The sequence below is a fragment of the Triticum aestivum genome, chromosome 7B (genome assembly GCF_018294505.1).
Source record: "Triticum aestivum cultivar Chinese Spring chromosome 7B, IWGSC CS RefSeq v2.1, whole genome shotgun sequence".
In the NCBI taxonomy this organism is placed as follows: Eukaryota; Viridiplantae; Streptophyta; class Magnoliopsida; order Poales; family Poaceae; genus Triticum; species Triticum aestivum.
In genome coordinates this window covers 518,276,604-518,348,692 of record NC_057813.1, presented here as the reverse complement: position 1 = coordinate 518,348,692, position 72,089 = coordinate 518,276,604, and the positions used below count along the sequence as shown (strand labels likewise).

Below are 72,089 nucleotides of genomic sequence, written 5' to 3'. Positions count from 1 at the left end.
CCGATCTCATCCGGGACTCCGAACTCCTTCGGTACATCAAAACTCATAAACTCATAATAAAACTGTCATCGAAACCTTAAGCGTGCGGACCCTACGGTTCGAGAACAATGTAGACATGACCGAGACACGTCTCCGGTCAATAACCAATAGCGGGACCTGGATGTCCATATTGGTTCCTACATATTCTACGAAGATCTTTATCGGTCATACCGCATAACAACATACGTTGTTCTCTTTGTCATCGGTATGTTACTTGCCCGAGATTCGATCGTCGGTATCCAATACCTAGTTCAATCTCGTTACCGGCAAGTCTCTTTACTCGTTCCGTAATACATCATCTCGCAACTAACTCATTAGTTGCATTGCTTGCAAGGCTTATGTGATGTGCATTACCGAGAGGGCCCAGAGATACCTCTCCGACATTCGGAGTGACAAATCCTAATCTCGAAATACGCCAACCCAACAAGTACCTTTGGAGACACCTGTAGAGCACCTTTATAATCACCCAGTTACGTTGTGACGTTTGGTAGCACACAAAGTGTTCCTCCGGTAAACGGGAGTTGCATAATCTCATAGTCATAGGAACATGTATAAGTCATGAAGAAAGCAATAGCAACATACTAAACGATCGGGTGCTAAGCTAACAGAATGGGTCATGTCAATCAGATCATTCAACTAATGATGTGATCCCGTTAATCAAATAATAACTCTTTGTCCATGGTTAGGAAACATAACCATCTTTGATTAACAAGCTAGTCAAGTAGAGGCATACTAGTGACACTCTGTTTGTCTATATATTCACACATGTATTATGTTTCCGGTTAATACAATTCTAGCATGAATGATAAACATTTATCATGATATAAGGAAATAAATAATAACTTTATTATTGCCTCTAGGGCATATTTCCTTCAGTCTCCCACTTGCACTAGAGTCAATAATCTAGTTCACATCGCCATGTGATTAACATCGATAGTTCACATCATCATGTGACTAACACCCATAGTTCACATCGCCATGTGACCAACACCCAAAGGGTTTACTAGATTCAGTAATCTAGTTCATATCGCTATGTGATTAACACCCAAAGAGTACTAAGGTGTGATCATGTTTTGCTTGTGAGAGAATCTTAGTCAACGGGTCTTTCACATTCAGATCCGTTATGTATTTTGCAATTTTCTATGTCTATAATGCTTTGCACGGAGCTACTCTAGCTAATTGCTCCCACTTTCAATATGTATCTAGATCGAGACTTAGAGTCATCCAGATCGGTGTCAAAACTTGCATCGACGTAACCCTTTACGACGAGCCTTTTGTCACTTCCATAATCGAGAAACATATCCTTATTCCACTAAGGATAATTTTGACCGCTGTCCAGTGATCTACTCCTAGATCACTATTGTACTCCCTTGCCAAACTCAGTGCAGGGTATACAATAGATCTGGTACACAGCATGGCATACTTTATAGAACCTATGGCCAAGGCATAGGGAATGACTTTCATTCTCTTTCTATCTTCTGCCTTGGTCGGGTTTTGAGTCTTACTCAATTTCACACCTTGTAACACAGGCAAGAACTCTTTCTTTGACTGTTCCATTTTGAACTACTTCAAAATCTTGTCAAGGTATGTACTCATTGAAAAAACTTATCAAGCGTCTTGATCTATCTCTATAGATCTTGATGCTCAATATGTAAGCAGCTTCACCGAGGTCTTTCTTTGAAAAAATCCTTCCAAACACTCCTTTATGCTTTGCAGAATAATTCTACATTATTTCCGATCTACAATATGTCATTCACATATACTTATCAGAAATGCTGTAGTGCTCCCACTCACTTTCTAGTAAATACAGGCTTCACTGCAAGTCTGTATAAACTATATGCTTTGATCAACTTATCAAAGCGTATATTCCAACTCCGAGATGCTTGCACCAGTCCATAGATGGATCGCTGGAGCTTGCACATTTTGTTAACACCTTTAGGATCGACAAAACCTCTTGGTTGCATCACATACAACTCTTCTTTAATAACTCCATTAAGGAATGCAGTTTTGCTTATCCATTTGCCAGATTTCATAAAATGCGGCAATTGCTAACATGATTCGGACAGACTTAAGCATAGATACGAGTGAGAAACTTTCATCGTAGTCAACACTTTGAACTTGTCGAAAACCTTTTGTGACAATTCTAGCTTTGTAGATAGTAACAATACTATCAGTGTTTGTCTTCCTCTTAAAATCCATTTAATTAACATGGCTTGCTGATCATCGAGCAAGTTAATCAAAGTCCATACTTTGTTCCCATACATGGATCATATCTCAGATTTTATGGCCTCAAGCCATTTCGCGGAATCTAGGCTCATCATCGCTTCCTCATAGTTCGTAGGTTCATCATGGTCTAGTAACATGACTTCCAGAATAGGATTACCGTACCACTCTGGTGCGGATCTTACTCTGGTTGATCTACGAAGTTCAGTAACAACTTGATCTGAAGTTTCATGATCATCATCATTAACTTCCTCACTAATTGGTATAGTAGTCACAAGAACAGATTTCTGTGATGAACTACTTTCCAATAAGGGAACAGGTACAATTACCTCATCAAGTTCTACTTTCCTCCCACTCACTTCTTTCGAGAGAAACTCCTTCTCTAGAAAGGATCCATTTATTAGCAACGAATGTTTTGCCTTCGGATCTGTGATAGAAGGTGTACCCAACAATTTCCTTTGGGTATTCTATGAAGACGCACTTCTCCGATTTGGGTTTGAGCTTATCAGGATGAAACTTTTTCACATAAGCATCGCAGCCCCAAACTTTAAGAAACGACAACTTGGGTTTCTTGCTAAACCACAGTTCACATGGTGTCGTCTCAACGGATTTAGATGGTGGCTTTTTAACGTGAATGCAGCTGTCGTTAATGCATAACCCAAAAACAATAGTGGTAAATCAGTAAGAGACATCATAGATCGCACTATATCCAATAAAGTGCGATTACGATGTTCGGACACACCATTATGATGTGGTGTTCCAGGTGGCATGAATTTGTGAAACTATTCCACATTGTTTTAATTGAAGACCAAACTCGTAACTCAAATATTCGTCTCCGCGATCAGATCGCAGAAACTTTATTTTCTTGTTACGATGATTTTTCCACTTCACTCTAAAATTCTTTGAACCTTTCAACTATTTCAGACTTATGTTTCATCAAGTAGATATACCCATATCTGCTCAAATCATCTTGTGAAGGTCAGAAAATAACAATACTTGCCACGATCCCTCATACTCATTGGACTGCATACATCAGTATGCATTATTTCCAATAAGTCAGTAGCTCGTTCCATTGTTCCGAAGAACGGAGTTTTAGTCATCTTGCCCAAAAGGCACGGTTCGCAAGCATCAAATGATTCATAACCAAGTGATTCCGAAAATCCATCTTTATGGAGTTTCTTCATGCGCTTTACACTGATATGACCAAAACGGCAATGCCACAAATAAGTTGCACTATCATTATTAACTTTGCATCTTTTGGCATCAATATTATGAATATGTGCATCACTACGATCGAGAGCCAACAAACTATTTTCGTTGGGTGTATGACCATTGAAGGTTTTATTCATTTAAATAGAACAACAATTATTCTCCGATTTTAAATGAATAACTGTATTGCAATAAACATGATCAAATCATATTCATGCTCAATGCAAACGCCAAATAACATTTATTTAGGTTTAACACTAATCCCGAAAGTATAGGGAGTGTGCGATGATGATCATATCAATCTTGGAACTACTTCCAACACTCATCGTCATTTCCCCTTCAACTAGTCTTTGTTTATTCTGTAACTCCTGTTTCGAGTTACTAATCTTAGCAACCGAACAAGTATCAAATACTCAGGGGCTACTATAAACACTAGTAAAGCACACATCAATAACCTGTATATCAAATATACCCTTGTTCACTTTGCCATCCTTCTTATCCACCAAATATTTAGGGCATTTCCGCTTCCAGTGACCATTCCCTTTGCAGTAGAAGCACTTAGTCTCAGGCTTAGGTCCAGACTTGGGCTTCTTCACTTGAGCAGCAACTTGCTTGCTGTTCTTTTCGAAGTTCCCTTCTATCCCTTTGCCCTTTTCTTGAAACTAGTGGTCGTGTTAACCATCAACACTTGATGTTCTTTCTTGATTTCTACCTTCATCGATTTCATCATCATGAAAAACTCGGGAATCATTTTCATCATCCCTTGCATACTATAGTTCATCACAAAGTTCTACTGGTGACTAGAGAATTCTGTCAATCACTATCTTATCTGAAAGATTAACTCCCACTTGATTCAAGCGATTGTAGTACCCAGACAATCTGAGCACATGCTCACTAGTTGAGCGATTCTCCTCCATCTTTTAGCTATAGAACTTGTTGGAGACTTCATATCTCTCAATTCGGGTATTTGCTTGAAATATTAACTTCAATTCCTGGAACATCTCATATGGTCCGTGATGTTCAAAACATCTTTGAAGTCCCGATTCTAAGCCATAAAGCATGGTGCACAAAACTATCAAGTAGTCATCATATTGAGCTAGCCAAACATTCATAATGTCTGCATCTGCTCCTGCAATAGGTCTGTCACCTAGCGGTGCATTAAGGACATAATTCTTCTGTGCAGCAATGAGGATAAACCTCAGATCACGGATCCAATCCGCATCATTGCTACTAACATTTTTCAACACAATTTTCTCTAGGAACATATCAAAATAAACATATGAAAGCAACAACGCAAGCTATTGATCTTACAACATAATTTGCAAAATACTACCAGGACTAAGTTCATGATAAATTTAATTTCAATTAATCATATTACTTAAGAACTCCCACTTAGATAGACATCTCTCTAGTCATCTAAGTGATCACATGATCCAAATCAACTAAACCATAACCGATCATCACGTGAGATGGAGTAGTTTTCAATGGTGAACATCACTATGTTGATCATATCTACTATATGATTCACGCTCGACCTTTCGGTCTCCGTGCTCCGAGGCCATATCTGCATATGCTAGGCTCGTCAAGTTTAACCTGAGTATTCCGCGTGTGCAAAACTGGCTTGCACCCGTTGTAGATGGACGTAGAGCTTATCACACCCGATCATCACGTGGTGTCTAGGCACGACGAACTTTGGCAACGGTGCATACTCAGGGAGAACACTTCTTGATAATTAGTGAGAGATCATCTTAAAATGCTACCGTCAATCAAAGCAAGAATAAGATGTATAATAGATAAACATCATATGCAATCAAAATATGTGACATGATATGGCCATGATCATCTTGCGCCTTTGATCTCCATCTCCAAAGTACTGTCATGATCTCTATCGTCACCGGCACGACACCATGATCTTCATCATTTTGATCTATATCAATGTGTCATCACATGGTTGTCTCACCAACTATTGCTCTTGCAACTATTGCTATCGTATAGCGATAAAGTAAAGCAATTATTTGGCACTTGCATCTTATGCAACAAAGAGACATCCATAGGGCTTCTGCCAGTTGCCGATAACTTCAACAAAACATGATCATCTCATACAACAACTTATATCTTATCACGTCTTGACCATATCACATCACAACATGCCCTGCAAAAACAAGTTAGACGTCCTCTACTTTGTTGTTGCAAGTTTTACGTGGCTGCTACGGGCTTAAGCAAGAACCAATCTCACCTACGCATCAAAACCACAACGATAGTTTGTCAAGTTGGTGTTGTTTTAACCTTCACAAGGACCGGGCGTAGCCACACTCGGTTCAACTAAAGTTGGAGAAACTGACACCCGCTAGTCACCTGTGTGCAAAGCACGGCGGTAAAACCAGTCTCGCGTAAGCGTACGCGTAATGTCGGTCCGGGCCACTTCATCCAACAATACCGCCGAACCAAAGTATGACATGCTGGTAAGCAGTATGACTTATATCGCCCACAACTCACTTCTGTTCTACTCGTGCATATAACATCAAACCATAAAACCTAGGCTCGGATGCCACTGTTGGGGAACGTAGTAATTTCAAAAAAAATTCTACGCACACGCAAGATCATGGTGATGCATAGCAACGAGAGGGGAGAGTGTCGTCTACATACCCTTGTAGACCGAAGCGGAAGCGTTGACGCAACATAGAGGAAGTAGTCGTACGTCTTCCCGGTCCAACCGATCCAAGCACCGTTACTCCGGCACCTCCGAGTTCTTGACACACGTACAGCTCGATGACGCACCCCGGGCTCCGATCCAGCAGAGCTTCGGGGAGGAGTTCCGTCAGCACGGCGGCGTGGTGACGATCTTGATGTTCAACTGTCGCAGGGCTTCGCCTAAGCACCTCTACAATATGACCGAGGTGTAATATCGTGGAGGGAGGCACCGCACACGGCTAAGGAACGATCACGAAGATCAACTTGTGTGTCTATGGGGTGCCCCCTGCCCCCGTATATAAAGGAGTGGAGGAGGAGAGGGCCGGCCCTCTCTATGGCGCGCCCTAGGGGAGTCCTACTCCCACCGGGAGTAGGATTCCCCCTTTCCTAGTCCAACTAGGAGACCTTCCAAGTAGTAGGAGTAGGAGACAAGGAAGGGGAAGAGAGAAGGGAAGGAAGGAGGGGGTGCGGCCCCTCCCCCTAGTCCAATTGGGACTAGGCCATGGTGGGGGGGGGGGCGTGGCCTGCCCTAGGCAGCCCCTCTCTCTTTCCCGTATGGCCCAATAAGGCCCAATACTTCTCCCCGGCGAATTCCCGTAACTCTCCGGTACTCCGATAAATACCCGAATCACTCGGAACCTTTCCGAACTCCGAATATAGTCGTCCAATATATCGATCTTTACGTCTCGACCATTTCGAGACTCCTCGTCATGTCCCCGATCTCATCCGGGACTCCGAACTCCTTCGGTACATCAAAACTCATAAACTCATAATAAAACTGTCATCGAAACCTTAAGCGTTCGGACCCTACGGTTCGAGAACAATGTACACATGACCGAGACACGTCTCCGGTCAATAACCAATAGCGGGACCTGGATGCCCATATTGGTTCCTACATATTCTATGAAGATCTTTATCGGTCAGACCGCATAACAACATACGTTGTTCCCTTTGTCATCGGTATGTTACTTGCCCGAGATTCGATCGTCGGTATCCAATACCTAGTTCAATCTCGTTACCGGCAAGTCTCTTTACTCGTTCCGTAATACATCATCTCGCAACTAACTCATTAGTTGCATTGCTTGCAAGGCTTATGTGATGTGCATTACCGAGAGGGCCCAGAGATACCTCTCCGACATTTGGAGTGACAAATCCTAATCTCGAAATACGCCAACCTAACAAGTACCTTTGGAGACACCTGTAGAGCACCTTTATAATCACCCAGTTACGTTGCGACGTTTGGTAGCACACAAAGTGTTCCTCCGGTAAACGGGAGTTGCATAATCTCATAGTCATAGGAACATGTATAAGTCATGAAGAAAGCAATAGCAAAGTCATGAAGAAAGCAATAGCAACATACTAAACGATCGGGTGCTAAGCTAACGGAATGGGTCATGTCAATCAGATCATTCAACTAATGATGTGATCCCGTTAATCAAATAACAACTCTTTGTCCATGGTTAGGAAACATAACCATCTTTGATTAACAAGCTAGTCAAGTAGAGGCATACTAGTGACACTCTGTTTGTCTATATATTCACACATGTATTATGTTTCCGGTTAATACAATTCTAGCATGAATGATAAACATTTATCATGATATAAGGAAATAAATAATAACTTTATTATTGCCTCTAGGGCATATTTCCTTCACTTCCCTCTCCTATGCCAGAAGAATTTCCTTCTCGGCTTGTCCCACCTTTCTAGAGTAGTCTTGTTCAAAAGGAACATGGACATGTAAAACGTTGGTATATGGGATAGTACCGCATTAACTTTAATAAGCCTCCCTCCCATAGACAGTACTTCACTAATCCAGTTTTCACCATGCATGGTGAATTTGTCCTCCACAAAACTCCAACCCCCACATTTCAAACCAGCATAACTGACCGGCATGCCTAGGTATTTCATAGGAAAGTTACCTATCTGGCAGTTAAACATCTCAGCATATTTATGCATAGTCTCATCGTCCGCACGGATAGAGAAGATCTCGCTCTTCAGGAAGTTAATTTTTAGACCTGACATGACCTCAAAGAGGTATAAAAGCAACTTAATGTTCAGAGCATTCCTGATATTATCCTCGAAGCACAAAATTGTGTCATCCGCGTACTGGAGAATAGCTACTCCATTTGGAATCAAGTCCGAGGCCAGACCCTTGAACAAGCCGTTTTGTTGGGCTTTAAGAATCATTTTTATCAAACAATCAGCAGCTAAATTGAAAAGAAATGGTGAGAAAGGGTCCCCTTGGCGCACCCCTTTCGAGCTTTGAAAATATGGGCCCACCTCATCATTCAACTTCACACTAACTGTGCCCCCCACTAAAATTTTACTGACCCACTCGACCCATTTCGGATGGAATTCTCTCATTCTGTGACAATCCAAAAGGAAGTCCCAGTTGACTTTATCGTAAGCCTTTTCGAAGTCCAGTTTCAACACAATACCAGTTTTCTTCCTATTGTAAGTGTGGTGCAAGATTTCATGCAGGGACATGATCCCATCCATGATGTCACGCTTCTTAATGAAAGCATTTTGATGTCTACTGAAAAGAATATCCACAAAAGGCTCCAGCCTAATAGTAAGTACTTTGGTGATCAGCTTGTATATACATCTAAGCAAGCATATAGGCCTGAATTGCTGAATCTTGTTTGCCCCCACAACCTTAGGTAGTAGGGTTATGATCCCATAATTGAGACGCTGCACATCCAGTTTGTTATCATGGAACCAGTCAAATAGCATCATCACTTCATTTTTCACTATCTCCCAACAATGTTGGAAAAACTCAATAGGAATATTATCTGGCCCAGGAGCTTTATTTGGTTTCATAGAGAATAGCGCATTCTTGACTTCTGTTTCAGAAAAGGGTCTAGTAAGGATAAAGTTGTGACAATTTTTCTCGTGATTCCCACATATCATCCTTCATTTTACATAAGTTTCCCACTGCTGGCCCAAAAAGGTCCTTATAGAAATTAGTGGCATGTTCCAAGAGATTATTATTTCCTTCAATAATCACATCCCCATAACTAAGAGAAAAAATAGTATTTCTCCGCCTCCTCCCATTCACAATTCTATGGAAGTATTCAGTGTTCCTATTCCCTTTCAAGAGCCAATTCTCGTGTGATTTTTGCATCCAAGCCACCTCCTCCTCCACCAACAGATTATATAATTCTGCCGATATCTCAACTTTCCTCTCATATAGCTCAGGAGACAACACATCTGTTTCTTCCAGGTTTTCTAGATGCTCTAACTCCTCCCTGAGGTCCCTTCTCCTCTTTCTCGATTTGCCAAAAAGATTTGCACCCCATCCTTTAAAGAATTTTTTGAATCTCTTCAACTTAATGTTTAGTACATCAATGGGATTTTTAGAATTAACCGGTTTCAACCACACCTTAGCAACTAAGGTTATAAACTCCGGTTTTTTGAGCCAGTTAAGATCGAATCTGAAATCTCTCTGATGGCCTGGATTAGGTAAAAAATCATCAGTATTCAGGATCACAGGCTGTTATTGCCCCGAGCTCGCTTTTCTTCTTTCCCTAGCCCTTCTAGTTTCAGTTTCCTGAGACAATGTATTTCCGTTATGAAAGTAATGGAAAGGGGAAAAGCCCGGTTCGAAAAAAATTCATTTGTTGAAGGTGTATTGGCTTGATATATACTCCGTTTTATGGAGTATATATCAAGCCAATACACCTTCAACAAATGAATGATGTAGATAGATCGACGTTACTAATATACATCCTAAATGCATCACTCATTTTTAATTTTTACAATGTGCTTCCATATTATTCTCACCATATTTGATTCAGCGGCTGTTTAGTTCAAGGATTAACAACACCACACTTTACCGCATATATCTCACCACACTTGCATAGGATTAGTTCAATAAAATTGAAGACAAATCTCGCCACACTAAAGTGATGTGGGTCGTTAGTGTAGCAAAATGCATATTGCCATGCATGAGGTATGTCTTAAACCAGAGACCCACTTAAATTGGTCAAACTTGTCTAAGCTAGGTGTGCCAACTTTAGGCAAACTTTAGTCTGAACTAACAATCCCTTAATTACAATTCATCAACTTTTTCTATTGTTCAAACAAAGCCACATGACTAGCATGTTCCCTTAATTTTGTGGAACAGTTTTGATAAGTCTCAGTCGACCGAGACTTGGTTATGTCTCGATCGACGCTATATTCGTTTGATCTTTTTTTTTCTTTTTTCTTATATACTATATGTCACTTGACTGACACTTGGTTAAGTCTCAGTCGACTACGACCTAGCCACGCCCTTTGTGGAATAAATAAAAACAATTGTGCGTTGGAGATTTACACAGCTGTCTAATCTAGCCAAATCACTCATTTTCACAAGAAAAAAGGGCTCATCGCCGAGGAAAACAAATAAGATAAGGTCGACACCACACCAGCCCTGTCTCCGTCCAGGCGTCATGACCACTGGATTTGGTGGCCATGGTACAAATTATTAACTCTCGGGAACGTGTGTGGTTCCCGCATCTTAAATTCCGATTTTTCTTTAATTCTGATATTTCTTTCGGCACAATGGTAGGCGCATCTCGTGTGGGTATATATAAGTGCACTGCCCGGCTGGGTCGGAGAGCAGGGCAGCAGCCTCGCTAGCTTTAGCAGTGCTAATACAGTAGTGTCCATCGTTGGACGAAACTAAACGAGGGGAGAAGAGAGACAGATCGAGATGAAGCTCTCGTTCGTCACTGCCATATCGGCACTAGTGCTGCTAGCCGCACAGCATGCCTCCCTCGCCGCCGCCGGCAGAGGCCCCAGGGTCATCATAGTCGGCGCCGGCATGTCCGGTATATATATATATACTAGTTGAATGCCCGTGCGTTGCCACGGACACACGAAATCCGAAATATGATGTGAAAAGATTACTCGACAAAGTGATAGCATGGACTTGGATATTTTAAATGAGTGCTTTTTATAGAATATATTTTGACAAAAAACAATGTTAAAGGTAATTCAAAATCCATGAACATGGATAAACTTGTTTTTAAATGTAGATAATAACTAAATCATCCGTGAAATTAGCACATCTCTTAAAACACCATAGACACAAACAAACATGACGAAACAGTCACCTACATAGTAGATACAAACCAAGTACGTGATAACACTTACAGATTGAAACACACAATCATGCGTAATAGACATAACCAATGTCTACTATATGTACTACATGCGCCGAGCTTTCTTTGTATACATTCTGTGTCGGGAATCCTTTGTAGACAACTCGCTTGCTAGGAAAGCCCACCTCCACTCAATAAATTGCTGAACAAACTTCATATCAATCAACCCACCAGTTATTTTCTGGCGAATATCTGCAAAAATATATATCATAAATGTTGCATTTAATAATATTTAAACTTTGTGTACATATGTTAATAACAATCATAAGTAATTGATTGGTAGTTGATAATAAGTCATGACTACTCACCATCAAGTGTGCGTGCTGCAGTATGATCCGGATTGAATGCAAGGGTGGTGTAGTTTGAAGTTTCCGGAATTCCTATTGCCAAGATAAAAAAATATTTAAGTCGACATAACAGTACACTTGATAATCACCGTGTAGTTTGAAGTTTCCAGAATTTCTGGTGGTAACGCCCGACGACTGGCGCGTGGCGTGCAGCATGAGGAGACCCTGCAACAAGCCATGCTTGCCCGGATGGGCGGAGATCGAGCAGGAGTGGATTCTGTGGTGCACCAGGATGAGGGTGCCCACGAATCTTACCTTGTCACGGCCGGCTCTCCTCTCTCCCTCCGCGTTATGCATTGGTAGCTTTGTTGGATTGGCAACGCCGGTGAAGTTCGATATTGGAGGTAAGCAAAAATCTCGAGGTAGATTGAGTCTCTATATACTCCCTCCGTCCCAAAATTCTTGTACCCTACAAGAATTTTGGGACGGAGGGAGTATATACAAGGCTAGCTAGATGAGTAGTATCGATATACGGTTAGGATTAGGGGTTGTTTGGATTGGGTACGGAGTTTTTGCCAATTCTGTTTCCCGTAAACTCATTTGAAGGGCTAATCACCTGAAATTTGCGGAATTGATAACTTCCGAACGCACTGCGCTTTGTGTTTCGATCCGAACGTGTTCTGTACCGTTAGATCAATTGGCGTGGATCTTGAAGCATGTGCTTGACACGTCATGTTTCTCGTTCGTTCGTTCCAGGAACTCCTCGGCCCGAACGAACGCCTTATCCTCTCCACCGTCACTTTTTCCTTCTGGGCTTCTTTTCCCCATCCCCATCATCTTCACTGAGAGAGAGAGAGAGTCGAGCTGGAGCAGCCGCGCCTTGCCGCCACTCACCGGTGAGGCCTCGCAGCGCCCCGTCGGTGGCTTAGATTTCGGGGAGGCGCTCGAGGGGAGCGACGGCGGCGGAGACCTGGGAGGCGGCGGAGGTGCTGCTCGCAGGAAGTGGCGGTGGCGGCGGCTGCCACACCAGCGGAGCTGTCCAATGCCACAGCAGGGCAAGCGGGGAGCGACGCCGGCGGCGACCTGGGAGGCAGCAGAGGTGCTGCTAGCAGGGAGCGGCGGCGGCGGCGACCGACCCTCCAGTGGAGCTATTCAACGCCGCAGCGGGGCCCTACAACGGCTTCGGCACGTTGCCTGCGCAGGGGCCTACCACGGCGCCGCGATTTCCTCTGGCTTGTCGACAAGGTGGACTTCTACCTCGGCGCCGTCTTCGGCAGCATCGATACGGGGATGGTGGTGGCTATGCTCATCTCAGTGTTGCAGGTGCGGCTCTTCTTGGCGCGGCCGAGGACGATGGTCATGGGCAACGTGCCAGAGACGCCCATCTACCGGTGGATGGACCAGTACACGACGTGCTCGACGGCACCCTTCGCGAGAAGATCACCCGGTGGATTGACGACGACGACGAACGAACCTCGTCCTCAACATGTGTGGTACGTTACAACAACTTGGTCTCAAATTTTGCCCACATCTGAGCATCTCAAGCAGAGCATGTCTGAAACGTGCCTTTCTGGACAGAGCGATTGGCAGCATCGACACCAGTGGTACGAGTATGCATTTTGACATGGCAAATTTTGTGTGGAAGATGGTAATTTAGTGAGTTGAAATTTCAATTTGCAATTAAATTTAGATAGTTCATTTTCACATGGCAATTTTTTTCTTCGACCCTGCATCTGTGACACCTCCAGTTCATCTACGATGTATCAACTGCAGGATACAAGTTCGCTAGTGTTTTTGTGTCCTGCCATTGCACATTGCTGCAACATTTTTTTGTAGGCTGCCATTCTGTGGTTTGTTCTAGAGCGCACATGGCAAGTTGGAGATAAAAATGTGACCCCCCCTCCCCCCTAAAAATGATGGAAAAATTGTTTTGCAGTGATGGGAAGTTGATATGCACCCCCATTGCAAATTTGCCATGTTTTTTGTTTGGGAAACAACAATAATTGATATGGCAAATTCATATATTTGACATCTTTTTGCAAGAAGATCATTTTGGTTCAGTCATCTTATAGCGGTAAAAATGTCATGGCAATTTTAAACCCATTGTTGCCATGGTCAATTTCAATATGTAGTTTTTGCTTTTGGCGGTACAGATGTCATGGCAATTTTTGGCAAATAAGCTCAGTAGAACACGCTATAGTGGTACTGGCCAAAGCTTCCATTCCGAGTGGTGCTTGTATTCAGGGTCTAATATGACTCATTCACCGGTCACTGCAACGCTCTATCTGAATAGCTTAAGGGTTGATGTTTCCAATCCTGTACATGGCACTTTGGACACATTCTGCAATGAATTTTGAGCCTGAAATTGATGTTTAAGAAAGTATTAGAATTTAAGGACACCTGCGTGCTAAATCTTATCACAGAGCTACAGAAAAAAGTAGATGAACTGATTATATTCTTTTTGTTCATATAGAAGTATCTATTAGCTTGAAAGACTCATCCTTTAATAGTATAGATATGAGGAGCTCACTGATGGCAAACTCAGCTGAAATTTGGGTTGTTCATAAATTATCAGATACATAGTTCCTTATCCATGTATTTCTAACAAGAGATTATATGCAACTGAAGTTTAAGTCATTATTTTTATTGCTATATGATATTAGATGACTCAGGTTTTTACCATATTAAAGAGAATATGAATTAGAAAGAAATACGAAACCTTAGTAATTTTGTTCTTCTTTACCAAGTCATTGTCCAAGCATCTTCCTCCTGCATATGTTGGAAACTTCACGCTGTCTCTTGTTATTTCCAGCTTAAACAGGTGCATCTTTGACCAAGTATAGGACGGGCAGATGTCGCGAAAGGAATACTCATGGTTTCTGAAGACTGACTATGCACCCTCGAGTACTACGCAGCAACAAACTCAGGTCAGTGTGCATTAAGATCTACAATAGTATGTGGTTGTAATGCAGAATTGAAAACTTTACCTTGAGTTTCTATAATTTGATCTGGTGACTTCATGTGCTAAGGACTTCCTTGTAGACTATGTTCTTCATGGTCGTTAATAAGGGCTCAGATCTTTTTCGTTTATTTGAATTATTGATTTGTTCCTTGCCCTTGCCCTTACCCTTGCCCTTACCATTGTCGTTGTCCTTGATGGCGAGAATCTTAATGTTCCTCTTCGCATTGGCTCTAGACAATGCGACGTATAGCTGACCGTGAGAAAATATAGGGTCCGGTAGGTACACTCCGACAATCGGGATGGTCTGCCCTTGCGCCTTGTTGATTGTCATGGCAAAACTGAGCCTAATAGGGAACTGCTTCCTCTTTAACTTGAAAGGGAATATATCGTCATCGGATGGGCAGAGAGGTATCCGAGGAAGGAACACCCTCCTACCAGCATGTTGTCCTAGCACGATTTCTGCATCGATGGCGTTCCTTTGGAAACCCCGGACCACAAGCCTTGTGCCGTTACACAACCCATTAGCTGGATCAATGTTTCTCAACAGTATAACGGGGCAATTTAACTTCAGTTTGAGCGCATGCGGAGGCAGCCCGTTGGGAGTCAGGTTGTTCAGGAACTCTGGGGCATAGTAGCCGTGTGGATCATCCTCTGCAATATCAAAACTGTGGTAGATCTTCTCTTCGCCCTGGAAGCGCTCTATCATGCGTGTGTTTATCTTATCAACGTTGTCGTTCTTGGTGGAGAGGATCGCTCGAGATGTCATGTAATTTGGATCAGCCATGTTGTTGTCTAGAGCAGGAAATACATGGTCGATTAGCTTCTCTAGGTCAACGCCGTCCTCTGTTGGCTGCACACAAATATCTTCAGGGAGCCTTATGTTGCCTTCCTCATCGGTTTCCTCGGTGCCGTTGCCTACCCTTAGCAAGTAATCTGCAAACCACGGGTCGTTATGCGCTCTCATGTTGGTGACGAGCCTTAGTTGGCGCATGCCCTTCCATAGGTACGAACTCCGCAAGGTCGCATCGATTATCTGACCTCGTGACCCCTTCCTGACGACCGGAAGCACCTGCCTAAAGTCCCCACCGAACACGACAGTCTTTCCCCCGAATGGTCGGTCCCGTCGTCCCATGATGTCCCGCATGCTATTGTCCAGTGCCTCAACCGCTTGCCGCTTCGTCATGGTGGCCTCGTCCCATAGGATGAGTGAAGCCATGTGTAGGAGCTTGGCTGTTCCACTTTGCTTGGTGAAGCTGCACGACCCCCCATCTTCAATGCTGAGTGGGATCTTGAACCTCGAGTGGGCTGTCCTTCCTCCAGGCATGATGGAAGCCGCGACGCCTGACGTCGCCGTAGCCACCGCGATCTTGCCCTCGCCTCGAACCTTTGTGAGTAGTGCCTTGTATAGGAAGGTCTTCCCGGTGCCTCCTGGGCCATCGACAAAGAATACACCCCCATCACCAGCATCGACTGCTGCCAGTATCTCGTCGTATGCAAGCCTTTGCTCAGGGTTTAGTGAGGACGCTAAAGCAGCATCGTTCGCGTCAACCTCGATGGATGACTCCTCGGTGACTTCTCTGGCCTCGCCTCCAGTAGTGTCATAGGTCTCGTCGATGTCCGGAAGAAGGAACAACGCTATGTCTTTGCCCATGGACTGTAGCATGCCCCTAATGTCAAGCAACACCATCTGTTCCACTGCCTTTGAGCACGTGTGTGATCGGCGGTAGTCATCAGACATCGCCTCTAGGTGCCTATCCCATAGACCGCGCACGTCACCTGGCTCGCAGAATACCAAGATTGTTGCAAAGAGCCTCCTGAGTGAGGCTGGCATCGCGAACTGTGTTGACTCTGTAAGACACTCGTCAAGCGTGTTGTCGGCCTCGATGAGGCCCAATCTCTCGGCAGCCTCACGGAAGCTATCACAGAGCACACCGTCCACGGTCCGCAGGTCCTCGAAGGATGTCTTGCCTGGTACATGGTTGAGCAGCACTCGCAGAAAGTACCGCTCCCCCTCGGCTGGATGGGCTGACACGATTCGACCTACTTGGTGCTGCTTTTCTCTCGGCCTCCAGTACTTCTGTCTCTGCCATGTGAAACTTCCCGGAAAGTCCTTGTACAGTATATCCCGAGCCCACACGTGCTGCTGATTAGCAAGGAAATACTCCGTCAGCATTGATTTAGATGCATTATCACGGGCAACGACATCGATCAGGTCCTCTCCTGCTTTGAACGTGACACTATTCATATTAGGGAGATGAAGCGGCAACTGTAGGACCGACGGGAAACTCTCAGAAAGGTTGAAGCCGAATATCCTCCACATCGCCTCCGGTGGAGTAACCCATCTCGCATCAACGTACCTTTTAATCTCGTCTACAACCCCGTTGCTGTCAGGCTGGTCAATGCTGAATGAAGCTCGATCGTGACCCTTGTATACGTATTTGTAAAGGTACTTGACGGCCTTGATGCTGGAGCACACCTCGACATTTATGTGGCAGTTGAACATCCGCAACAGATAAGGGTTATAAGGCACGACCCATCTGTTATCCAGCATTTGACGGCGTACCTTAGCCTGACGACCATCGTCCCGCCGTCGATAAACCGGGTATGAATCCTTCCCCTGTAAGGTGTTCTGGTTGAACGGTCGTGGGTACTTGCTCTTGCACTTCAAGTCTTGCATGCACACATTTTTGGGATTAAGATTGCCACATGGTCCGTGCATCATATGCTTCACGACCATGGCATAGAGCTCTGGATACTTATGCCTGTCCGGGAGCTCTGCCGATATGAGGCGATCATACTGCTCTGGCACCACGAGTTTATAATTTGAATTCATGATCAGCAGGAAGTGTGCATGGGGGAGGCCTCTCTTCTGGAACTCAACGACATACACATACGCTACCACAACACCAAGGATGTGTTTTTTGAACAACATTTGTTTCATGGTCTCTAGCTTGGCCTTGAACACGCGTGCGACAAGATCTGGTCGGTCCTGGGGTGTCTGGCCAGGAAGCAGCTCATTCAGTATCTCCTCCCAGCTAGGATTGCATGTCATAGTCAAAAAGATGTCAGGCTTCCCATATGTCTGCACCAGTGCCATGGCGTCCATATGCCTCCGCTTCATGTCTCGGTTGCTTCCTTGATGCGTCCCTGGTAACACAATCCTCTTCCCAACAGCGCTCGCTCGCATCTCCCCAACCGCGATGCTATCCACAAGGCCTTGGTATAGATCGGCACGTATCTCTGTCTGGTGGTCCCTGATCCACTTCAGCCTACATCCCTCAATCTTGATGAACATGTCGACACCCCACTGCTGAAACAGGCGTGCTCCGTGCAGTATGGGGTTGAATATCGCAGGGCGCGTCTGTAGCCGGTAACAGTAGTAGTCCCTGACAGAGACACACAACCGGCTGTTCCCCTCTGTGGAAAGACGTGAAATAAGAAGGTTAGGTACCATATGGAAGGATAGAGAACTTTTTGTGGCATATAAGCATACCAACCAGGCGCACCTGAATCGTTATCACGGTTTCTTCTTGGTTGTTGTGCAACCTCCCAAGGGACATTGTGCTTAGGGATATTTGGATGCCAACCAAGCTCCCCCCTTGGGAAAAAGAGGGGATACGAAAGCGGGTCATAACAGCCATCTGTGGCATGTATACTATACTTCTCGTTGTTGTCCCCATAGAGTGTAATGCTGCGGTTGAACCTGTTTGCTAGATCGCTTCCCTCGACCCAAATCGCAGCCACCTCGGATGACACGGGTCTGTTATATCTTCGTTGGTCTAGCTTCTGGTCAATGTTGAGGTCTATCCGGTACTCCTCGAGATTTTCCTTATGGGCACCCAAACTCCTAAACTGCTGGGAGTAGGGGTTTTCCCTGAGGACGTCCACTAACTTGCTGACAACGTGCTGGTCCAATTGCTTGGTGGCCTCCTTGCGATGGTTTAAGCTGGGATCGTCGTCGTAGAAGTACAACTGCAAATGTTCAGGGCGAGATCTTGGACCGAACGAGTGCACCTTGTGGTACATAGTGCCATGTGCTCGAAACGTGTACACCCCGGACTTCATGTTTGTGTAGTTGTTGTCTAGGCTGACGCCAAGGGTAGTGAAGGCGAAGTGCCCGTTGAAGAACCGAATGCTCTCTCGGAAATGCCGAGAGTCTGCATCCGCGCTTGACCATAACCTCATCAGCTCTGGGATAGGCTCGCGTTCAGCTAGCTCAATCTCCCCGTTCCGACAGCAGAAGCCGTTAGTCTCGTACTGGAACTTCTTGGCCTTGCAATGGTCGCAGTTTGCCGCGTGCTTCAGGATGTGCGTGCTGTCTGGGATGTTCGAGTAGACATAGTCGAAAGGATCTAGGTCGATAGATCCCGTGTTGGAGGATTCTACGGGCTCATCGAGGTCCGTGCTATCAGTGTCGGATGCTGCAAGCATTGTGGAGATATAACAAGTCACGATGGGATGCACATCATAAACCAATAATATAGAGGGACGGGCAGCGAAGGACGCCTGGGAGTACCTTGACCGCCAAATAGGTAGTACTCATCATCCATGAGGTCACCGGAAAGTCCATTCTCGTCCATGATGCCGCTAAGGAAGGCTTCCATGTCAGCTGCAACATTGTTGAGCCGGTAAGTAATGGTTTAGTGTGAGTGGTCACCGGGAGGGGAGTAAAGGTGAGAGGGTTACCATCGGTCCCGATGGTGTAAGACGGCGTGCTCGACGAAGGGGAGGAAGCCGGTGAAGCAGCTCCTGTGGGCGGTGTTTCTGAGCTTGTTGCTGCTCTGTTCACATGCAAGGTACTTGGGTGTGGAGACCTCCGCTTAGCTGCAAAGCTTGCATTACGACGATCTAGCAACGCTGACCTCTCACCTTCTACTATGCTTTTCCTGTGCACTCTTCGTTTTCCGGCACTCCCTTGAATGTTCTTTACCGCCATAGCTCGTTTGTGAGCTCGCTCGTGAGCCCTATGTTGTGCTCTGGTCTCCTGGCTCTGCTCATGGGCTTGATTCTGGTTTTCATGTATTCGCTGATCATTGGTTTGCTGCGAGGCATTTATGAGTTCGTCGGCGGCCTCATTATTGTCCAGGGTACGACTAATGTACTCGCCTGCACGGTTGAGGAGCTGGTAAATACTGGTCCAACTCACATGGACATAACAAGTAGAGTAGAGATGGGAGGATTACCGTCTGATTCGAAGCTGTAACCAGCCTTACTCGCTAACTGGGGGGAAGGAGCTGAAGCGGCGGGGTCTCTGGCATGAGTAGTCGACATCAGGTTGGGCGTAGCTAAGGTAGCTGCATCTGGGCGCGGCATTGCGATGGATTCAGCGCAAGGGATGTTGCGCCTAGCCGTGAGTATTGCATTGCGCTGAGCTAGCATCCTTTGTTTCTCCTTGGGTGGTATGTTCTGCACACGTGCTCTTCGGCGGGCGTTTGTCTCCTGCTTCCCCTCGTCTGTCATATTTTGGTATGCCACCCTTCTGCAGTAATTCCTCTCTTGATTCTCCTCGACCGGCATATTTTGGTAGGACGCCCTTCTGCAGCTGTTTCTCTCTTGCTTGTCCTCGACCATCATATTTTGGTAGGCCGCCCTTCTAAGGGTGTTACTTTGTTGCTTCTCCTCTGCTGTCATCCGTTGCCTGGCTTCTCTCTGACGGGCATTCCTCTCCTCGTCTGTTTTCTTCTTCCTAGCTGCTCTGCGGTGTGCATTGATTTTCTCCTTCTCTTCAGGTGTTAGTCTATCCCGCCGTGCTCTGTATTGTTCTCACCTTTTCTGTTTTTTGTCAGATGTAATGATTGCATTTGAAGCAATGTGTTCAAGACCAGTGTGTGAGGTGTTGAGTCCAACCGCTATATCTGAGCCAATATTATGCTCGATGCTGCTTTGTGTTCCTTGAAGTGATACACGGTGATCATAGTAAGTGGCTTCACGAGAGTGATTTCCTGAAAAACCATTGTGTGGACCACTTAGGTTAACAAATGTATAAATGCAAGCTGAAATTTTTTTATGCGTAAGGTCGATACCGATTGGCGTTTGAACATGTTGTACTGGCTGAAAGGCTGTGAGATTGCCGGCTATGGGAACCATCATAGCCACATGTGTGTGCACATTGTCATCATCATCGGAAGACGAAACACTATAGTCAGTGGTGTCCGTTTGTTCTCGTATGAAGAAACCAGATGGTGGCCGGGGTGTATTGGTGGGTTGTGATCTTGGTGTCCTCTCATAATCAAAAACTGATAAAATTAAGCTAGGCTAAGTTCTGAAAGCTTATTGAAGACCTTATGTTGAGACATGTGAGTGGCATACACATACCTCTTTTCCCTTTATCATACAGATGCCCTCTGTCCTGTGACATCTCTATGTCCTATAGCTTTATGTTCTTATTACCTGCATTCTTTTGCATTACAAAAATGATTAGATGGTTACTGTAATTATGACGATATTAGCAATACAGATTGGGGGAATAAGTGCCATTCTGAAACGTTCTGCAGTTGCTGTGATTTCTTTGCATTGGGTGTACTTGCTGGAAAGCAGTGTTGGTTTTGTAAAGGATCTATATGTTTTCATGCATGAATTTCACTTCAGTTCATAAGAAGACGGTGTTGTTCTAACTTTTACTTTTAACATATCAGGATAACTCAGTCGAGAACTTTAAAAGAGCAAACAAGATTCTGGCTTCGGAGTCTGAGCCGGTAATTTCTGATTATTTTCGCTTGAATGTGTAAAGTTTTGTGTTTCTTTTCTTCGATCACATGTCTATTTATATTTAGGTTCAAATATGGGATTTCTCTGCGCGAACAACCTTCATATGGATGAATGAATGGAACCGTATGCCCCAAGATCCTCGGTCTAAGATCCTCGGCCTTCTGACCAGGAGGTCATATCTTCTCGATCTAATTTGCCATTCTATTGCCTATGCTTAATTTCTTGCATAAGATTGTTATAAATTAATTGTACAGTTGTGTTGGTCATAGTCTTTTACCTCCTAGCTACTTCTTAAGGCTTTTCTACTGCATTACTACTAATTAGCCAAATTAATCACCATTTCTGTTATTTCCTCCTGCAACAACGTAATTTTATTTGAATGCGGAGCACTGGAACGCTATATTGCTGGTTTTTCGAGTAAACATTCACTGTCCTAATGAAAAATTTCTACTTTAGTGACTTGAATTTTCATGTGCACATGGGTAGCAAGTAAGTAATAGTTGCTTTTAAGCGGGTTGAAATTGAAAGTATGCTTATAGCCCCCATCTTCTCCGAGCTTTTGAAATCTAACCTCGGCTCAATGCTGGAGTGCTAAATTCGGCTGATGCCTGAAGTTCTACTTATGTCTGGCAAGTTATAAGCATGTTTAGCATTGTATATATTGGTACTGGTACCCCCCTCCCTCCATAATATCAAAGACGATGACCGATCTGGATTGAGCCGGCTTCCTCAAAATAGATGAGTTGGCTTCTGCTAGGTTAATCCAGACTCGACTGGCCTGACTAAACAAAGTATACACCATGTTGTACTTATGCTTTTGTTCAGTCCTTAAAGGTTGAGTTAAGTATCTTTGTAATGTAGGTAATTTGCTCAGACATCATGAATGCATTTTATTTGTAGGCAACAGGTGAGGATGGTGGCAGGAGGATGTACCTGCGGCGTGAGGAGATGGGTGCAGGAACAGCCGGCGCGCGGAGGTGGCTGGTTCCGACGGCCTCAGGTGAGGATGGTGGCAGGAGGATGTACCTGCGGCGTGAGGAGATGGGTGCAGGAACAGACGACCTTGGTGAGCAACACCATGAGAGGAGATGGGTGCAGGAACAGACGGCCTTGGTGAGCAACACCATGAGACGGGAGCAGAGGTTGCTGGTTCCGGCGTGGCCGGACTGGTTCCGTTCCGGCGGATGTGGCCGGAGGGCGAGTATGGGTCCAGCGAGAGGAAAAACTGGCGTTCCTGGTGACGTGCGATGACGGCTCGATGGAGCTTCCGCACTTGTTTCTTTGTTTGGTTTGGCTGGGACGTGTCTTTTTTTTGGCCGGTGCGTGATCGTGGATTGAGTCGTAACTGTTGTTTTTCTTTGGCCGGTGCGTGATCGTGGGCTGAGTTGGTGGAGATGTATCTGATCGTGGGCTGAGTTGGTGGCGATGTATCTGGTTCATGGGCCGTGTTAGCAACGGGATGCGATCGAGGGTGGGGTTGCGGTCGAACCATCACGACGACGACTGCATATCCCCCTTTAATAGTAGATATATATATATATATATATATATATATATATATATATATATATATATATATATATATATATATCACCCATGCATGCATGCAATATCCTTAGCTAATACAGTACGTGCATTGAACGTACGTCGTCGTCGTTTTATATCTCAACAAATACTATTTTGTGTGCGTGCGTGCGTGTGCAGGGATCTCGGCGGGGAAGCGGCTGTGGGACGCCGGGGTGAGGGACCTGCTGATCCTGGAGGCGACGGAGCGCGTGGGCGGGCGGATGCACAAGCACAACTTCGGCGGCCTCAACGTGGAGATCGGCGCCAACTGGGTGGAGGGCCTCAACGGGGACAAGGTCAACCCCATCTGGCCCATGGTCAACGCCAGCCTCAAGCTCCGCAACTTCTACTCCGACTTCGACGGCGTCGTCGGCAACGTCTACAAGGAGAGGTACGCTACGTACGTACGTGCATACACAAGATGAATGAAGAAACATAATAAAGACGTCTGGTAACCAACGACATGCATAAAAAGAGTCATAAAGTATACAGACACAGGCACATAGACACATGCACGTGAGAACGGAAACATGTACGCGTACCCGAGCCCACGCGCGGAGGAGTGAGCATGACCATGCAGGAGCTCGCTCTGATAAAATAAAACGCACGTGGGAAAAACGCCAAAACATAAGCTTTCAGTGATGGGCACCACCTAATAACTGCGGGACAGTGACGACGTGAGGCGTGCAAACCGTGTGGAAACGACACGCACGCAGAATGATGGACGAAACAGTAACAAACAAGACGGACCAACCCATTAACTCACGATTCAGAACAATCATGGAATGGAGGACGGCGTACAGATCAACGGACTGCTAATTCTTCAGCTGCAGCAGCAGCACACATGCATGCAGTTCATCGGCGGACCGTCTAACATGGTTTTATGATTTTATGCTTTGCGTTGACAAACCTGCAGCGGCGGCCTTTACGACGAGGAGTTCGTGCAGAAGAGAATGGACCGTGGCGACGAGGTGGAGGAGCTGGGCGGCAAGCTCGCCGCCAAGATGGATCCCAGCGGCCGCGACGACATGTCCATCTTGGCCATGCAGCGCCTCTTCAACCAGTACGTAGCTAGCTAGTGCATATGCATGCTTCATGGCAATCGTCATGCATGGTTTGCTTGATCCCTCTGTCTCTGTGTGCGTTGCAGCCAGCCGAACGGGCCGGCGACGCCGGTGGACATGGTGCTCGACTACTTCAGGTACGACTACGAGTTCGCCGAGCCGCCGCGCGTCACCAGCCTGCAGGGCACCGAGCCCACGGCCACCTTCGCCGACTTCGGGGACGACGCGCACTTCGTCGCCGATCAGCGGGGATTCGAGACCCTCATATATCACATCGCCGGGCAGTACCTTCGTTCCGACAAGTCCGGAAACATCGTAGATCCTAGAGTCAAACTCAACAAGGTAATCATGGTTTTATACAAAAAAACGTGTAATAATCAAAATTTTCAAACTTTAACTACTACTTCCTTCGTAAACAAATGTAAGAAGACGCTATAGGTCACAGAGGGAGTAACAAATTAATACAAACCGTGTAATAATCAAACTTTTCAAACTTTAGGAGAGGATGTGTCAAAACGAAAGGAAATCTCCCTGCAAAGCTGAAACTAAATTCAGACACTGTTTTGGGTAAAAGGACTTTCTTTTTGAGAAACCAACAGACAAACATTCACACAACGCTGGAATCGAAGAGCATCAAAGATGACCGGAGTCACCACAGATCTCTCGGTATTGATAAGTACATCGCTTATTGTTGAAAGCATAATCACCTTGAAAACTAAAGATGACACTCTCTGCATTGCCGTGGGAATCAGTTGCAATTATTTTAATAAGATTTGGTTGTATGAAACATTAGTATTTAGATTAACTATATGAGAATTGAAACTAAAATACATATATTTTATTGATTATTACATAGTTGTAAAAATATTTATAGAATATGAGTGGCACTCATGTATGTTTGCATGGTGAGTTGGCATAGTTGCGTGTTGAGAAAATTGATGTTAGTGGGGATAAACTATTTAGGTTTATAGGGTACAGCTCTCTCACTAACCACCCAACCTATTAATAGTTGTCGTAAGGAAAATTGATATCTTTTCGCAAAAGAAAGGAAATTCGATATCATTAGTATTTATAATCTTTTCTTATAAACATGCAAGGAAAGTTCTAGCTACGGACCAAAGTTTAGGCACTACGGTAATTAGAAGCAATCATTTATTTGATCTACATCTAATGATTATGCTTGTCTGTTGAAATAATTATTTCTAAATTATATGGGGCAAATCTTTTGCCACCGTTTAAAAAAACTAGTTCTCAATTATGATGTTAAAAATATTATTTCCAAGTCATTAGAACTGTCAGATCCATGATTCAGGCAAGTTCACAAGGAATAGGAATTTTTTTGATTTAATGGAAACAAGCAGCTGACTAAGAAAATAATCATTTCTAGGTCGACTAAGCCATATGCCGTCGAATAGTAAAATTTATACAGAATTATAAAATTTGATTGCAAAAGAAAACTTTTATTTGAATTACAGAGGACACAAAGTGTTTATTGACCATGCTTCTTTTATCTGAATTCTCCCATGTCACTTTTAGGGAGAATATCACATGGAAACCAACAATTGGTGAAAGTCGGTGAAAATCACGCAGAGAAGATGTTTTTATGTTTCTAAAAAAATCTAAAAAAACATGGGATGTTAAGGGTAATGTTCTATTGCCATGTGAAATTCCAAGTTCAAACACATCACGGGATGTGAGCTATACAAAAATTACAAAATCAACATTGAATAGTGCAACAATAACGTCACTATTCATTGCTGAATTTGTTTTTTTCTTAGCTCACATCTCGTAAGGTATTTCAACTTGGAATTTCGTAGGCAATAAAACATCAGCCTTTTAACATTCCTTTTTAAAAAAAGATTTTTTTTGAAACTTTTCTACAAAGTTTTCTTTGAATGTTGGTTTCCATGTGATATTTTCCCGTCACTTTCATTCGGTCCAAAATTTAGACAAAAATTGTGAAATCTGATGAATTGCGCCGAAACCAATTTCCATGTGTTACATGGTAGTGTAAAAAACGCTCTTATATTATGGGACAGAATGAGTAGCAGGCCCTGATGAGTAGTAGTGTACAACTGAAAGAACACGACACATCCTCAAAAGAAAAGAAAAGGAAAAACGACACAATCCATCATTTCGGACAAATTTGGACATTTTATGTGATTTTGGAGGGGCACTCATGCATGCACAAAATTGCAGGTGGTGCGTGAGATCTCCTACAACCAGAGAGGCGTGGTGGTGACTACGGAGGACAACTCAGCGTACAGCGCAGACTACGTGATCGTGTCCGCGAGCATAGGGGTCCTGCAACGCGATCTCATACAGTTCAAGCCTCAGCTGCCAGTACGTCGTCGGTTAATATTTTCTTAAGTTCACGTCCAACGTCACTCTGCAACAGTATAATTAGTTTTCGTGTGTGCGTTATATAAACAACCTAGGCATGGAAGATTTTCGCCATCTACCAATTTGACATGGGCGTGTACACCAAGATCTTCCTCAAGTTCCCCAGGAAGTTCTGGCCGACGGGCCCCGGGAAGCAGTTCTTCGTCTACGCCAGCTCCAGGAGAGGCTACTACGGGATGTGGCAGGTGAACAAACAAGCTCGCCAGTAGCGTAGCAGATAACACAAGGAAGATCATTGTGTGCAGAAGTACGGAAAAATCGATACCTACCCCAAGATGTTAAGAAAAAGTACTCGTTTTGTTGTGCAGTCGTTCGAGCAGGAGTACCCGGGGGCCAACGTGCTGATGGCGACGGTGACGGACGTGGAGTCGCGGCGGATCGAGCAGCAGCCCGACAACGTGACGATGGCGGAGGCCGTGGGCGTGCTGCGGAACATGTTCCCCGACCGCGACGTGCCCGACGCCACCGATATCTACGTGCCGCGCTGGTGGTCCAACCGATTCTTCAAGGGCTCCTACTCCAACTGGCCCGTCGGCGTCAACCGCTACGAGTACGACCAGCTCCGGGTACGTACGTAGGCCACCGCCGCGCGCGCATACACAGTGCGCCGATGGTGAAACTTAAACGTCCCAGAATTCATGGCGCCGGCCCCGGCTCTGACGACGTGTCGTCCTTGATTGATTCTGCTCGTCGCATGCAGGCGCCGGTTGGCGGGCGGGTCTACTTCACCGGGGAGCACACCAGCGAGCACTACAACGGCTACGTCCACGGAGCTTATCTTGCAGGTCTCTTAGTCTTATCATCTTCCGGCCACACGATCGAGCTGGAGTGTGTGATCTGAGAGATGTGGTTTCCCGCTAACTGCGCGCTGCCGCTTCCTTTGCATTGCAGGTATCGACTCCGCGGACATTCTGATAAACAAGGTCCTCAACAACGTGGAGTTCAAAGTCCGCCCCAAGTATGACGACGAGCAGAAAGCTGAGGTACTCATCAATGTTTCATCTCCTGGTGTCCACCGGACATGTACATTTGCCGAATTTCTGAAATATGCGCACTGGTTTAATTTACTCGTCGCTGCAGGCTAAATGAACGAGGAAGTTGAGATGCCATGCCAGTCTGCTCGCATCGTCGAGGAATAAACCCAGACGCGTGCCACAGTTTCCGTGGAAGCTTTTACCCAAGACTTTGATTTGAGGCGAAATAATGCGACGTTCCTGCTTTCTTTCCTGCCTCACCTGTTTGAATTCTCCGACGTATGTACTTCGTGTTGAAGCGTTCTAGTGATGTAATTTCTGTTATAAATTATTAATGATCGAATAAAAGCACTTGGCCTTTGAGGTCTAAAGTTCGTCCTTGAGCAGAACACTCTTTAACAGTAATACTAGCATAATGTTTGTGCGTTGCTACGGAAACGCAAAAATGATTTAGTTGTATTTCATTATTAGCATAGAACAACCAATTCATGTGCAACACCACGAAAAAGAAACTCAATCAAGCAGCCAACACTGTACTTGCTTAATTACGGCAACGATGGGAACACCATTGCAGAACAAAAAAAATCAAGTTGGAGGAATCCAATCGGTTCTAGATGAATGAGCGAGATTGGGATGAAGGGGGGAGAGTGAAACAATGCTGGCACGCCCTCAAACTCTACTGTGCAAAAAAAAAAATTGTGAGGGGGGGGGGGGCACGGGTCGTCTCACAATAAGTGCGTGATGGGATGCCAACGCACATGGTTGGATCTAACCATGCATGTGCGATGAGTCGTCCATCTGACACGGTTCGTTTTCGGGCACATGGTTCTGTTTTAAAATCGTATGCGATGTGATCATTACACATAGTTCCTTATTGTCATGTGCAATTGGAGTGGCTTAGTAGCACTGAACTGCACTAGTATACATGTAGCCAAAATCCTAAAAGTATTGGACCCCTGCTGGTGTGAGGTGCACGATTCATGTCTTCCATTTGGTTTCGCAATGATATGTACTTTATAAGTTAGTTTCTTTTCTCATTAAAATATACCCCTTCCGTCCCATAATATAGGATCGTCTTACAAGTAGTTTCAAGCTTGCAAAACGGTCTTATGTTATGAGACGGAGGGAGTAATATTTGCTCACTGTCTCTTGTGCATTTGCCCATGTAATTTGTGAACAATGTAGGTGTTGTTATTCTGTTCTAGACGATGGTAGGAAATTGTTTTTTTCTACCATGCACAGAAGATATCGTACATGATCCCCTAGGATCGTGCATTGTATTTCTTATTTAAAATAAATTTAATTTACAAGGTTCTACCTAAAAGAAACTCAGAAAAATGAGAAACAATGTAGGTGGGATGAGAAGGAAGAAATTGGAAAAAACTAAGCAACGTATGGCAAAACCTTAGGTATTTTTTGAAGTAGGAGAGATTTACAGACCTACACTAGTAGAGAAACGAGATTTAGTCCCGGTTGGAAAAGGCCTTAGTCCCGGGTCACCAACCGGGACAACTAAATCGGGACTAAAGGCCCCCATCCTTTAGTCCCGGTTGGCCACGACCCGGGACTAAAGTTCCTCCACGTGGCCGTGAGCGCATGCCAGGGGCTGGTGTACCTTTAGTCCCGGTTGGTGACACCAACCGGGACTAAAGTCCCTCCACATGGTCGCGTGCTAGCTCGGGGGCTGGGGGACCTTTAGTCCCGGTAGGTTGGCTGCTTGATGTAGTTCCTGTTGAAGCGTTCACTACAAGGATACCCCCTATAATGCAACACATATTCTACAACATTTTGACTATACGTTGCAAAGTTTAAAAGAGATACGCATATTGAGAAACAGTATAACGAGGCGAGCTAGGAGCCTCCACAGCGATTCGCGTCTCTCAGCCGTTGGATCACTCAAACATACGATGCAGATCAACTCGGTCATCCCACGTCGTCCACACACGTTTGACGAACCGTCTTGCGGGCTGCTGCTCCATAGAACGAGCTTCTGTTTCTCTCCTTAAACGGGCCGTCCAAGGCCCAGGTCTTTCATTTGCATGCCAAATAGGCCAGGTCGTCCAAGTTCCAGCGCTATTCCCCCGAACGAACAACTCCTTCCTATGCGAGGTGCCGCCATTTCATCCTCCGCGATGCGCCGTCGCTGTCGGGAAGCTTCTGCTGCACGACTGAGTCCGCGTCGGTGCTGTTCACGCTCCTGTACTCTTCCTCCGGAGCCCCTTATTTACTGCCTTTTAATTTCATGTCTTGCAGCGCTCTTCCATGGCAGCACGGCGCCTGCCCCCGTCATCGTCGTCCATCGCCGGCTGTCCTTCTCTTGCATCCGCCTCCACGCGTTGCAGCTGTACAACGCATCAGTTCCCATTCCATAACTGAAGCTGACATGCGTCGTCACTAATCTCAGCTTCATAGGTAAACACACATCTCTCCATACACTTTGCTTGGATTGCTGTGGAATCACATACTGATTGGTTTGAGCCCTCGTTTTGCAGTCCGTTGAGAAGAAATCTTGCCCCGTTAAACGTTATTCATTTTATTTTCTTTTGTGAATTCCATGCTTATATTGATTTTCTTGGATCATGTTTATTTTTCTTGTTGGGATGGAGAATTGGGAAATAAATCAATGAATTCTACTATAAATTAGGGGGCTGGAATACCATTTGCCTTTCATCATGATGCTGTTAAGCATGTGATCTTGAGTAGAGAGAGAGAGAGAGATTTGTTGTGTTCAATTCTATAACCTTGCAAGTATCTGAGGTGGTAAGAAATTATGTGTGTTGACTTGAGTGTGGTAAGATCTGGCAGATGTTGATTGCTTGCCGGCTTCCACGTTGCTTATCGCGTCAGCCACTATTGGTGCATAATGGTTAGGCTCACGCTGCATTGCTCATCTCCAGGCAAATTATGTAATGCCTGCATCGTAGGCAATGTCTGAAGGTATTCTCCTACATCCTGATAATTCCATGTGTGATATTGTAGTAGTTGAAAATATTCCCTTCTATTGCCAATTTTCATTTTCCAGTGGTGCTCTTGTTTGATTAATATCTCATTCTAGACATTGGAGATTAATCAAGAACTTGCAATTGTGAGTATTTCCTGAGTGACTAAAAAGGCATAAGCATGGAAATTAAGGGACAATTACACGACGTGAGCTATGCCCCTCCACAACATTTTGACATCCTCTGTTCGATCTATAGAAGCATGGTCATGATTTTTTTGGGGTTTTATTAGTATGACTCTCCTCCCCTTGTAGTATTGATTAGCCGACACTGATTATTATTTAAAAATATGGTTCAAACCATTTTAGCTTACTAAGGTTGAACCAGGGAAAGCTTGTGAAGGCATATTTGTCAATAATTTGAAAGCCTGCATCTATATTTTCATTAAGGGACGGGCGCGGCAAAGCGCGCCTTTATGATCTAGTAGACGTTGTAGCATATGCGTTGTAGTGCAGCTCGTGACCCATGTAAAGCCCAATGCACTAACCCAGCCCAAGTTAGCTTTCACGACTAACCTAGGTCGTTCCCTTTCCCCAGCCTCCCCTTCTCCTCTCGAGCCCTCCCATGCCGGCCGCCGCCGCTCGTCAGTCGTTGCCACTCCTTTGCGCGGCTGCGACCTACCTGCATCCCTGCACGCCGCCCCTCACCACTCCCCTGTGATCCTCTGTCCCGGCGCCGCTCCTCACCGCTGCCCTGCGACCCTCCGTCCTAGCGCGCCGCCCCTCGTCACCACCCCTGCAGCCCTGCATCCCGGCGCGCCGCCCCTCGTCACCGCTCCCCTGCGACCAACGGTGAATCCAAGGTACGGCCATGAACAAGCACAGGTAACCGCATCCCTCGTTCCACATCTGTAGCCCCTCGCGGTACCAATGCATCATCCACATCTGTAGCCCCGTTCGTCCTCCTCCAGTGCTCCTCCTCCTAATTGTTCTCCACTATTCACGTGTCCTCCATGTAAAACGATCCAGGAAGCCTCTCCCTTTTTTTGCGAATAGGAATCCTCTCCCTGATCCCTGCTCTGCAACCTTTTAATAGTGGATCCTTGTTAAGTTGGAGAGAACGAGAAGAAGAAGGAAGGGAGGTGGAACCAGTAGCGACAACGGGGAGACGGGATCCATTGCCAACGATAATAGGGGGATGCTGCTTTGAAACAGGACGAAGCGAGGCGAGGATACCTGCGTTACCGGTGACATGTGCGGAGGCCCCGGTGTCGAGGTACCAGTCAGTGGCGCCGGGCTGCTGGAGGGTCATCTGGTTGAGGGCGGAGTAGAGCGCGGCTGGATCCCACGACGGCGGATGCGACGGAGGCGCGGACGGCCCAGCGTACATCAGGGGGTACGCCTGGTGCGGAGCGGTGGGACGAGGGCCGAGTACGCCCGCGGCGTTGGGAGGAACCCACGGCGCGCGAGCCGGCGGCGGGAAGGGTGCCCCCCACGGGGCGAAGTACCCCAGCCAAGGAGTTTGGCCGGCGCCGGCTGGAGGTGTGGCGTGCCCACGCCCGCCAGGGTGACCACGGCCGCGGCCACGGCCACGGCCACGCCCACGTCCGCGGTCGGGATGCCCACCGCCCGAACCACTGCTGCCCCCGCGCTCCATGGGGGCCTTGCCGCGGTCGGCGCTGGAGGGGCCACGGTCGCCGGAGGACCCGCGGTCGCCAGAGGAGGAGGAACCGCCACCGCCAAGGCCGATGGAGAGGGCGGAGGAACCGTCGGAGCGGTCCCGGGCGTCCTGAGTGAGCTCCTCAAGAAGAAGCCGCGAACGGGCCTGATTGAAGGTAGGGAACGGGGTTTGCATCGGAAGTACGGTGGCGATCACCTGGTATCGGCGGGAGAGTCCACGCAAGAGCTGCAGCGTCAGGGTCCTGTCCTTGACGGGCTCGTCGACGTCCGCCAGGGCGTCCGCCAGCGCCTTGAGCCGCCCGCAATATTCCGCGACCCGCAGATCGCCTTGGGTGAGCGCACGGAATTCGGCGCTGAGATGCACGGCTTGGGCGGGCTGGTTGGCGAGGAAGAAGTCACGGATTTGGCTCCAGACGCGATAGGCGGTGTTGTCCTCGCCGCGAACGACCTCGTACAGGGCGTCGGTGATGGTGGAGTAGAGGAGCAGAAGGAGGGTCAGGTCTGTGTGGCGCCATGCCGGTGTCTGCTGGTCGGGGTTGGAGTAGTGGTCGACGTGGCTGGCGACGGAGTACATGGTGAGGATGCAGCGCCAGAGTTCGCGCCACTTGGAGTAGCTGCCGGATTGGACATCCAGCTTGAAGGTGATGAGGCTGCCGATGTTATTGAGGTTGTGGATGGAGGGGATGGCGGAGGAAGATGAGGGAGCCGCAACGGGGAGGGTGGGTGGTGGTGCAAGAGGCAGCGTAGTCATGGCGGCGGAAGGGGTTGTGAGCGGAGCGGAAGCTAAAGGGGTGAGGAGCCCAGAGGAGGGGAGAACCGGCGGCGGCGGAGGAGCAGTGGTGCTGGTGAGATCGCCGGAGGAAGAGGAGTTGCCGGTGTCCATGGTAGGCTCGCAGGAAGGAAGGCTCTGGTGCCAAGTTGAATTATGGAAAGCAATGCGTGATTCATTCCATTGCCCACGAAGGGGTTATATACCATGTACAGAGAGTAACTGCCCGAGCTATACGAGGGCATGCACAACGTGCGAGTCGTGAGAGGAGTGGATAGAGCGCCTAACTACGTAGGACTCGGTCCATTAGTTACATGAGAACGAACGGTCTTCCAACATTAATATCCACTGCACCAGGACATCCTTCCAATTTCGCATTCCATGCCCAACCAAAACTGAAATCCAATGCAGCGGAAAAGGCGGTACATCAAAGACAGTTTGTATCTGATTGGACAGCCCCTATTGTTGGTGAAGTTGCCGAGAAGAGGAACTATTGCAGGCTGGCCGCAGGTACAGAAGGAGCAAGAAGAGAGTAGGTTTTTTGCTTTTGATGATTTTTATGTTGTGTTGTGCTACTGAAATCTGGGACGTACAGCCTAGAGTTTTGTTTTGGGGAATATTGATAATGTGCTTTCTTTAATTTCAGACATCTGAAGCTACGTACTACTTGGATGGCTAAATTTGTGCTATACAAGCAATTAGGTGATTCAATTCAGCGAAGGCGTGGTCGTACCTCTGCACAGCAAACTCAAGCACCACTTCTAATATTGTTGGAAAGTGGATAAGTCGGTTTGGAGCAGTACACGATTTGTTCAATGTACTTCGCTATGTTCCTTACATGCAAAAGGTACGGGTTTGTTTACTTGAAATGTTCTTTCAATTTTATCCTCACCCAGTGATCCACAGCTTAAAAGCACAAACTACTCTGTTCAGATGGAATATCTTTGATAGTGTTATTGCAGACTTGAAGGTATATGCATCAGGAGGTCAAGGTGGCAGTGGCACCGTAACAGTATTTATTTGAAACTACACGCGAGATCAAAAAATGATTCTAAGTTAACCTCTTTCCTCATATATTTGTCTGCTTGGTTTGTTTTAATGCCGTTCTTTTGTTAAATTGATGTACTAAATAATTAAGAACATTTATGGTGCTAGAACTTGCTTAGGAAGAGCTGTTATGAAATTAAGATCTGGTTTTTGTAATTCGCTGACTGAATCCATGATACTAAACTGTATGTTTGTTGTAGTTCATATATATGTTATACATACATGTGCAGTTACTAGGCACGCATTGTGAGTAGATAAGTTGAGTCTCCATTTATTTCGTTAAGCACAAAATATGATCTTGCATACATGTATTTCCATTCTCATATAATGGAAAATATACTAAAGGAAAGACTCATGCTGTATGCTTCTGATTCATGTTGAAAGTGTGTAACCTGTTTTCCACAATTCTTCCTTTTCACATAATAGGAAAAGGTCAGTAACAAAAAAAGGAAGCTCACTGAGCACATCATTACAGATCACCTGACGAAAGCCCAGGCGATGAAGAGGATAATCAAGTTGAGAGCCCCGACCGAGGACGTATAATGGCTGAATGAACTTCTCATCTGCGCTTTGGCTGCATCCCGTGCCTCCAGGTGTGTAGGTATTGGCTTCATACTGTTCTATTTTATACACGCACGTACTGGACTAGAGGTTTGATTTCTAGGACAATATCTTATTTACTACTTTACACCTTTTTGCATGATGCATGGATGAGGAGCTCATATAAGTTTGGAGAGCATGGATCATATGATTAGTTTCAGTGGGGCTAAGCTAAAAGAGGATTAATGATGCTTACAATACGTATATGCACAGCCACGCATTTTTTGATATTGGTATGTGTAGTATATGATCTATGTTTTTTTAAGCTCTAAATCTATGTTTTTGTTTTGACCGTATACGAAAGAGAGCAAAACCATCTCAAATCAGTACGAGCGAAATAAATCTATTAATTAATCCATGAGTTTGATATACTATTTAAAAGGGAAACAATTAAGCTACATGTATGTATCACGCGCGAAAAATATATCTTCTAGATGAGTATGTATACCATGTATTTCATATGCGTACATATGCATTTGTTAAGTCTTACAATCGGTTTCTTTGGAAACTCTTCAACATAAATGAACCAGAAATCCAGGTTGTCTGCCTCGCATTTTATGGTGTAAAAATGGTAGACCAAACGGAAAAACCAGTCATCTCTTTTGTGTTGTCTATAGAACATTTCAATGGATCTTCTGTATATCACCAAAACAAAATAAATGTCCTCCTTTTAAGTGTTCATTCCATATACAGGAGCCAAAACGCGTCTTTCTACAGAAACATAGATACATGGTCCCTTCTAAATATTCCTTGGAATATTTTAGTTTGAGTTTCCAGTTTTATCATCCCATAGTGGCCATCTTTTTTTTCATCTGAATCCATGACATAACAGGACCCGTTGTGAGATGTTCAAAATGTATTACACGTTCTCTAATTACACTTACATTACCACAGAAAGTTATTCGTTTTTTTTTGGTTTTTTGCTAATGCATTGTGTGTTAACAGTCATTTTGCTTTTTGTTTGTAGGTTCAAAAGATAAATGGATGATTATATGGGTATGTGGCAAATATACTGATGATGATAATGATGATGATTATGATGCTGGATGCTTTCAATTTTAGTTAAGTTGTAGGAATGATGTTCCTCTGTTAAGTTTTAGTTAAGTTGTAGTGATGTTGAGGGATGCTTTTGGTTTTCATTTTGTTGTCAAGAAAATATTTAGATTATGCATCACATTTGGATGATGTTCCTCCTGTAATATCCACTGTTGTAATCCAACAATTTTATATAATATATGATTTCTTCCTCCTGTGAGTATATTCTCTTGTTTTTTGTTCACTTGAAATGCATATATAATTATCACCATTACGTGGAGCATTAATTTAGTTGCTAGCAATATGTATAGAAAATAATATTATTCACATTATATATGTACCACGATTTGAAGCATTGCAAACTCTCTGTTGCCAAGCAATGGGATGTTGATTCCTGTAAATTAAGCACCAACATATAAAGGTGTTGCATAAGTCTGTTTTATGTGTTGCATTTTGCAACGGTCCCTTTTACCAATGGTGGTATAACCGTTGTAATATGCGCTAGCAACACTGGATAAGGCAACGCATCCCAAACCGTTGGTATTGACACTAACAACGCATATATGAACTTTTAGATACGGAAAAAAGCGTTGCTATAGGGGGGTTCCTGTTGTAGTGGTTCCAGTGATGTAATTTTTGTTATAAATTATTAATCGAGTAAAAACACTTGGCCTTTGAGGTCTAAAGTTCGTCCTTGCGCAGAATGGTCTATATTGACAACACTCTTTAACGGTAATACTAGCATAATGTCCATGCGTTGCTACAGAACCACAAAATGATTTAGTTGTATTGCATTATTATCATATAACAACCAATGCATGTGCAACACCACGCAAAGGTACTCAATCAAGCAGCCAACACTGCACTTGCGTAATTACAGCAATGATGGGAGCACCGTTGCAAAAAAATGTTTCAAATTTGAGGGATGTGATGGGTTCTAGATGGAGGAGCGAGATTGGGATGGAGTGGGAGAGTGAATTCACCACCACCAACAACAACAACTCCACTATACTCCCTCCTTTCTGTTTTATAGGGCTCAAATCTGAAATCTCATTAACCAAGGCACATGATGAGTGGAGGAATGTATCTCGTACTTTACAAAACTACCCGAACTAAATTGATGCATTAGTTGGAATTAATTGCAGTGCATGCATTCTTGACCACTAGATGAGTAGTAGAATTACATTCATTGGTGAGTTCCTTTTTAATTCTTGCATGCGAAGATTTAATGCGTCTCGGTATCTCAAAAGGCGATGGAGATGAACCCTTCAAATTGGAAAAATGAAAAAATTGAGGTAAACCCTATAAACCGGAAAGGAGGGAGTATAAGATAATAAAGGACTATGACAGGACGGCGCTCGCACTGAAGGAAATATGCCCTAGAGGCAACAATAAAGTTGTTATATTTCCTTATTCATGATAAAAGTTTATTATTAATGCTAGAATTGTATTGATTGGAAACTTAAATACATGTGTGGATACATAAACAAATACCGTGTCCCTAGTAAGCCTCTACTAGACTAGACCGTTGATCAAAGATGGTTAATGTTTCCTAACCATAAACATGTGTTGTCATTTGATAACGAGATCACATCATTAGGAGAATGATGTGATGGGCAAGATCCATCTATTAGCTTAGCATATGAACGTTCAGTTTATTGCTATTGCTTTTTTAATGTCAAATACATCTTCCTTTGACTATGAGATCATGCAACTCCTGGGTACCAAAGGAATACCTTGTGTGCTATCAAACATCACAACGTAAATGGGTGATCATAAATATGCTCTACAGGTATATCCAAAGGTGTCCATTGAGTTGGCATGGATTGAGATTAGGATTTATCACTCCATGTATCGGAGAGGTATCTCTGGGCCCTCTCGATAATACACATCATAAGAAGCCTTGCAAGCAAAGTGACTAAGGAGTTAGTTACAAGATGATGTACGGAACGAGCAAAGAGACTTGCCGGTAATGAGATTGAACTAGGTATGAATATACCGACGATCGAATCTCAGGCAAGTAACATACCGACAGACAAAGGGAATTACATACGTTGTCATAAGGTTCGACCGATAAAGATCTTCGTAGAATATGTAGGAACCAATGTGTGCATCCAGATTCCGCTATTGGTTATTGATCGGAGAAATGTCTCGGTCACGTCTACATAGTTCTAGAACCCATAGGGTCCACACGCTTAACGTTCCTTGACGATATAGTGTTATATGAGTTATATGGTTTGGTGACCGAATGTTGTTTGGAGTCCCTGATGAGATCACAGACATGACGAGGATCTCCGGAATGGTCCGTAGGTAAAGATTGATATATAGGACGATACTATTGGACACCAAAAGAGTTTCAGAGTGCACCGGGTAGTCATTGGATTGCCGTAAGGGGTTCCGGACACCCCCGGGAGGTATATGGGCCAAAAGAGGGGAGCACACCAGGGGCTGGCGCACCCCTCATATGGCAGCCGGCCATGGAGAGAAAAGGAAGGAGGGGGATTCGGTCTCCCCTGCCTTCCTCTCCTCCCCCTTCCTTTCCCCCCGGGCAAATATGGTAAGGGGGGCACGGCCAGGGCAGGAGCCAAGGTGGATTCGGCCACCCTCGGGGCGCCCCTGTCTGCCTCCCCTCTCCCCCACCTATATATATGTCGGAGGGGGATGCCACACATAACCACGACAATCTCTTAGCAGTGTGTGGTGCCCCTCTCCATAGTTTCGTCTCTCGGTCATATTTTCGTAGTGCTTAGGCGAATCCCTGTAGAGATAGCATCACCACCACCGTCACCACGCTGTCGTGCTGCCGGAACTCATCCACTACTTCGCCGGTCATGCTGGATCAATAAGTTGAGGATGTCACCGAGCTAAACGTGTGCTAAACGCGGAGGTGTCGTACATTCGATACTCCATCGATTGGATCGGGAAGAAGTTCGACTGCATCAACCACATTACTAAACGCTTCTGCTTACAGTCTACGAGGGTACGTAGACACACTCTTCCCTCTCATTGATATGCATCTCCATGGAGAGATCTTGCATGTGCATAGAAATATTTTTGTTTTCCATGCAACGCTCCCCAACAGTGGCATCATGAGCCAGGTCCATGCGTAGATGATATGCACGAGTAGAACACAAAGAGTTGTGGGCGGTGATGGTCATACTGCTTACCACCAACGTCTTATTTTGATTCGGTGGTCTTGTAAGATGAAGTGGCCTGGACCAAACTTACATGTCCACGTACATGAGACCGATTCCACCGACAGACATGCAACTTGTTTTGCATAAAAGTGGCTGGCGGGTGTCTGTTTCTGCTACTTTAGTTAAATTGAATTTTACTACGGTCGGTCCTTGAAGAAGGTTAAAACAACAAACTTGATAAATCACCATTGTGGTTTTTGCCGTAGGTAATAACGGTTCTTGCTAGAAGCCCATAGCAGCTACGTAAAACTTGCAACAACAAAGTAGAGGACGTCTATCTTTTTTTGCAGGGCATGTTGTGATGTGATATGGTCAAGACGTGATGTGATATACGTTATTGTAGAAGCAATAGTTGGCAAGACGACCCCGACGCAACGATGGAGATCAAGGTGTCGAGTCGGTGATGATGGAGATCATGACGATGCTTTGGAGATCGAGATCAAAAGCACAAGATGATGATGACCATATCATGTCACATATTTTGATTGCATGTGATGTTTATCCTTTATGCATCTTATTTTGCTTAGAACGGCGGTAGCATTATAAGATGATCCCTTCACTAAATTTCAAGATAAAAGTATTCTCCCCGAGTTGCACCGTTGCCAAAGTTCGTCGCTTCGAAGCACCTCATGATGATCGGATGTGATAGACTCTACGTTCACATACAACGGGTGTAAGAAAGTTTTGCACATGCAGAATACTTGGGTTAAACTTGACGAGCCTAGCATGTACAAACATGGTCTCAGAACACTGGAGACCGAAAGGTCGAACATGAGTCATATATTAGATATGATCAACATAGAGATGTTCACCATTGATGACTACCCCATCTCATGTGATGATCGGACATGGGTTAGTTGATTTGGATCATGTATCACTTAGATAACTTGAGGGATGTTTATTTAAGTGGGAGTTCATTAGTAATTTGATTAACTCAATTTGATTTATCATGAACTTAGTCCTAATAGTTTTGCATATCTATGTTGTAGATCATGGCCTGTGCTACCGTTCTCCTGAATTTTAATGCGTTCCTAGAGAAAGCTAAGTCGAAGGATGATGGTAGCAACTACACGGACTGGGTCCGTAACTTGAGGATTATCCTCATTGCTGCACAAAAGAATTGTGTCCTTGATGCACCGCTAGGTGACAGACCTACTGCAGATGTTATGAACGTCTGGCAGGCTCAATCTGATGACTACTCAATAGTTCAGTGTGCCATGCTTGACGTTTTGAACGTAATGGAGCATATGAGATGTTCCAAGAGTTGAAGTAAATATTTCAAGCAAATTAATTCCCAGGTTGAGAGATATGAAGTCTCCAACAAGTTCTATAGCTGCAAGATGGAGGAGAACGGTTCTGTTAGTGAACACATACTCAAAATGTGTGGGTACCATAACCACTTGACTCAGCTGGGAGTTAATCTTCCAGTTGATAGTGTTATCTATAGAGTTCTTCAATCATTGCCACCAAGCTACAAAAGCTTCGTGATGAACTATAATACGCAAGGGATGACGAAAATGATTCCCGAGCTCTTCGCAATGCTTAAGGCCACGGAGGTAGAAATCAAGAAGGAGCATCAAGTGTTGATGGTTAACAAGACCACTAGTTTCAAGAAAAAGGGCAAGGGAAAGTAAGGGAACTTTAAGAAGAATGGCAAGAAAGTTTTCACTCCCGGGAAGAATCCCAAAGCTGGACCCAAGCCTGAAACTGAGTGCTTCTACTGCAAAGGAAATGGCCACTGGAAGCGGAACTGCCCAAAGTATTTGGCGGATAAGAAGGATGGCAAGGTAAACAAATGTATATTTGATATACATGTTATTGATGTGTACCTTACTAATGCTCGTAGTAGTGCCTGGGTATTTGATACTGGTTCCGTTGCTCATATTTGTAACTCAAAATAAGAGCTGCGGAATAAACAAGGATTGACTAAGGACGAGGTGACGATGCGTGTCGGGAATGGTTCCAAGGTTGATGTGATCGATGTTGGCACGCTACCTCTACATTTACCTTCGGAATTAGTTTTAGACCTTAATAATTGTTATTTGGTGCCAGCATTGAGCATGAACATTATATCTAGATCTTGTTTATTGCGAGACGGTTATTCATTTAAGTCAGAGAATAATGGTTGTTCTATTTGAAAGGGCATGTAGCCCCTAAGTGTGGTTTTGGTAATTAAATGACAATCTCTATGGGCTAATGTTTTCAGTGAGATATATTTGAAGGTTTTGTCCATAGATAGTGCCTCAAGGATATTGGACGGAATCAAGGATGAAGTCCATATATATGAAGATAGTGCCTCAAGGATATTGGACGGAATCAAGGATGAAGTCCATATATATATGAAGATAGTGCCTCAAGGATATTGGACGGAATCAAGGATGAAGACCATATATATGAAGATATATTTGCCCTATGCTTTGGTATTAAATGACAATTCCTATGGAGCACCAAGTGCATTGAATCTTATATGAAGATATGTTCCATAGTGATGCTTGAAGTGCATTGGGTTGTTTTGTGAAGTCTGCCATCAAAGCATCCGAAGAAGTCCTCATGGTATCCTTCTCTGGATACCCCGTGCACACGGGCTTGTACCGTGCGCACGGGGTCGAGTGTCAACTCTCTGGATACCCCGTGCTTACTTGGCCTAGGTGTTGGCTCTCGAGATCCCATATCCAGTGAGGTTTCAAGTTGGTCTTCGGGTACTTCTATTGAAGCCATCAAGATTGGTTTCAATGCCTAATCTAATTATGTTCATGATGGAGTGCATTGGAGGATCTCAAAGATTGATATATTTGGGCTTCTGAGGATCAAGGCTTGAGAGAATAATCAAAGAGAAGAATTCAAGTTATGGTCTCAAGACAAGATCATGGTGAGCTCATGTGTTGGGTTTCGGTTGATCAAGTCTTGAAGCAAGCAACTAGAGTGACGAATTCATTATGCCTCTCAAGAGATTGTGATGGAGTTTTTAGAAGGGCAAGTGGTGACCAAGATGATATTCATAGTGGAACTTGATATGGTCATGGAAGAGTCTTTGGTGATATAGTCTTGAAGCAATGAAGGGAAATGAAGAGTTCATTGTGGCTTTCAAGAAACCAAGATGGAGCTTCGAGTAAAGATGTTGGTTGACCAAGATGAAGCTCGAAGATTATATCTAAGTGGTCAACTCTCAAAGCACAAACATTGTACCACGTGAGATCAAGTGATCTAGTGGTATGGTAAGTAATTGTGAATTGTGCTTTGTTACCTAACCCATGCTATGTGTTTGGTATGTCTATGTGGGTTAGGTGTTTCTCATGGGCTTGCATCAAAGGGAAAGATCTCAAGTAGCCTATGTGTGGATGACATCAAGTGGTGATGGTCATCGGGTTCGAGGAGTCCAAGTGCAAGATGAGAAGCCGGAGGTTATATGCTTTGAAGCTTGCGGTCCACATCATGATAATGCTCATGTGAAGATGGGCTTAAGTTAAGGCTTCCCTCATTGCAATATGAGGAATCAATTCAAGCATCTTCACCAAGTGGTTGTGGACAAGAAAGGGATTCCAACTTGAGACAAGCATTGGAGTCATCACCAAGCTCAAGTTGAATATGCAAGGCAAAGGTATACCTTAGATAGGTTTTCCTAGTTTTGCTGGTCTCATGGTGCTTGGAGGGAGACCGGATTATAGGTTTGATAGCCGTACTATCAAGAGGGACTCTCGGGCAAGTAGCTTGATCATGTCGCATGTAGAGAGCTCAAACCTTTGCATTACTTGCATCATTATTTATTGTTGATCTTGGGTGGTTCTCTATGTGAGGACCTTGGGCTTTTCCATAGGTTCAAAACGAGCCCAAGATCATCGAATTTGGAGTCTGTATGCCAAAGTTATCACTGTTTTAGTGGGCTGCTGCAGGCTGTTCTGGGTACCCCGTGGACACGGGGTTTTTGACCCCCGTGGGCACGGGGCCCCATGCACACGGGCTTGTACCGTGGGCACGGGGTGTCCAGGAAGTGTCCGTTGGAGCCCCAACGGCTAGTTTTGGAAGTTGGCTATAAAAGAGCCCTTCCTCCCCACCGGTTTGGGGGTTGTTCATTCACATTCTAAACATCATTTTGAGCCTCTTACCACCTCTCCCAAACCCCTATCTCCCTTCTAAGTGAAGGGGGATTTGTGGATGGATCTTGGAGTCATTTGTTGATTTCCTCCATTGCATCCCCTCTCTTCAATCTCCCACTTTCTTGAGTTGCATCTTGTGAGATTGAGAGAGTGAGTTGAGCATTTGTTGCTTGACCTTGCATTGCATTTGTTGCATTGGTTTGAGCTCCCCGCATCGATTTGTTCGAGTGAGAGCCCGTGAGTTTATTACTCTTGGAGGCTTCGCCTCCTAGACGGTTTGGTGATACATTGAGAAGATTGTGAAGAGGCCTATGTGGCCAAGGTTCCCCGGAAGCTTCCTTTTGTGGTGTGCTCCGAGGAAGGGTGTTCAAGTGGCCTAGGTGGTCAAGTTCCTCCGGAAGCTTCCGTGGTTGTGGTGTGCTCCGGAGAGGTTTGTAAAGGTGTGGTGGTCGCCTTCAAGACCAACCCCGAGTGAACCGAGGCTCATCCGTTGGGGGTGACTCGAAAGGGAGAATACGGTGAGTCACTTGGTGACGCCCCGGAGCTTTGGCTACGGCACCGCTCTAACGGAGATTAGCACTCTCACGAGTGTGAACTTCGGGATAAATCCGCGTCCCCGACTCACTTGTGGTTATCTCATACCCACACCCTTTACTTTCCGCAATTCATACTTGCCCATATTGATATATCTTGTGATAGTTGAATTGCTTAGTTGTTCCTTCATTTCCATATCTTGTGATATAGTTTGTGCTTGCTAGTTTGCTTAATTGCCTATCTTGTTTAGCATAGGTTGTTGGTGCACTTAGTTGAGCCTAGCATATTTAGGATTTGTGCTTGAAAAGTATCCGTTAGTTTAATTCCGCATTAGGATAAAGCCAAATCCGTAAAAGTTTTAAAACTCCTATTCACCCCCCCCCTCTAGTCGTCATCTAGATCATTTCAATTGGTATCAGAGCTTTGGTCTCTCCTTGGTAGGCTTCACCGCCTAGAGAGTAAAGATGTCGACTAGTGGTATAGTGCACGATGACACCTTTTGTTTTAGTGGCACAAACTATCACTTGTGGAAAATTCGCATGCTTTGTCATTTTCGGACCATGGGTCCATGTTTTGTGCGAATTGTTCTTGTAGGGGCTTCTCCGTGGAAGGACGACCTTTTTCCAACTAGTGAGGAAAATGATGATATGCTTTGTGGATATAGTGCTAAGAATGCCATAATCCGGTTTATATCCCTCGAAGTATTTGAGTCTATCATGACTTGTGTGACGGCTCATGATATGTGGACCAAACTTGAAGAAATATATGGTGGGTCCAATCTTGTTGATATTCATCATCTTCGGAGGAGTTAATTGAGGAGGTCTCCACATCTTCAAATCATGAAGATCTCCATATTGCTTCTTCCTCCGTGTACTTGGACATTTCAACTTCTTCCGCCTCACCATCATGTGGCATGTCCCAAGGTAATGACATGGTGAGTGAAAATATCATTTGTGATGATTGTGATGATGTGCTCAACATTGATGATCTTACATGTATACATGGTAGTGTTGTAGATTCTATGGACTTGAGCATATCTAGCAAAAATGACTTACATTCTTGTGTTGATAGTCCATGCATATCATTTGGAGATTCCTTGAATACCTTTTTGCGATGATATGCTTGATACTCCTTGTTTCCATGATCTATGTGCTTCTATTTCCTCTAGTTGTTGTTTGACTAACCATGTAGAGGAAACAAGAGAAAATAGTGCACACATCATTAATGAGGAAATTGCTAGAGGAGCAAAGAAGGACATCACCTTGTTGGAGAGGAAATGCTATGAGTGTCAAGAGCATGGACATGGATATCCTACTCTTGATGATAAAGAAACTCCCTCTCCAAAAGAATCATCATCAACCTCCGATGTTCACATGTGCCTCATGGCAAGAGGTAATACTGAGGTATCATCTACTCTTTGTAATGATATTGATGAGAGTAATGATGAATGTGATAGGGATATGAGTCAAGAAATATATGAAATTGGTAATTCTCTTCGTGGGGTAAATAAGAACACTTATGAGATGTTTAAAGATCTTATCACTCATTTTGGAAAGTGTAATGATTTACTTCACGAAGAGCAAGAACAAAATGAAAAACTTGATTGTAACCTTCTTGATGCTCTAGAAACTCTTAGAGACTTAGAATCTTCTAAAGAAGAGATTGAAGTTGCTCATGATCAACTTAAAGAGGATTTTGAGCACCTTGACCTTGTCTACAAGAATGTCAAAGGAGAGCTCACCAAACTCTCTAAGTCTTATGAGGAACTTCAAGCTACTCATGTGAAGTCTCTAGTTTCTTCTAGCTCCTCTCATATTGTCAATGATGCTTGTGCTACTAACTCTACTTCTTGTGAAGCATCTATCTTGAAGGAGAATGTTGAGCTAAGGGCTCAACTTGTTTTGCTAACTAGCAATTATGGGAAATTAGAAGAAAGTCATGAAAAGCTCTCGGGCTCTCATGATGACCTTCTAATCTCCCATGAAAGGCTAAAGTTAGCTCATGAGGCTATTGTGACTAAGGTAACATCGTGTGAGCCTCATGTGGACATTAGCACTAATTCTACTCAAAATGCTTTATTGACATGTGCTAGTCCTAGTGATTCATCTAGACATATTATTGCTAATTTTTGTGATGAATTGCTCTCCTTGCCTTGTTGCTCTAACAATGAAGCTTCTACTTCCTCTAGTACTTTTTTTGATACTAACCTTGTAGAGGAAAACAAAGAGCTCAAGGCCCAAGTCACTATTTTAAAGAAAGACTTGGAAATTTGTCATGAAGGAAATACCTCTCTCAACACTATCTTGAGTGTTCAAAAATCCCCTCATGACAAGGGCGGACTTGGTTTCATCTCCAACAATAAGAAGTCCAAGAGAAAGAAGAAGGGACAAGATCAAGTCAAGAATCTGGCCAACATTACATGCTTCAAGTGCAAGAATGTTGGACACAATGTGAGATCTTGTCCATTGAAGAAGAAGGCTTCAAATGTGAAGCATCAAGGGAAGTGTCCTCAAGTTCAATCTCAAGGTCAACCTCAAGCTGAAGAAAGGCCACTACCAATAATGAACCAAGGAAATGCTCCCCAAATTGAGAAAGTAAAGAAGAAGAGAAGGGGGAGCACATGTTGCTATATTTGTCGTGAGAAGGGACACATATCTTCATCTTGTCCCAACGGTAACATCCCTAAGCCTCCTCTAGTCAATGATCATTATTTGCTTAGGAAGGATGTTGTTGGCAATTTGTTTGCCAAGTTTGTTGGCGCCCAAAGTGGTTTGGAAATGGAAAAGGCCATTTGGGTTGCCAAGCCTATTGTGTCTAACTTCTTAGGACCCAACTTGGTTGGGGACCATCAAGCTCAACCTTGATCAATAGGTGTGTGGAGGACATTGGAGATTTGGCTAGTTCATGAAGAAAAGAATATTCACCATTTATTTGTTCGAGCCAAGTCATGTGGATTATCTTCATATTATCTATCCAGTGTTCCTCCTTGTGGTAACTTGTATTTGTATTGCTTACATTGAAAGTTACTCGCCCCTGCATGCTTAGGTTTTGTATCTAGCATGTGCATTTATATGTTGTACTTCCTAGTATGCTTGATTTGTGTTATCTAGCATGTGTAGGTTGCATTGCACATCATATAGTGTTGCTTGTTGTCTTGAGCCTTATTTGTATGTTGTTTGGCTCTTGCGAGATATTAGTGGATCATCACATTATGGGGGAGTGTTATGTTTTGTGCGCATCACAAACCCAAAATGTGAATATGAGAAATACCACATAGTATTGATACTCAATATTATCTAGTCACTATGTGGTATGTCAAGCTCATTTGAAATTCAGATTCTCAGAGTATCCATTAATTATCTCTTTTAGGTGGTTATTTGCCTCTGTTGTATGCCTGCCGTGGTATCCAGAAAGTTGCACCAGAAAAGTTCTGGATACCCCGTGCGCACGGGGTCTTTTGACCCCCGTGCGCATGGGGTGTTGCATAACTCTCTGGGTACCCCATATGCACGGGGTCTTTTGACCCCCGTGCGCACGGGATACTGTGTAACTCCCAGGATACCCCATGTGCACAGGGTCTTTTGACCCCCATGCGCACGGGGTGGTTGTTGATTATGATCTTGTGCTTCTTCGGATTCTACCACCGAGTGTTAATTCCAAATACCAATTGGTATTTCTTCTTGTGGTAGAATTTTATGATCATCTTCTTCTCGGCTTGTGCTTCAACTTGCCTTATCTCACTCCTTGTACTATCTATTATCTACTTGAGTGAGATAAGCCTTTGAGCATGTGTGTAATGTATATCCTATATGCTCTTTGGTTTTTGCTTAGTTCATATGTTGTACTTTTCGTGCGGTCCTGTGTGGATTCGTCACTTTGATATAATTTGGACAACTTGAATGCTTTATGTTATTTTTGGAGTATTCTTGTTTAAGTGTTCTTTGTCCAAATTGTATCTCTTTGGATCTTGGTAGGCATGTGCATGCATATTTATTTATATACTTCTTCATGCCTTGCTTGCTCTCTTGATCCTCTATATAGGGTAAACTCCATCAAATCATTAATGATTAAAAGTGTGCATGAACTTCAAGTTCATATCCTTTTGCACATATTTAATATGGAGTTTGCCCTATGTATTATGTTTGGACTAACTACTTCGGACCCAATAAGTCTGGGGACCAAATTGTACCTTAATGTGTTTTAGGTACATTGGAGAAGCATTGGATGATTGGCTTATTCATGAGGAAGGTGGAGACACCATGGAAAATTATTAGAGCCAAGCTTGGTTGATTCATTGATTTGAGAGAGAAGATAAATGAAAACCCGGTTCGGTTGTAAGTGTTTCATTCTCACCATGTAAACCCGGTTATACAAAATTTGGGTCTTTTTGTTAGATATGCATCAAACTCCCACACTTACTATATTCTCAATAAATCCACGGGATGTGTTGAGGAAATGGTGAATGTGGAGTGTGATGAGAATAACGGCTTCCATGAGGAGCAATTTGTTTCAAGTGTTGTAGGTGATGAGGCTCCTTCCCAAGCTACAAGTACAATGGGGATTGGTCATATTCTTCCACAAGAAACACCCCTTGTCCATGTAGAAGAAGAAGGAGTAAGAGCCCCTCTTGTGGATCGACCATAAGGGAAGTCATCACCCCCAACACAAGAGCAAGATGTTATGGGAGATCATATACCTATCCAAGAACAAGATCAAGTCCCTCATGTTCGCGTACTAGATCAAGGGCCTCTTGAACCAATGCTTTCTCTCTTGGTAACAAGTACTTACTTCATGCATTTATTCAAGTTAGAGTCAACATTGTGTGTGTTGCATCATGGCATGATTAGTACTTGTTGAGTGAGTGCTTGTATGTTTTGCATATATGTTTGCACTCATGAGTTGTTGGATATATTTTGGACCCATGCTTAGCATGATTATCATATTGGATATCTCCATTATCCCTTGTCCAAAATATGTTCTTTGGATCCTTTGAATGTTTGATTCTATTGTCATATCATTTTGGTGCATTCTATGGATGCTCAATATAGTGTGAATTTCTTCGTTTGTTCATAACTGGATATGTGCATTTGATTCCACTCATAATATGAGAAATGCACAAATTAAGGAGGAACTCATACTATATTGGCCGTCTAGATTTTTCTTCCATTTTGGCACTTGTTGCCAATGGGGGAGAAGTTTAGAGGGTTTAGGTGAAGTGGGTTGGTTCCTGTCATTCATGCTTATCTACTTTTGTTGTGCTTGCTCATTGCATGGATGTGTATATAGAGGAAACTCCACCAAGTTATTTCCTGTGCATATATTGTGGGGGAGTTTGCTCTATATATTGTGGTTCTACTAGCATCAAATTCTTGTGTAGTATTTCGATGCTAGTACAACTGGTTTTGATAACATCAACTATCTTTGTGATGTTTGAAGCTATCAAAACCACCTCAAGTATACAATTTATTCTCGGATAGATTGCATACTTGTTTTAAATTCATTATATAAACCCTCTTGTTGAGATTGTCATCAATTACCAAAATGGGGGAGATTGAAAGGGCATGTAGCCCCTAAGTGTGGTTTTGGTAATTAAATGACAATCTCTATGGACTAATGTTTTCAGTGAGATATATTTGAAGGTTTTGTCCATAGATAGTGCCTCAAGGATATTGGACGGAATCAAGGATGAAGTCCATATATATGAAGATAGTGCCTCAAGGATATTGGACGGAATCAAGGATGAAGTCCATATATATATGAAGATAGTGCCTCAAGGATATTGGACGGAATCAAGGATGAAGTCCATATATATGAAGATATATTTGCCCTATGCTTTGGTACTAAATGACAATTCCTATGGAGCATCAAGTGCATTGAATCTTATATGAAGATATGTTCCATAGTGATGCTTGAAGTGCATTGGGCTGTTTTGTGAAGTCTGCCATCAAAGCATCCGAAGAAGTCCTCATGGTATCCTTCTCTGGATACCCCGTGCACACGGGCTTGTACCGTGCGCACGGGGTCGAGTGTCAACTCTCTGGATACCCCATGCTTACTTGGCCTAGGTGTTGGCTCTCGAGATCCCATATCCAGTGAGGTTTCAAGTTGGTCTTCGGGTACTTCTATTGAAGCCATCAAGATTGGTTTCAATGCCTAATCTAATTATGTTCATGATGGAGTGCATTGGAGGATCTCAAAGATTGATATATTTGGGCTTCTGAGGATCAAGGCTTGAGAGAGTAATCAAAGAGAAGAATTCAAGTTATGGTCTCAAGACAAGATCATGGTGAGCTCATGTGTTGGGTTTCGGTTGATCAAGTCTTGAAGCAAGCAACTAGAGTGACGAATTCATTATGCCTCTCAAGAGATTGTGATGGAGTTTTTAGAAGGGCAAGTGGTGACCAAGATGATATTCATAGTGGAACTTGATATGGTCATGGAAGAGTCTTTGGTGATATAGTCTTGAAGCAATGAAGGGAAATGAAGAGTTCATTGTGGCTTTCAAGAAACCAAGATGGAGCTTCGAGTAAAGATGTTGGTTGACCAAGATGAAGCTCAAAGATTATATCTAAGTGGTCAACTCTCAAAGCACAAACATTGTACCACGTGAGATCAAGTGATCTAGTGGTATGGTAAGTAATTGTGAATTGTGCTTTGTTACCTAACCCATGCTATGTGTTTGGTATGTCTATGTGGGTTAGGTGTTTCTCATGGGCTTGCATCAAAAGGAAAGATCTCAAGTAGCCTATGTGTGGATGACATCAAGTGGTGATGGTCATCGGGTTCGAGGATTCCAAGTGCAAGATGAGAAGCCGGAGGTTATATGCTTTGAAGCTTGCGGTCCACATCATGATAATGCTCATGTGAAGATGGGCTTAAGTTAAGGCTTCCCTCATTGCAATATGAGGAATCAATTCAAGCATCTTCACCAAGTGGTTGTGGACAAGAAAGGGATTCCAACTTGAGACAAGCATTGGAGTCATCACCAAGCTCAAGTTGAATATGCAAGGCAAAGGTATACCTTAGCTAGGTTTTCCTAGTTTTGCCGGTCTCATGGTGCTTGGAGGGAGACCGGATTATAGGTTTGATAGCCGTACTATCAAGAGGGACTCTCGGGCAAGTAGCTTGATCATGTCGCATGTAGAGAGCTCAAACCTTTGCATTACTTGCATCATTATTTATTGTTGATCTTGGGTGGTTCTCTATGTGAGGACCTTGGGCTTTTCCATAGCTTCAAAACGAGCCCAAGATCATCGAATTCGGAGTCCGTATGCCAAAGTTATCACTGTTTTAGTGGGCTGCTGCAGGCTGTTCTGGGTACCCCGTGGACACGGGGTTTTTGACCCCGTGGGCACGGGGCCCCGTGCACACGGGCTTGTACCGTGCGCGGACCTGGGGGGTCTAACCCCCGTGGGCACGGGGTGTCCAGGAAGTGTCCGTTGGAGCCCCAACGGCTAGTTTTGGAAGTTGGCTATAAAAGAGCCCTTCCTCCCCACCGGTTTGGGGGTTGTTCATTCACATTCTAAACATCATTTTGAGCCTCTTACCACCTCTCCCAAACCCCTATCTCCCTTCTAAGTGAAGGGGGATTTGTGGATGGATCTTGGAGTCATTTGTTGATTTCCTCCATTGCATCCCCTCTCTTCAATCTCCCACTTTCTTGAGTTGCATCTTGTGAGATTGAGAGAGTGAGTTGAGCATTTGTTGCTTGACCTTGCATTGCATTTGTTGCATTGGTTTGAGCTCCCCGCATCGATTTGTTCGTGTGAGAGCCCGTGAGTTTATTACTCTTGGAGGCTTCGCCTCCTAGACGGTTTGGTGATATATTGAGAAGATTGTGAAGAGGCCTATGTGGCCAAGGTTTCCCCGGAAGCTTCCTTTTGTGGTGTGCTCCGAGGAAGGGTGTTCAAGTGGCCTAGGTGGTCAAGTTCCTCCGGAAGCTTCCGTGGTTGTGGTGTGCTCCGGATAGGTTTGTAAAGGTGTGGTGGTCGCCTTCAAGACCAACCCCGAGTGAACCAAGGCTCATCCGTTGGGGGTGACTCGAAAGGGAGAATATGGTGAGTCACTTGGTGACGCCCCGGAGCTTTGGCTTCGGCACCCCTCTAACGGAGATTAGCACTCTCACGAGTGTGAACTTCGGGATAAATCCGCGTCCCCGACTCACTTGTGGTTATCTCATGCCCACACCCTTTACTTTCCGCAATTCATACTTGCCCATATTGATATATCTTGTGATAGTTGAATTGCTTTGTTGTTCCTTCATTTCCATATCTTGTGATATAGTTTGTGCTTGCTAGTTTGCTTAATTGCCTATCTTATTTAGCATAGGTTGTTGGTGCACTTAGTTGAGCCTAGCATATTTAGGATTTGTGCTTGAAAAGTATCCATTAGTTTAATTCCGCATTAGGATACAGCCAAATCCGTAAAAGTTTTAAAACTCTTATTCACCCCCCCTCTAGTCGTCATCTAGATCATTTCACTATTTTTATGAGTAATATCTTTTATGGTCATGCACCCTTGATGAATGGCCTATTCTTGTTGAATCCCGATCGTAGTAATACACATATTCATAATATTGATGCCAAAAGATACAAAGTTAATATTAATAATGCAACATACTTGTGGTACTACTGTTTAGGTCATATTGGTGTAAGGCGCATGAACAAACTCCATATGAATGGACTTTTGGAATTAATTGATTATGAATCATTTGATACTTGCGAACCATGCCTCATGGGCAAGATGACTAAAACTCTGTTCTCCGAAACAATGGAGCGACCTAATGACTTATTGGAAATAATACATACCGATGTATGTGGTCCGATGAGTGTTGAGGCACACGGTGGGTATAGTTATTTTCTAACCTTCACATATGATTTGAGTAGGTATGGATATATCTACTTGATGAAACATAAGTCTAAAACATTTTAAAAGTTCAAAGAATTTCAAAATGAAGTGGAGAATCATCGTAATAAGAAAATAAAGTTTCTACGATCTGATCGCGGAGGTGAATATTTGAGTTACGAGTTTGACCTTCATTTAAAACAATGTGGAATTGTTTCACAACTCACGCCACCAGGAACACCAGAGCGTAATAGTGTGTCGGAACGTCGTAACCGTACCTTATTGGATATGGTGCGTTCTATGATGTCTCTTACCGATTTACCACTATCATTTTGGGGTTATGCATCAGAGATAGCCGCATTCACGTGAAATAGGGTGCCGTCTAAATCTGTTGAGACGACACTGTATGAACTATGGTTTTGCAAGAAACCTAAGCTGTCATTTCTTAAAGTTTGGTGATGCGACACTTATGTGAAAAGGCTACAGCCTGATAAGCTCGAACCCAAATCGGAAAAGTGTGTCTTCATAGGATACCCTAAGGAAATAACTGGATACACCTTCTACCCACAGATCAAGATCTTTGTTTCCAAGAATGAATCCTTTCTAGAGAAGGAGTTTCTCTCGAAAGAAGTGAGTGGGAGGAAAGTAGAACTTGATAAGGTAATTGTACTTTCTCTCGAATTGGAAAGTAGCACATCACAGAAAACCATTCTCGTGATGCCTACACCAACTGAAGAGGATGCTAATGATGATGATCATGAAACTTCAGATCAAGTTACTACTGGACCTCGTAGGTCGACTAGAGCGTGTTCCGCACCAGGGTAGTATGGTAATCATGTCCTGGAACTTATGTTATTAGACCATGGCGAATCTACGAACTATGAAGAAGCTATGATGAGTCCAGATTCTGATAAATGGCTTGAGGCCATGAAATCTGAGATAGGATCCATGTATAAGAACAAAGTATGGACTTTGGTGGACTTGCCCGGTGATCGACAAGCCATTGAGAATAAATGGATCTTCAAGAAGAAGACTGACACTGATGGTAATATTACTATCTACAAAGCTCGACTTGTCGCAAAAGGTTTTCGACAAGTTCAAGTGGTTGATTACGATGAGACTTTCTTACCCGTAGCGATGCTTAAGTCTGTCCGAATCAGTTAGCAATTGCCGCATTTTATAATTATGAAATCTAGAAAATGGATGTCAAAGCTGCATTCCTTAATAGATTTCGTAAAGAAGAGTTGTATATGATGCAACCAGAAGGTTTTGTCGATCCTAAAGGTGCCAACAAAGTGTGCAAGCTCCAAAGATCCATCTATGGATTGGTACAAACATCTCAGAGTTGGAATGTATGCTTTGATGAGGTGATCAAAGTATATGGTTTTATACAGACTTACGGTGAAGCCTGTATTTATAAGAAAGTGAGTGGGAGCTCTGTAGCATTTCTAATATTATATGTGGATGACATATTGTTGATTGGAAATGATATAGAATTTCTGGATAGCATAAAAGGATACTTAAATAAGAATTTTTCAATGAAAGACCTTGGAGAAGCTGTTTATATATTGGGCATCAAGATCTATAGGGATAGATGAAGACCCTTAATAAAACTTTCACAAAGCACATACATTGACAAAGTTTTGAAGAAGTTCAAAATGGATCAGTCAAAGAAAGGCTTCTTGCCAATATTACAAGGTGTGAAATTGAGTCAGGCTCAAAACCCAACCACTGCAGAAGATAAAAAGAAAATGAAAGTCATTCTCTATGCCTCAGCCATAGGTTCTGTCATGTATGCTATGTTGTGTACTAGACCTGATGTGTGTCTTGCCATAAGTTTGGCACGGGGGTAGCAAAGTAATCTAGGAGTGGATCACTGGACAGCGGTCAAGAACATCCTAAAGTACCTGAAAAGGACCATGGATATGTTTCTCGTTTATGAAGGTGAGGAAGAGCTCGTCTTAAATGGTTACGTTGATGCTAGCTTCGACACTGATCCAGATGACTTCAAGTCACAAACCGGATACGTATTTATATTGAATGGTGGAGCTGTCAGTTGGTGCAGTTCCAAGCAGAGCGTCATGGCGGGATCTAAGTGTGAAGCGAAATACATAGTTGCTTTGGAAGCAGCACATGAAGGAGTCTGGATGAAGAAATTCATATCCGATCTGGGTGTAATACCTAGTGCATCGGGTCCAACGAAAATCTTTTGTGACAACACTGGAGCAATTGTCTTGGCGAAAGAATCCAGGTTTCACAAGAGAACCAAACACATCAAGGGATGCTTCAACTCCATCAATGAAAAGATCAACGATGGATACATAGAGATTTGCAAAATACATACGGATATGAATGTAGCAGACCCGTTGACTAAGCCTCTTTCGTGAGCAAAACATGATCAACACCAAGACTTCATGGGTTTAGATTCATTACAATGTAATCTAGATTATTGACTCTAGTGCAAATGGGAAACTGAAGAAATATGCCCTATAGGCAATAATAAAGTTGTTATATTTCCTTATTCATGATAAAGGTTTATTATTCATGCTAGAATTGTATTGATTGAAAACTTAAATACATGAGTGGATACACAAACAAATACCTTGTCCCTAGTAAGCCTCTACTAGACTAGCTCGTTGATCAAAGATGGTTAATGTTCCTAACCATATACATGTGTTGTCATTTGATAACGGGATCATTAGGAGAATGATATGATGAAAAAGACCCATCCGTTAGCTTAGCATATGATCATTCAGTTTATTGCTATTGCTTTCTTATTGTCAAATACATATTCCTTCGACTATGAGATTATGCAACTCCCGGATACCGGAGGAATACCTTGTGTGCTATCAAACGTCATAACATAACTGAGTCATCATAAAGATGATGTACAAGTATCTCTAAAGGTGTTTGTTGAGTTGGCATAGATCATGAACGAGGAAGTTGAGTTGCCATGCCACTCTGCTCGCATCGTCGAGGAATAAACCCAGACGCGTGCCACAGTTTCCGTGCAAGCTTTTACCCAAGACTTTGATTTGAGACGAAATAATGTGACGTTCCTGCTTTCCGTCATGCCTCCCGTGTGTTTGAATACTCCTGCAGTATGTAGTTCCTGTTGAAGCGTTCCGGCGATGTAATTTGTACAAATTAATTGAATAAAAGCACTTGGCCTCTGAGGTCTGAAGTCCGTCCTTGCGCAGAATGGTCTAATATTGACAATACTCTTTAACGGTATTACTAGCATAATGTCCGTGCGTTGCTACGGAACCACAAAAATGATTTAGTTGTATTGCATTATTAGCATACATCAACCAATGCATGTGCAACATCGCACAAAGGAACTCAATCAAGCAGCCAACACTACACTTGTGTAATTACAGCAACGACGGGAGCACCATTGCAATAAAAAAAGGTTTCAAATTGGAGGGATGTGATGGGTGAGCGAGATTGGGATGGAGTGGGAGAGTGAACTCACCACCACCAGAAAGCTAGGAAGGAGTCACCGACTGAAATGCCTACAGCCTACAAGTCACTCGGACGCAGGATCCACCCGAAAGCCTCACGATCACTCGACCTTCTCTACCCATTTAGAGTATCAAGCGTCACTCGGCGACAGAAGATCGGTTCGCCACCGTAAAGAACATGAAATGCTGGCGTTACATGTAACGCCCACACCTTTTAACTTTTTCATTGAACCTTTGAGTGACGGGGCATTAATGAGGGGCCAGCGGACTCTATATAAGCCGCCCCTCCATCCCTGCACAAGGGTTCACACCTCTTGTACCACAACACTTCAGATAAACAGGCTCCCGCAACACCTAGACATAGAGTCTTTATCTCTTTCGAAAGAGACCTGAACTCGTAAATCCGAGTGTACAACCACATTGTAGCTAGACTTTGCTCTCTTATACATATCCCTATACTCTACTGTCAGATCTGTTCCCACGACACCCATCGCTCAGCCACCATTCGGGCTATACTCTAAGCATCATTGAATACGTACTATTCCCTATCGTATACAACTACAAAAGGAAAAAACTGGACTCGCCGCTGTCTCGAACGTGCGATAGGGAATCCAGTTAGGTTTCACATAGCTTGCCTCGATCTAACCCCCATCCATCATAAGGCAGTCTCATGTGGTTATATGAGAGCATTACCAATGTATCGAGAGGCAACCCAGGTAGGTTTCATTTCATATAGCTTGCCTGTAACCTGATCGTTTTGCTCGCACTGTTGGTATGCAATCTCTGGGCTCGCCGCTGTCTCTATTTTATTATTTTTTATCTTTTTTTGTGTGAAAGAACTGATATGTCGCTGATTGATCTGTTTTGCTTTTGCTTGTAAAATTTTCCATTTATATGTATTCACATGTTAAAATATTACTATATTCCTATTTATCGGAGACAGACTCTAAGCTTAGAGCGATGCGAAAGTTCATTTTTTTTACTTGGAAGCACGTACGTGCGTGCGTAATGCACAACGAGAACGAGACGACCAAGACAAATACTCCCTCCATCCCAAAATTCTTATCTTATATTTATCTAGATACGGATATATCTAACATTAAAATATGAATAGATACATTCATATGTAGACAAATTTAAGACAAGAATTTTGGCTAGGGAAGAGTATATATAACTGAGTACATGCATGCATGCAGGAGCTCTGGTTAACGCATGTGATAAAATGATGAGTTTTCAGTGATGGGCACCACCTAATAAGTTAGCTAACAACTCTTTATGGTGGAACCAGCCCACACTGTGGTTCAAATTCTAGACGTGACATTAGTGTTCAAATTCGAACACCGCGAGCTCGATGAGTATGAGCGCGAGCTCACGGTCTGCCATCACGCCTCCTCCGGCTCCTCTACCGTGGGGAGCTCATCCGCAGGCGCCTCGAGCTCGCAGCTCGCTCCGGTCAAGAGAGAGCCGAAGGAGCTCGGGCCGCTCGCCATCAAGCTCGAGGCCGAGGCGGACCCGCCGCATCGAGGCGTCATCGGCCCCAAAGACTACCTCCTCACGGGGCAAGAAGACCACCTCAAGCGCGCCATCATGGAGCGCTCGGCGAGGGAGGACGAGGAGGCCGACGTGCGTCGCCGCCGCGAGCTCGAGATCGAGGAGATCTTCCTCGAGTCGCGGCGTCACAGACGCACGCGTCCAAGGAGGCGGACATGCGCGTCATGACGGCTGAGCAAGCCAAGGTCTGGATCGCCCCTCGACTTTGACAAGGACTGAGCTCCTCCGACTCCTCTACCACGTCGTCGTCACCGCCGCACCCGTCGATTTTGGTAGCCTAGGCTTGGGTACACTGCACGGCCCGCAGAACTCCCCCCCCCCTCCCATGTAGTATGATGAACAACTATCTATGATGTAGTATGATGATCAACCATGTATGATGAATGTCGATGCAAGTTTCTCCCGGGATTTTTTTTTTCAAATTTTACAGTTTTATATACGGGGTCTGATTTGCAGCGCACGAATTCGCCCCGCAAATCTGATCTGCAGCGAACTGTAAACGAGTTGTCCGGATCCAATTTTTACGGGGTCTGCTAGAAATACTCTAAGAGAGGCATGCAATGACTTCAATCTCAAAAGGAATTGCTGGCTCAGTATATCAAAAATGCTCATAGGAGTAGGATATATGTAGGGGCGTTTATAGGAGTGAGTATATGTGAACATCTTCGGTTGTAATACTGGACTAAAAAAAGTTACCTAACAGTAACGTGGGGTGTGCAAACCATGTGTAGATGACACGCACGCAGGGCTACATAGATGGCCTAATGACTGAGTACGATACTGAAAACAGGGACCAAATCATTAACTCACAAGTCAGAACGTACAATCATACATCGAGGACGTAAAGATAAACTATTAACCAAACTTTTCTAACTTTTAGCTGCTAACACCAGAGAAAAAAAACTTTAACCTCAGACAAGTATAAATAAGATAAAAAATAATACATTTGGTGTGGTCCATTCGCGTCCCACTGAAGATTCGCATCTTCATGTGGCAATGGATCCGTGGACGGGTCCCGTCCGGTGTGGAGGTCCGCAAACGCAATGGCCCGGGCACTGGTATCTGCCCCCTCTGCAATGTCCCCGAAGACTCCAATCACATTTTCTTCGCTTGCGTCTCCGCCCGGTTTCTTTGGAGCTGCTTTCGCGAGATTGTTGGTGGGAGTTGGTGCCACACCAATTTCCCGGACCTCTTTGCTGAACTCCAAGTGTCCCCTACATCCTCTCGCCACATTAGGTGGCTGGAGGTGGGGGTCCTTGCCTGGACGTTGTGGACAGTTCGCAATAAGCTTGTGATCCAACACTCTCCCCTTCGGCGCGCTACTGATGCTCTCTACAAATTCTCGGATTTCTTGCAGCTTTGGCGGCCGCTTAGCCGCCCCCCGGATCGGGACGCCATCTCAGCCTTCATCGCCGATCTACGCTCGATGGCCGTCCGTCTGTCGCCACCGCCCCCGCCGCCACCGCCGGAGCCTAACTAGATCACCTGCGCTGGGCCGTCTATGTGGTGTTGTGTTTTTTCTTTTTCTCTGGGCTTGTTGAGTTGTGCCCTCAGCAGAACCTCTATACTTTGTCGTGGTACTTGGGTGGTGTGTGTTTGTGAACCTTCTGTGGTTGTATGTCTTGTGGCGGTTTGCTTTATTTATAAAGCGGGGCAAAAGCCTTTTTCGGTAAAAATAATACAGAATGGAATTCTATACTACAATGAATTAAACCACCGACAAGATAAGATAAAAATAATACTCCCTCCGATTCATATTATAAAGTTGTACTAAAATCTGCGAGAATTAATATGGAGCGGAGGGAGTACCATTGGATTTGTTATGAAACGTCTTACATCTAGCAATTTGGAGGGGCGTTCATGCATGTGCTAAATTGCAGATGGTACGGTAGACATCCTACAAGGAGAGAGCGAGGGGTCACCGGGTCAGGGTGAGGACAGAGGACAACTCAGCGTACAGCGCGGACTACGTGATCGTGTCCACAGGCTTGTGGGTGTCCTCCAAAGCGATCTAACAGTTCAAGCCCCAGCAAGGGAGGTTACTATGGTCCCCTTGCAGAAAAGAAGAGAGATTACTATGGAACGTGGCAGGTGGCAATAACAATACGCGACTGTACGGAATGTTGCTCGGCGCCAATAACGATGAACACCGGACTTAATTAATCATGCAGAAGTACAGTCGCAAAAGGGAAAACTGAGCTATTCCAATTAGGACGTGCTCATTTTTATTTTTATAGCAAATATGCCCGTGCGTTGCACCGGGAGAAAAACAATCAGATTATATAGATATAATAGAGATAAAAAGATCTAAATCAAATGCCAGGATGAGATAAGGATTTTCAATATGTCATTTCACAAACTATGTCCAAGTGATGTTATGATGAAAATGTGATGGTCTCATCACGACTTAATTTCCTAAGGTGCCACAACGAAATAATTTTTTGGTTGAGCAAACTACATTGTTGGATCCCTGCCTTAGTTAGACTAATGCATGATGTTTCTCACATTGACCTAGCGTAGCGATGTTTTCCAGAACCAGTAGAACTTTGGTACGAGAATAGTTGTGTACGGAGGCAAAACAGACATTTTGTCATTTTCATATAGTTTACAAAAAGTAACCCATAGCAAGATGTGTCAACTTTTTTGGGCTCGGGACATTGTTTTAAAATTCCCAAATATGTGTTGAATACACGATTATATTTTTAGAAATCATGAACATTTTTTATTTCATTGTTTTTTAAATCATGATTTTTTTATAATATGCAAATAATTTTTTTAATCATGAACATTTTATGATCCCCTAATAAAACCTCTGCCTAAGCAATGGTTTGTTTTTTCCGTTACTTAAGAATCAGTTTTAATTTTTGTGAACATTTTCTAAAATTTCATGGACATTGTTTTCAAATTCCCAAATATGTTTTGAATACATGATCATATTTTATAAATCATGAATTTTTATTTTATTGTTTTTTAAATCACGATTTTTTAAAATATGCGAACAGTTTTGTTTTTAAATCACGATTTTTTTATGATTTCTCAAATGTTTTTTGAATTCACAAACATTTTATGATGTATCTATATATTTTCTCAGTACTCACAACTTTTTTGATTTTTTTCTGAAAATCCCAGAGTAATTTAAAGAAAGAAAAACAGGAAAAAAATGAGAAAGGGAAAAAGCAAAAGAAAAACAGGGGCGTCACTACGGGCCGGCCCATTACGGCCTGCTATATATATTGCAGAAAAGGGGAGAAAAAGGGTATGCACGACCAGGGTGATTTTTTTTCTGAAAATCCCAGAGTAATTTAAAGAAAGAAAAACAGGAAAAAAAATGAGAAAGGGTAAAAGCAAAAGAAAAACAGGGGCGTCACTACGGGCCGGCCCATTACGGCCTGCTATATATATTGCAGAAAAGGGGAGAAAAAGGGTATGCACGACCAGGGTGATTTTTTTTCTGAAAATCCCAGAGTAATTTAAAGAAAGAAAAACAGGAAAAAAAAGTGAGAAAGGGTAAAAGCAAAAGAAAAACAGGGGCGTCACTACGGGCCGGCCCATTACGGCCTGCTATATATATTGCAGAAAAGGGGAGAAAAAGGGTATCCACGACCAGGGATCGAACCCTGGTCTCCCGTGCGGGCAGCTTTGGCTTTAGCCACTGCGCTGGCTTCCGGCAAGTGTTCTATAATTGTGTTGACTATCCTATAACAACTAAATTGGACGGTGATTTTTTTTTAAACGAATCGTTTTCTTTACTTACCGGTGGCAAGGTGGGTAAATTGGGACAACTTCAGAGGCAATTTATATGACGGACGACAGAAATCCAATTTTCTTTATTATTACTAGCAAAAGGGCCCGTGCGTTGCAACGGGAGAAAAAAAATTCATAATTTCAAATGGTCATGATCACATTTCGTTGCATCACCGAGATACAATATCTCTCTCAATTTCTCGAAATCATGAACATTTTGAAATTATGAACAATTTGTTAAACTCATGCACATATTTGAAATCGCAAACAACATACTATTACAAATTTCTGAACATTTTCTACAATCAAGAACATTTTTTCAATTTATGAATATTTTTTTCTATTTACAAACATTTTTTAGAAATTGTGAACATTTTTAAGCAATTTTCCTGAACTGGCAAACATTCTATAATCGATGAAAATATTTAGAAATTGGGTGGAATAGTTATTGAATTTGACGAACTTTTTTTGATTTAGCGAACATTTTTGGAAATGCCCGTGCCTTGCAACGGAAAAAAACTATCAAGTTATACATGTGTGGTAGATATAAAAAAGTATGAATCAAATTCACAAAGTATATACAAATCATGTCATGATGCGATAAGACACTTTTAAAATGTAATTTCAAAAAAGAACAATATGATGCTCATCAAGACTTGATTTTTTAAGGCGTCACAACAAAATATTTTGTGGCTGAGCAAACTGCATTGACGGACCCTGCCTGAGCTATACTGATAAATAAAGTGTCTCGTCTGGACTTAGCGTAGCGGTGTTTACCATAACCACTATTGTGATATGAAAATAAGCATAACTGTGTATGGAAGCAAAATAGACATTTAGTCATTTTAATATAGCTTACAAAAACAAACCCTTAGAAAGTTATGTCAATTTTGTTGGGTTCAGCGTTGTACAAAACACGGAAACCCTTTTTTACCCAACGCGAAGGACTAAATAAAATCATAAAACGAGCTATATAGATCTCCTAATAAAACCTTTATGGAACCTACAATTAGTTTTGTTCATTATTTACGGATGTGTTTTAATTTTTGTGAACATTTTCTAAAAGCTGATGGACATGATTTTTAAATTCCTGAATATGCTTTGAATATTGGCTCATTTAAAAAAATCATGAACATTTTTTATTTCATGAAATCATTAGAAATCGTGATTTGTTTATAATTTGTGAGCAATTTTTTAAGTCATGAACATTTTTTGATTTTTAGAATATTTTTTAAATTCACAAACAGTTTACCATTTTCCTACTTTTTTTCAGAACTCGCAATTGTTTGATATTTTGGAAATCCGAAATTAATTTTGAGATAAAAAACCAAAACAGAAATAAAAAAGTAAAAAGAAATAAAAAATAGTGGGCGCCATCAATCCGAAATTTATTTTTAGGGAAAAAACAAAATAGAAATAAAAAAAGATATAGAAAACAGGGGGCGCCACGACCCGCACATGGGCTGGCCCATTACTGCGCTTGGTAAAAAGAAAGAGAAAAAGCGTGAGAACCAGGGATCGAACCCTAGTCTCCTGTGTGGAGCATCGTTGCCTCAGCCATCGCGCTGCTCATGCATTGGTACTATTATATCGTCTCCACCTTTAATAACAGAACTCTGGAGCGATATTAGAAATTAAAAAACGAATCGTTTTTACCACTTACGGGTGGCATTGGTGGGTAATTATTGCCAACTTTAGGGGCAGTTTTAATGACGGACGGGCAGAAGCGATGCGTGCTTTATTAGTAGGTAAAGATAAAGACTAGCAAATATGCCCGTGCGTTGCAACGGGAGACAAAAAATTATGGCTAACAAAATAAGTACTCCCTCCGTTCGGAACTACTTGTCATAGAAATGGATGTATTTAGAAATTTTTTAGTTTTAGATACATCTATTTCTGTGGCAAGTAATTCGGAACAGAGGGAGTATGACATAATATCCTGATATATGAGTGTACTCTATTTTAACACAGTGGCTCACCATGTTGTCATTTTATGTCCTCATCCTAGCCGATGATGGTCGCGATGTGCACGTGATCACAATGCATTCGACGCGGTAAATCCCAAAGCTATGAGTTTGCCAGTGCATGCCACACCTGTCATTATGTTGCACAAGGGAACGTTTAAAACTTTAAAAATAAATCTCATACCACGAACTACTCTCAACACCAAGATATATAAAGACTTTCCAAAAACTAATCGAATTCTAGACATAAAATACTTTTAAATCAATGAACAATTTTCCAAATCGACAAACATTTTTTTTGAAATTTTTTATTTTCTCAAAAAACATCATGAACATTAGTTTTGATTACAAAAAAATTTAGATGTATGAACCGGTTTCAAACTCATTAACATTTTTTGACTCAACAACCATTTTTTGAATTGATGATATTTTTAGATTGGGGAACAAATTTTTAAAAATCAAATGTTTTATTTTTATTTTTGTGAACATTTTCTAAAATGCCATGGAATTGTTTTTTGGATTCCCGAATATGTTTTGAATACATGATCATTTTTTCAAAATCATGAACATGATTTTACTGCCCAACCAGTTTTCCAAATTGTGATTTTTGTACAACTTTGCGAACAGTTTTGCAAAACCACCAACATTTTTTGAATCTGCAAAAATTTTATGATTTTCTAAATTCGCATATATTTTATGATTTTTCAAACATTTTTTTTAAAACTCGCAGCTTTTAGAATATTAAAACCCGAATTAATTTAAAAAAGAAAGAAAACAGAAAAGACAAATAAGTAAAATGAGAAGAAACAGGGGAGTAAAGCCATGGAATTGTTTTTTGGATTCCCGAATATGTTTTGAATACATGATCATTTTTTCAAAATCATGAACATGATTTTACTGCCCAACCAGTTTTCCAAATTGTGATTTTTGTACAACTTTGCGAACAGTTTTGCAAAACCACCAACATTTTTTGAATCTGCAAAAATTTTATGATTTTCTAAATTCGCATATATTTTATGATTTTTCAAACATTTTTTTTAAAACTCGCAGCTTTTAGAATATTAAAACCCGAATTAATTTAAAAAAGAAAGAAAACAGAAAAGACAAATAAGTAAAATGAGAAGAAACAGGGGAGTAAAGCCATGGGCCGGCCCATGAACGCATACATGGATGAGAAAAGAAAGATTAAATTTGTGCAAGCTGGGGATCGAACCCTGCCCTCCTCGGTGGAGGAACGATCGGCCAACCACCCTGCTGCTTGTTGTTCTGCCACTTCTACTCGTCGCGCCCCTATAAATCAGCGAATGAGGTGGCGATTTTTAGTCCGAAAACTTGAATCGTTTTCCACTTACGGGTGGCATTGGTGGGTAATTTTTACCACCTTGAAGGGTAATTTCAATGACGGACGACCAGAAGCGATAGCCACTTTATTATAGTTATTATTATTATATATATATATATATATATATATATATGGTAAAGATTTTTGCGATGAAGGACGTACTAACTCATTTTTATTTCAAAAAGATAGGGACATTCCAACACGCGCCATACACACATTTCGAAACGGTGGAAATTTATGCTGCTAAAAATTCCTACTGCCTCCCAAGAAAAGAGTATCTCTAGTGACAACGTCGCTGGTGTTATTTTCCAACCGTACGCCGCCGCCGATATCTACATGCTGCGGTGGTGCTGACCGGCGTCGACAACGTACCTCTCGGAATGAGACCAGCTCCGGGTAATTGGCTGAGGCCAAGATCGCAACCACACCGACGATCGATGCGTGAGACATACTCCTACTAGCAGGAGTACATCACGGAATTAATGGCCGGTCCTGACGTGCCCCACCTTGACTAACTCTGCTTGCAGGTGCCGGTTGGCGGGCGGGCCTACTTTCACCTGGGCACTACAATGGCTACGTCCATGCTGCTTATTTTGCTGCTATGAACTCCGCCGATACTCTGATGAACAGCGTCTTCAACAGCGTGGAGTTCAAAGTCCGTCCCAAGTATGACGACGGACGATGCTTCGGTGCCTTAAGGCACCTACCTTTGTGTCTATGACATGTAGGCCCAACAGATGGCTGGCCCACATGCCAGTGACCCAAAGGTAGGTGCCTTTAAGGCACCGGAGCTGCGTCCGTATGACGACCAGCGGATCGCAGAGGTAGATAGTATCTTTGACTCATAGGATTTCAATGGTATAGGAATCGAAAAAATGGAGGATTTGTCTGCTTAAATCTAACAAGAATCCGTTTTGTTTCATTCCATCACAACAAAAACATAGTATTAGAGGTTTGAGCGTGTGCTAAAAATCCTGAAGGAATGTAGTGCAAATGATTCTTTCTAAGGCCTCCTTTGGTTCATAGGATAGGAAAATCATAGGAATAGAAAAGTTATATGAAATGAGATGACATGTATCTCAAATCCTATGAGTAGGAATAGGAAAGTAGATGCCCTTTGATTCACATCATATGATTTTTTCCATTGAGTCTAGGCTAATGTTTGTTTTTCTATGAAATGTGGAGGATAGGAAGAATTCCTCCACAGGAATAGGATCTCATTCCTACAAACCAAAGGGCTCTAAAGGAATTTTTCCTATAGAAATCCTATCCTATGAAATTCTTACTAGATTCCTCTAAACCAAAGGAGGCCTAAACAGTTTGAGCGAATGCTAAAACAACTCTACTCAATAGTAATGGCTTGAAGCGGTATGGCTTGGCTAGGGATGTTACCTCTGGTGAGTTATCGGACCGAGCTAAAGGGGTCGCATATCGCGCCGCACAGGCGGAGACTCGCGACCTTGCTGAGAGGGTGGCATAGAGGCCTTTTTTCCCAGCTGCACGTACGGAGATTGCTATGAGCCCATCAGGGCCAATTTAACCACGTTCGCCCGAAATTGCCATCAGAGCAGCGGCCCAGTACGTATAATGCTCGCTGAGCCGGATTCAGAGCTAATCGGACGATCAAAAATGTCTAAAAGTGATTATCTGGCCGTTGCGGAGGCTAATGGTCTGAGAGGACAGGAAAAGTGCTCAGTTATAATGTACTTAAATGGCAGGGTCAAAGCTTTGAGACGAGAAAGGCTTGTTTGTTTGTTTGGGATGCGGCTTCGACCGAAGCAGTTGTAGACTTGTTGCGGTGCAATGCTTTTGTTGAAGGTTAGTTGTTTGGCAGAGTAATTATGGCCTTGTGCGAGCGGCCGTGAGCTGGTGAAAAGGCTGAAATGCTAAGGTCAGCTTCATGCGGCTGGTCTTGGGATCCTGATGGATGGCAATTTCTTTGCGAAGTTAGGTGGAAGAAACAAGGTTAACTCTAAAAGTCAGACATTATCCCAACCTGCTTCTCAGCTAAAGTACGTTCGAAGGTGCTTCAGTCTTAACACTGCAAACAACTTCGAGCTGTGAGGTCACAATAGATGCAAAATAGTTGTTTGTTTGCGTTTTATTTTATTTTTCCATCCAAAGTTGCTCTGGAAGCCCAAACTAACAGAGCCGAACATGGTTGGATCATCCAGCAAACGCAACGCTGGCCACCCGGCCTCTTGTCATCGTGACCCCTGGCCAAATGACCCTCAAGGCATGTTGGCCCGACGTCGCCACCCCCAGCCAGATGGTCGTCTCCAACCACCTGGCACGCATCACACAGAGCCGTGCGTTCGCGCAGGCCCGGCTCACGCGAGCCAACCAGCCCGACATCGGGCGAGCGACACTGAGAGGCAGACCCGGCCTCCTCGTCGCGCGTGCCACAGCACATGAGGGCAGACGCGGATGCGACCGAAAATAAGACGCTGACATGCGGTCCCGACCTCCCTGTCACGCGTAGGGGGAGTTGGCGCGACCTAAAGCACCTCATGATGGTGGCCCCCGGCCGCGCCCGTGGTCAACCCGTCATGGACCCCCGAGGCAAGCCGACCGGGTGCATGCTGTTCGAGAAGATCAGACGGCGCGGAGAACCCTAGGGAGCCAGCCACGCGAGGTTAGCACCAGATGGATGGTGCGGAGAGGCCCCTGGCCAGATAGGCTCCCAGGAGGCGGGTACCCTAAGATCCTTTATAGGAGTAATTGTGTTCCGCGCTAATGATATATGCATCCAAGATAGCTCTATTCGTTTTTTGTTGTTTTGGGAGGTGCATGGAGGAGGTTTGACGAGTCATTTTGGCATGAAGAAGACGAAGGAGATGCTCGTTGAACACTTTCTTTTGGCCGAGGATGTGATGGGATGTTGAGAGGTTCATTGTTGGATGCACTACATTCTAAAAAGCTTAGTCACGACTTAATCCTCATGTTTATATGTCTCTTCTTGTTCCTAGTGCACATTGGGAGGATATATCCATATATTTTGCGTTAGGATTACCACAAACAAAGAAGGGAGTAATAGTGTTTCCGTCGTGGACAGATTTTCCAAGATGGCAAGTTTTATACCTTGTCACAAGAGTGATGATGCTACACATGTTGCTGATTTACTCTTTTTGTGAAATTGTTCGTTTGCGTGGTATGTCAACTACATATGTTTCATATCGTGGTACTGAGTTTCTTAACCACTTTTGAAGATGTTCATGAGTTAAGTTGTACATTGTTATATCTCACTACTAGGAAAAGGCCTACTAATGGCGCACTGGTTTTGCCTACTAATGGTGCATTACCAGTGCGCCATTAGTAGCACGCCACTAGTATATTTTACTAATGGCGCACCACTGGTGCGCCATTAGTATCTGGTATACTAATGGCGCACCAAGCAGTGCGCCATTAGTATGTAACACAATGCACCATTAGTGTGCCTCCCGGGGGGCCATACCTAAGCATGTGCTTTGTCATACTAATGGCGCATGCTATGTTGATGCGCCATTAGTATCCTTTGGCATACTAATGGCGCACCTGGTGGTGATGCGCCATTAGTATGAATATTTGTTTTTTTTACTTTTCTGATTTTTACACAGGTTACAAAATATATTATTGGACAGAATATAGACAGCAGCACACAGCAACATCAGATTCATCGAATACAATAGAAGATTAGTCTCCGAATACAATTCATCATATTAGTCTCCGAATTCAAAAGACCGAACAAAGATAAAACAATACAAGTCTCAAGACCGCGAGTATCGAGTTTGTCTTCACATTACAAGTCGATATCGATCATCTAAACTACCATCACATAGAAAAGAGTTGTGGTCACCACGATGAGCATCATCGCGATCAAACTGGTCTTCATCTGCTTCCTCCAACGCTCCCTCCTCTCTCTCCCGCTAGATAGCGGGTGTATCTAGATTCGGCCTCCGCCCTAGTGGTGTACCCTTTGTAACTGTTACCGCTGAAACGGTGAACCTGTCTCCGACACTCCTCCCACTCATCGTAGACTCCGGGAACCTTACCCTTGTACACGACATACGACGGCATCTCTATGCACAAGCCAAACAACAGACAATACATAAGCAATATGTAAGTATGCAACAAAAGGATCGGAAGAGAAAAGCAAGACATTAATAGCACGATTCATGGTCCTACTAATAAATAGCATCGATTACATCTAAGTTGAACGACTGTCCAAACCAAAGAGACATACGAATTCATTAAAGTTTAATTACAACATGAGCCAATCAATGTTTCAGAACTACACATCACTACTTTCGACTCGACTCATCGGACAGGAGCGTGGATGAAGCCGCCGTCTGTCGTGATGGTCATGAAATCGCGGTCGTTGTCACCCTGCATTTGTAGCATTCCATCTATCTCATTGTTGGACGGTTGATATCTGAGGAAGAACTGCCCCGACGTATGAAGGACATCTTGATGGATGATGTCCGCAAAGTCCGACTAGATGCGAAAGAATTCTTGTCTGAGGTCCGCGTCCTGGATTGCCGACAAGTTCGCGGCCCAATCTTTGAGATTATCTGGTAGCAGAAGTTGATGATGGTCCCTTACGATCGCCCGCATGTGATGGTGAAGGAAATATGCCCTAGAGGCAATAATAAATTTATTATTTATTTCCTTATAATCATGATAAATGTTTATTATTCATGCTAGAATTGTATTTACCGGAAACATAATACATGTGTGAATACATAGACAAACAGAGTGTCACTAGTATGCCTCTACTTGACTAGCTCGTTAATCAAAGATGGTTATGTTTCCTAACCATGAACAATGAGTTGTTATTTGATTAACGAGGTCACATCATTAGTAGAATGATCTGATTGACATGACCCATTCCATTAGCTTAGCACCCGATCGTTTAGTGTGTTGCTATTGCTTTCTTCATGACTTATACATGTTCCTATGACTATGAGATTATGCAACTCCCGTTTACCGGAGGAACACTTTGGGTACTACCAAACGTCACAACGTAACTGGGTGATTATAAAGGAGTACTACAGGTGTCTCCAATGGTCGATGTTGGGTTGGCGTATTTCGAGATTAGGATTTGTCACTCCGATTGTTGGAGAGGTATCTCTGGGCCCTCTCGGTAATACACATCACATAAGCCTTGCAAGCATTACAACTAATATGTTAGTTGTGAGATGATGTATTACGGAACGAGTAAAGAGACTTGCCGATAACGAGATTGAACTAGGTATTGGATACCGACGATCGAATCTCGGGCAAGTAACATACCGATGACAAAGGGAACAACGTATGTTGTTATGCGGTCTGACCGATAAAGATCTTCGTAGAATATGTAGGAGCCAATATGGGCATCCAGGTCCCGCTATTGGTTATTGACCAGAGATGTGTCTCGGTCATGTCTACATTGTTCTCGAACCCGTAGGGTCCGCACGCTTAAGGTTACGATGACAGTTATATTATGAGTTTATGCATTTTGATGTACCGAAGGTTGTTCGGAGTCCCGGATGTGATCACGGACATGACGAGGAGTCTCAAAATGGTCGAGACGTAAAGATTGATATATTGGAAGCCTATGTTTGGACATCGGAAGTGTTCCGGGTGAAATCGGGATTTTACCGGGTTACCGGGAGGGTTACCGGAACCCCCCGGGAGCCATATGGGCCTTCATGGGCCTTAGTGGAAAGGAGAAAGGGGCAGCCCAAGGTGGCTGCGCCTCTTCCCCCTCCCCTAGTCCTATTAGGACTAGGAGAAGGTGGCCGGCCCCCCTCTCTCCCTTCCCCTCCGAGGAATCCTAGTTGGACTAGGATTGGGGGGAGGAATCCTACTCCCAGAGGGAGTAGGACTCTCCTGCGCCTCCCTCTATGGCCGGCCAGCCTCCCCCCCTCTACTCCTTTATATACGGAGGCAGGGGCACCTCTAAACACACAAGTTGACACAAGTTGATCCACGTGATCGATTCCTTAGCCGTGTGCGGTGCCCCCTGCCACCATATTCCTCGATAATACTGTAGCGGAGTTTAGGCGAAGCCCTGCTGCTGTAGTTCATCAAGATCGTCACCACGCCGTCGTGCTGACGGAACTCTTCCCCGACACTTTGCTGGATCGGAGTCCGGGGATCGTCATCGAGCTGAACGTGTGCTCGAACTCGGAGGTGCCGTAGTTTCGGTGCTTGATCGGTTGGATCGTGAAGACGTACGACTACTTCCTCTACGTCGTGTCATCGCTTCCGCAGTCGGTCTGCGTAGGGTACGTAGACAATACTCTTCCCTCGTTGCTATGCATCACATGATCCTGCGTGTGCGTAGGAAATTTTTGAAATTACTACGAAACCCAACAGTGGCATCCGAGCCTAGGTTATTGATGTTGATGTTATATGCACGAGTAGAACACAAGTAAGTTGTGGACGATACAAGTCATACTGCCTACCAGCATGTCATACTTTGGTTCGGCGGTATTGTTGGACGAGACGACCCGGACCAACCTTACGCGTACGCTTACGCGAGACCGGTTCCCTCGACGTGCTTTGCACAGAGATGGCTTGCGGGCGACTGCCTCTCCAACTTTAGTTGAACCAAGTATGGCTACGCCCGGTCCTTGCGAAGGTTAAAACGGAGTCTATTTGACAAACTATCGTTGTGGTTTTGATGCGTAGGTGAGATTGGTTCTTACTTAAGCCCGTAGCAGCCACGTAAAACATGCAACAACAAAGTAGAGGACGTCTAACTTGTTTTTGCAGGGCATGTTGTGATGTGATATGGTCAAGGCATGATGCTGAATTTTATTGTATGAGATGATCATGTTTTGTAACCGAGTTATCGGCAACTGGCAGGAGCCATATGGTTGTCGCTTTATTGTATGCAATGCAATCGCGATGTAATGCTTTACTTTATTACTAAACGGTAGTGATAGTCGTGGAAGCATAAGATTGGCGAGACGACAACGATGCTACGATGGAGATCAAGGTGTCGCGCCGGTGACGATGGTGATCATGACGGTGCTTCGGAGATGGAGATCACAAGCACAAGATGATGATGACCATATCATATCACTTATATTGATTGCATGTGATGTTTATCTTTTTATGCATCTTATCTTGCTTTGATTGACGGTAGCATTATAAGATGATCTCTCACTAAATTATCAAGAAGTGTTCTCCCTGAGTATGCACCGTTGCGAAAGTTCTTCGTGCTGAGACACCACGTGATGATCGGGTGTGATAGGCTCTACGTTCAAATACAACGGGTGCAAAACAGTTGCGCACGCAGAATACTCAGGTTAAACTTGACGAGCCTAGCATATGCAGATATGGCCTCGGAACACGGAGACCGAAAGGTCGAGCGTGAATCATATAGTAGATATGATCAACATAATGATGTTCACCGATGAAACTACTCCATCTCACGTGATGATCGGACATGGTTTAGTTGATTTGGATCACGTGATCACTTAGAGGATTAGAGGGATGTCTATCTAAGTGGGAGTTCTTTAGTAATATGATTAATTGAACTTAAAATTTATCATGAACTTAGTCCCTAAAGTATCTTGCTTGTTTATGTTGATTGTAGATAGATGGCTCGTGCTGTTGTTCCGTTGAATTTTAATGCGTTCCTTGAGAAAGCAAAGTTGAAAGATGATGGTAGCAATTACACGGACTGGGTCCGTAACTTGAGGATTATCCTCATTGCTGCACAGAAGAATTACGTCCTGGAAGCACCGCTGGGTGCCAGGCCTGCTGCTGGAGCAACACCAGATGTTATGAACGTCTGGCAGAGCAAAGCTGATGACTACTCGATAGTTCAGTGTGCCATGCTTTACGGCTTAGAATCGGGACTTCAACGACGTTTTGAACGTCATGGAGCATATGAGATGTTCCAGGAGTTGAAGTTAATATTTCAAGCAAATGCCCGAATTGAGAGATATGAAGTCTCCAATAAGTTCTATAGCTGCAAGATGGAGGAGAACAGTTCTGTCAGTGAGCATATACTCAAAATGTCTGGGTATAATAATCACTTGA

At 43.7% G+C, this 72,089-nt stretch overlaps 3 protein-coding genes across 37 annotated transcripts; all 3 read left to right on the top strand.

Moving 5' to 3' along the window:
- Positions 1–12,654: 12,654 nt before the first annotated feature.
- Positions 12,655–22,573, top strand: LOC123157176 (uncharacterized). 4 transcript variants are annotated; one of them, XR_006478794.1, is made up of 7 exons: positions 12,655–12,838; positions 12,917–13,086; positions 13,172–13,197; positions 14,406–14,520; positions 21,191–21,250; positions 21,329–21,435; positions 22,171–22,573. XR_006478794.1 is itself a non-coding variant. In XM_044575429.1 (6 exons), the coding sequence occupies exons 3-6, from the start codon at positions 14,446–14,448 to the stop codon at positions 22,378–22,380; spliced, it is 459 nt and encodes a 152-aa protein (XP_044431364.1). In that variant the 5' UTR covers positions 12,655–12,838; positions 12,917–13,086; positions 14,406–14,445; the 3' UTR covers positions 22,381–22,573. The 4 variants fall into 4 exon arrangements, 3 of the variants coding, with proteins under 3 accessions (XP_044431364.1, XP_044431363.1, XP_044431365.1); XM_044575429.1 differs by lacking the exon at positions 13,172–13,197 and having other exon boundaries at positions 22,164–22,573; XM_044575428.1 differs by having other exon boundaries at positions 12,655–13,086; positions 22,164–22,573.
- A 115-nt stretch (positions 22,574–22,688) lies between these two features.
- On the top strand, positions 22,689–27,644 carry LOC123158118 (polyamine oxidase 1). Its single transcript, XM_044576235.1, has 10 exons — positions 22,689–22,710; positions 22,968–23,220; positions 23,746–23,892; positions 23,980–24,235; positions 26,093–26,236; positions 26,332–26,481; positions 26,605–26,862; positions 26,997–27,081; positions 27,188–27,279; positions 27,377–27,644. Exons 1-10 carry the CDS (start codon positions 22,689–22,691, stop codon positions 27,383–27,385), a joined length of 1,416 nt encoding a protein of 471 aa, XP_044432170.1. The 3' UTR covers positions 27,386–27,644.
- A 3,097-nt stretch (positions 27,645–30,741) lies between these two features.
- On the top strand, positions 30,742–35,562 carry LOC123156537 (uncharacterized). 32 transcript variants are annotated; one of them, XM_044574687.1, is made up of 5 exons: positions 30,742–33,189; positions 33,304–33,504; positions 34,180–34,297; positions 34,423–34,537; positions 35,272–35,562. In XM_044574687.1, exon 1 carries the CDS (start codon positions 31,461–31,463, stop codon positions 32,586–32,588), a length of 1,128 nt encoding a protein of 375 aa, XP_044430622.1. In that variant the 5' UTR covers positions 30,742–31,460; the 3' UTR covers positions 32,589–33,189; positions 33,304–33,504; positions 34,180–34,297; positions 34,423–34,537; positions 35,272–35,562. The 32 variants fall into 32 exon arrangements, 31 of the variants coding, with proteins under 31 accessions (XP_044430622.1, XP_044430621.1, XP_044430619.1 ...); XM_044574686.1 differs by having other exon boundaries at positions 34,180–34,305; XM_044574684.1 differs by lacking the exon at positions 34,423–34,537 and adding an exon at positions 33,620–33,712 and having other exon boundaries at positions 34,180–34,305.
- Positions 35,563–72,089: the final 36,527 nt, after the last annotated feature.

Coding starts and splice junctions, on each gene's coding strand:
- LOC123156537 (XM_044574685.1), top strand. CDS start 31,461: ATGTGCGGAGGCCCCGGTGTCGAGGTACCAGTCAGTGGCGCCGGGCTG.
- LOC123158118 (XM_044576235.1), top strand. CDS start 22,689: ATGTATCTGGTTCATGGGCCGT. Junction 26,863..26,996: donor ACGAGTACGACCAGCTCCGG/GTACGTACGTAG, acceptor CGTCGCATGCAG/GCGCCGGTTGGCGGGCGGGT. Junction 27,082..27,187: donor CCACGGAGCTTATCTTGCAG/GTCTCTTAGTCT, acceptor TTTGCATTGCAG/GTATCGACTCCGCGGACATT.
- LOC123157176 (XM_044575429.1), top strand. CDS start 14,446: ATGTCGCGAAAGGAATACTCATGGTTTCTGAAGACTGACTATGCACCC. Junction 14,521..21,190: donor CTACGCAGCAACAAACTCAG/GTCAGTGTGCAT, acceptor TTAACATATCAG/GATAACTCAGTCGAGAACTT. Junction 21,251..21,328: donor TGGCTTCGGAGTCTGAGCCG/GTAATTTCTGAT, acceptor ATTTATATTTAG/GTTCAAATATGGGATTTCTC.